Source organism: Capricornis sumatraensis, chromosome 4 (assembly GCF_032405125.1).
Source record: "Capricornis sumatraensis isolate serow.1 chromosome 4, serow.2, whole genome shotgun sequence".
In the NCBI taxonomy this organism is placed as follows: Eukaryota; Metazoa; Chordata; class Mammalia; order Artiodactyla; family Bovidae; genus Capricornis; species Capricornis sumatraensis.
Genome location: NC_091072.1, coordinates 8,380,704 through 8,450,813, shown reverse-complemented (window position 1 = coordinate 8,450,813; position 70,110 = coordinate 8,380,704). Strand labels below are relative to the sequence as shown.

The 70,110-nt window shown below is 52.9% G+C and overlaps 1 protein-coding gene and 1 non-coding gene across 3 annotated transcripts; one reads left to right on the top strand and one right to left on the bottom strand.

Moving 5' to 3' along the window:
• Positions 1-17,941: 17,941 nt before the first annotated feature.
• On the top strand, positions 17,942-69,895 carry IKBKB (inhibitor of nuclear factor kappa B kinase subunit beta). Of its 2 annotated transcripts, XM_068970001.1 has the most exons (22): positions 17,942-18,019; positions 18,515-18,637; positions 31,004-31,098; positions 32,767-32,884; positions 35,644-35,713; positions 48,764-48,852; positions 49,997-50,086; positions 52,921-53,045; positions 56,341-56,448; positions 58,040-58,169; positions 58,392-58,586; positions 59,103-59,217; positions 59,835-59,958; positions 60,505-60,656; positions 60,827-60,888; positions 61,867-61,976; positions 62,947-62,996; positions 63,082-63,181; positions 63,355-63,502; positions 65,081-65,208; positions 67,479-67,569; positions 68,612-69,895. In XM_068970001.1, the coding sequence occupies exons 2-22, from the start codon at positions 18,533-18,535 to the stop codon at positions 68,675-68,677; spliced, it is 2,271 nt and encodes a 756-aa protein (XP_068826102.1). In that variant the 5' UTR covers positions 17,942-18,019; positions 18,515-18,532; the 3' UTR covers positions 68,678-69,895. The 2 variants fall into 2 exon arrangements, with proteins under 2 accessions (XP_068826102.1, XP_068826101.1); XM_068970000.1 differs by having other exon boundaries at positions 67,479-69,895.
• Positions 66,540-66,612, bottom strand: TRNAE-UUC (transfer RNA glutamic acid (anticodon UUC)). The gene has a single exon. It is a non-coding gene; the product is annotated as a tRNA-Glu (tRNA).
• Positions 69,896-70,110: the final 215 nt, after the last annotated feature.

Here is a 70,110-nt window from a genome sequence, read left to right as displayed (position 1 = left end):
CTTGTTGCTGCTTGTTTTGCTTATGTCATAACCAAATCCAAAGCTGTGAACCTTTTTCTCTACGCTTTCTTCTAAGAGTTTCAATGACCAGGTAAAAACTGTTACAGCTTGGCTGGAAAGTTCTGATTCATTCGCCTTAATTCAGCAGACATTGTGCCTTCAGATGTCCATTTGTTTGGGTCCTTATAAAATTCTCTTAATGGAAAAAATTTCAGTTCCCTAGAAGACTTTAAAAGGCATCTAGAACAGTTCTTTGCTCAAAAAAGGTAAAAAGTTTTGGGAAGATGGAATTATGAAGTTGCCTAAAAAATGGCAGAAGATAGTGGAACAAAATGGTGGTTACATTGTTCAATAAAGCTCTTGGTGAAAATGAAAACTAAAGGAACTTTTGGCCAATCCAAAACCTCTCCACCAAAAGTGCGCACGAGGGTGCCCTTCTCTCCACATCCTTACCGTCACCCTCATGCCTGTTCTAACAGGTGTGAGATGATATCTCACATGGCTTTGATTTACATTTCCCTGCTGATTAGTGATGCTGGGCATGTTTTCATCTGTTGGCTGTGCCATACACCTTTGGGAAAATGTCTATTTAGGTTCTTGGTCCATTTTAATTGGATTACTTGGGGTTTATTCTTGCTATATGACCCATTTTTAGTCCATGTTTGTAGCATATGGCATACATTAAGGGTCCAAGTTCCTTCATTTTCATGTGGATATCCAATTTTCCCAGCACTTTTTGTTGAAAATTCTGTCCTTTCTCTAGACAAGCTTTTGAATCAGTGAGACCTGGGTTCAGGTACTGGATTCAGAAACTGATTCCCCCACTGACTAGTCCAGAGATACACGGGGAACCCTCAGGAAATACAAATGAACTTTCCCTCTGAACGCAAGTCAGAGGGATACCAAGGCTGTGGTTTGCCTGTTGGCTGTGCCAAAGTCTGTGTGTCTTTCCCCAGACAGAGGGCACATCTGGAATAAGGGGGACCATCTGGAAAGCTCTAGCCTAAAGGGGCTTTTAGGCCCTTTGTTTAGAAATCACACTTCATGCTTCTGTACAAGCTAGGGTCATCCCCCTTTCCCATCAGTACCCCCCAAACAAGTGGGAGCATCTCGATTGGTCGATGCCATGGGTCTACTCCTTCTGACTTTAGGAGGACCACCAAACAGGTCAGGACACATCACCCCCTCAGTATCACAGATGGATTGTGCTCACAATGGCCCAGCCACGGGTCACTGGACATCTGTCACGGTGCCCAGGGAGCCACCTGGCTCTGAGTGGAGAAGCCTTTGGCTGGTTGAGAATGATACGGGCAGGTAGAGAGCTGTGAGGGCTTCATCTGGACCCCATGGGGCACCCATGTGACAACAAAGTAAATGAAGACTGACCCCGTGTGTCTAGGGGCCCATTGTTGTTTAGTTGCTCAGTTACGTCTGACTCTTTTGCAACCCCATGGACTGTAGCCAGCCAGGCTCCATGGGACTCTCCAGGCAAGAATACTGGAGTGGGTTGCCATGCCTTCCTCCAGGGGATCTTCCTGGCTCAGGGATCAGACCTGCGTCTCCTGCATTGCAGCGGCATGCTTTACCACTGAGCCACCAGGGAAGCCCTCTAGGAGCCCGTAGTTACATCTTATCGTGATCACAGGAGAATCAGGGACCCTCAGGCTTAGAGGAGAAAGGTAGCCCTCAGCCCACCAGACACCAGATCCATCATCTGGAGAAGCCTGTAAAACAGAAACACTTTGGAGAGCCATTTGGCAATGACTGCTACCACATTTACATCTGCATAACTATGGAGTTTGCAATTCCACTTCCAGGGATGTCTCCAAAATTCTTGACAAGTGTGCAAAGATTTTACTGAAGCACAGATGCAATAGCCCAAATGTGGAACAACATCAACAGGAGAAAGGTTAAGAAGCGATACATCCATCCGGGGGGGGACATGAAGCTTCTAAAAATAATAACTGACACAGACCTATTTCCTTTTCTCTCATTTTATTTATTTATTGGCATCTGGTCTCATCACTTCAGTGGCAAATAGATGGGAAAACGGTGGAAATAGTGGCTGACTTTATTTTTGGGGGCTCCAAAATCACTGCAGATGGTGATTGCAGCCATGAAATTAAAAGACGCTTACTCCTTGGAAGGAAAGTTATGACCAACCTAGACAGCATATTCAAAAGCAGAGACATTACTTTGTCAACAGAGGTCCATCTAGTCAAGGCTGTGGTTTTTCCAGTGGTCATGTATGGATGTGAGAGTTGGACTATAAAGAAAGCTGAGCACCGAAGAATTGATGCTTTTGAACTGTGGTGTTGGAGAAGACTCTTGAGAGTCCCTTGAACTGCAAGGAGATCCAACCAGTCCATCCTAAAGGAAATCAGTCCTGGGTGTTCATTAGAAGGACTGATGCTGAAGCTGAAACTCCAATACTTTGGCCACCTGATGCAAAGAACTGACTCATTTGAAAAGACCCTGATGTTGGGAAAGATTGAAGGCAGGAGGAGAAGTGGATGACAGAGGATGAGATGGTTGGATAGTGTCACCAACTCGATGGACACGAGTTTGGGTGGACTCCAGGAGTTGGTGATGGATAGGGAGGCCTGGTGAACTGCGGTTCATGGGGTCGCAAAGAGTCGGACACAACTGAGTGACTGAACTGAACTGAACTATTGACCTGTGGCCGCACTGGGTCTTCGCTGCTTTTGTGTGGGCTTTCTCTAGTTGCAGTGAGTGGGGGCTGCTCTCTCTCTAGCTGTGGTGTGCGAGCTTCTCATTGTAGTGGCTTCTCTTGCTGGAGCCCCGGCTTGTAGCGAGCTCAGTAGTCACAGCTTGGGGCTCCACAGCTCAGGCTCAGCAGTTGTGGCTCACAGGCTTAATTGCTCCACAGCATGTGGCATCTTCCCAGACCAGGGATCGAACCCAAGTCCCCTGCCTTGGCAGGTGGATTCTCACCCACTGGGAAGTCCCCAGACATGTTTTCAAGACAGAGTATTAAGTGGAAAAACATTGCAGAAGAGTTTATCTCTGTGAGTTGCCTTGTGGGAGTTTCACTTTCTGAACTGTACTCTTCTGTTTCGTTCAGCGCGGATCAGGCCTGGGGTGATGCTCATAAACCATACTCTGTGTATCAGGAAACATCTAGATAGAAACCTTCTTGATCTTGGTGCAGAAAACCACAGGAAAGCCAGTGGAAAACAGTTTCTTCAGCAGCTTTGCTGCCCTTGGACTGTCCCTACACAGCAATTTCAAGTTTTTTGTCTAAAGAAGGTGAACTGGTTTCTTGGACTGTTGATACCACCGTTGCCTTGCTGGTCATTTTCCCAGGCAACCATTCAGAGAATTTCAGATGCTGGTGAAGAAGAAGGCTGTTCTCTAGGAAGTGCTGATCTTTACCCTGGACTCCAACCTTATTACTCCTTTATCTCTGAATCACGCACCCTTGTCATATGCGATTAGCTTCTAAGAGAATGGGTGTGCCTCTTTTTAAGAGGTCTGAATATCCGCTCCAAGAGTCACAAAAAGATCAGTGAAGAAGAAAATTTTACAGTTACAAGAGGACTCTGCTTTGCTAGATCACTGAAGTTTCTTTCAACAGAGAACTACTCATTTTAAAAAGGATTTACTTTGTAAAAATTGGCTAATACAAACTTGCAGAAACATCTTATTACCCAGAGCAAGGAATAGTTCTATTAACTGGGAGTATCTAAGATGAACTTCAAGAACTTTGTCCCAGGAAAAAACCAAGGACTTTTTGGCTCTTATGAGCCTTCATAGGACTTCAGAACCTACTAAGCCCTGCTTTAAGGTCACATATTAAAAAAAAAAAAAAGTCCAGGAGAGCAATAAACAGTTTGGAGTGGGTCCAGGTGTTCTAGTAACTTCTCTCCAGCCTGGAGCAAGATGTCTCTTGTTTATTCCATTTCCTCATTAGCAGTGACCTGAGAAACAATTTTCTCTTTGTTATTTTGAGGTTTAAATAAGATCATCTATCATCTTCCAGATAGACACTATGAAGCTGCCATCATTAAAATAGTTCCCCCATACACAGAGAATAAAAGAGAGCTGAATGAAACAAAATAGAGCTCAGAATCAGTCAAAACAAAAGACGATGAAGTTTCTGATAAAGGTGGTCTTCAGTGCAATGTGGAAAAAGACGGATTTTCTAATAAATGGCTGGAACTAGCCTCCTGGCGGAGAAGGCAATGGCATCCCACTCCAGTACTCTTGCCTGGAGAATCCCATGGACAGAGGAGCCTGGTGGGCTCCAGTCAATGGGGTCGCTAAGAGTCAGACACAACTGAACGACTTCACTTTCTCTTTTCACTGTCATGCATTGGAGAAGGAAACGGCAACCCACTCCAGTGTTCTTGCCTGGAGAATCCCAGGGACGGGGGAGCCTGGTGGGCTGCCGTCTATGGGGTCGCACAGAGTCGGACACAACTGAAGTGACTTAGCAGTGGCAGCAGCCTCCTGGGGCAGTGGGAAAATAGTGATTAAATCCTACTTCATTCTTTCCACATAACAAAATTCTAAATAAACTATTAAACCTGAAAAAGAAGACCACAGGGCTTCCCTGGTGGTCCAGTGGTTAAGAATCCACCTGCCAATTCAGGGGACATGGGTTTGATCCCTGGTCTGAGAAGTTTCCACATGCTGAGGGGCAACTAAGCCCCTCTTGTGCTTTGGAACAAGAGAAGCCACTGCAATGAGAAATCTTTGCACTGCAACGAAGAATAGTCCCTGCTCTCTGTAACCAGAGAAAGTTTGCACACAGCAGTGAAGACCCAGCACAGCCAAAAATGAATAAATAAATAATTTTTAAAAAAGAAACCACGAAAGTACAAAGAGGAAACTCGAATGAGGTTTATAGATAATTTTGTAGTGGGGAGGGTTTGTCTAATCAGAACATAAAGCCTAGAAGCCTCAAAAAGTGAATAAATTTGCCATTGGAAATTTAAAAAAAAATCATACTCAGCAGTGTCAGAAAATAAATTGGGAAAAAATTTATCAAAAGGTTAATGTCTTTATTTACAAGGAAGGTCTATATCAATAAGAATAAAGAGAATGTGTGTTTATGGGAAAAGGATTTGACCAGGCAATATGAAAGACAAATGGCCAATAAACTGATGAAAGATTGTCAATATCACTTGTAACACAAGAAATCCACTTAAAATCATAATCAAATTGACAAAATTTAAAATTTTTTTAGAAAGTTAGAAAGATTCAGGTTAATAGACACTCCATCACTGATGTAATTTTCTTCAAAGAATAATAAAAAACACCTGTCACATTTTTTTAATGTATTTTTTTGGAGTAAAGTTGATTTGCAATGTTGTATTAATTCCACTGTACAGCAAAGTGATTCAGTAATACATACATATGTATTCTTTTCCGTATTCCCTATCACATTTTTGAACCCATAAACCTGATTGAGCATTTCACTGCTAGAAATCTTCTCTACAGGTATATTCCCAAATGTAAACCGGGAATATTCACTGCAGCGCACTTTTGTAATCACTAAAATTAACACTACAAATGTTCCTGAAGAGGTGACTGGTTAGAAATCATGCTACATACAGACAACAGAATCATATCCCGCTGATAAATCAATTAGGTGAAAATGTATATGCTGCCAGCTCCCTAATCTTCACTCCCAAATATCATTTTCCACTAAAAGGAACCAGGACTTCTTGGAGAAAAGGCTGATTCCAGGGCAGTGGCATAGACAGTGTGAGAAAACCCTGGAGCATTTTGGTGCCAAAATGTTTCCGGAATCTAAGGAAGGTCTTGGAGAATGATGGGAACTCACCAAAAGGACACAGGAGCCAAGTTGAAGTGGCTTTAACTGGCCAGCTGAGATAATTTAAGCATCAAAATTAATTTAAAAAATAGCTTAAATTGTTTTAATTTATAAAAATAATAACACTGGATTACAATCCATTTAATAAAATAAGAATGCAAAAGCTTAAACTAATATAAACAAAACAAATACATGGCTAAACAGTGGAAAGAGGAAAGCTCTTCTTTACAGTAGAATGCCAGCTAAAAGATTAAGTTCTTTGCAGTAGAATCCAAGAACGGGAATGACAGAGTTAGAACATCCTCAGTGGATGGGAAGCAAATGGATGGACATCTGAGGAGGAGCTGGAGTTCTTACACAAACTACACCTTAATTGCAAAGGGAAAATAGTAAGTTTACAAGTGGAGAAATCTGACAGAAACCACCTAAACCAAGGGATCAAAGTTAAAAGCATCGAGAACAAGTGGGATAAAATGACATCACACCCCCACCCCAAGATATCCTGAAGTTATGACATCACGTCAGGTGAGCCCCTACTGAGGTGCATTCTGCAAAACAGCTGGTGTGCACTCTTTCAAAACGTTTAGGTCCAGGAAGACAAAGCAAGGCTGAGGAATTTTTCCAGATTGGAGGAGACTAAGGAGATAGGACAATGAAATGCAATGTGTGACCCTGATTAAATCCTAGATGGGGGTTGGGGGAGTGGGAAAAAGCCATAAAGAACATAACAGGAAGACCTGAGGAATTTAAACATGGACTGTCCATCCGGTAACAGCTATGTTTGAATGCTAAATCTCCTGACAGTGATAACTGGACTGTGGTTATGGTAAAGAAGGTCCTGCCCTTGGCAAATACACACTGGGGTAATCTGGGGTGAGAGGCAGACGGTCTCTAACGTCATCCAAAACGGTTCAGGAAAGTAATATGTAGATGGGTAGACAGGTAAAGCAAAGGGGGTGAAGCGTCAGTCGTCGGTGAGTCTGGCTCATGGGTGTACAGGGCTCCTTCTACTGTTCTTGCAGGTTTTCTGAAAATCTGAAATTATATCAAAATTAATACATGTGCTGCCTTGGAAAGAGTTCCAAGACTTACGCAGCAAAAGAGGGAAGGGGCAGAGCCTTGCGTGTATGGCGATGCTTTAGACAACGTGTCCCTCCCCCTACAAAGGACACACAGGAAATGGTGACGTGACAGCTTTTGGGGACACAGACCAGGAGTTAAGACCTGGAGAGAGAAGTTTTCACTTTTCATTTACGTCGTTTCCTCCTGTTTGAATTTTTCCTTCCGTCCGGTAAAGGATGTGAATTCACTTTCTTTTCTTTCTCCAATTAAAACGCAAGTGCCCCTGCAAGTGGTCCGCTTCACGGCAAAGGGCGTGAAGCTGGCGCCAGAGGCCCAGGGGAGAGAGAAGCTGGGTGAGATGTCTTCGCAGACAGAGAGGCCCCAGCCCGGAGGAGGCAGGAGGCAGGTGGGGATTCCAAGATCCGCTTTACCTATTTGGAGATCTGCCTTTGGAGAAGGCAGGTGGGACAGGCAGCACCACCACCCCCCCCAACCAGGGGATGTGCTGACAGCACCCTGGGTTTGGGTCTGACAGTTGAATTGTGACACAGAGCAGGCCTTTAATTCAAGTTCCCATCTCTGGCCATGTGGCCCCCTTCTCCCCCTGGAGTGGCCTTTCCCTCTTCTCTCTGTTCCTCATTCCTGGGCTCAGTGTTGAGCCCTCCTCCCTTTCTTGGATGGCTCAGCCGGGCCTGGAGCCGCTGCCCCGGGCCCTTCCCAGTGTGTCTGCTTGATCATCTCCAGCCTCTGACTCTTTGGCAGGAGAAACCCAGCTCAATCCAGCAGCCTGGCCACACCTCAGCGGTGCTCTAGAAATGTAGATTAGAAGTTACATGATCATGGGCCAAACTGCGTAACTGCACTGACGACGGCATCAGTGCTGGCCAGGGGCTGGGCTGGGGGTGGGGCAGGGTGGGGTGGGCTGGACCGCAAGGGGGCCCAAGGGAGGCAGACTCTCTGGGTGATGGAGACGTTCTACTTCGTGATTCACAGGAGAGCTGCTAGGCTACACTCAGTGGTAAAATAACTCCTTCAGTGAAAATTGGTACATTTGATAGTATGTCAACAATACCTCTACAAACGTAATTTTTTTTTACAAATTTTCTTTGATATGGATCATTTTTAAAGTCATTATGGAATTTGTTACACTATTGCTTCTGTTTTATGTTTTTTGGCCCCAAGGCAGGTGGGATTTTAGCTCCCCAGAGCAGGGATCAGTCTGTACCCCCTGCATTGGAAGGTGAAGGCTTAAACCATCGGACCACCAGGGAAGTCCCTAAGCCTAATTTTTTTTAATGCTCAAAATAAAGGAGAGAGTTTCTCTAGTGTTCAAGTGACCTGACAGCCTCTGGGAATGAAATGAGTAGGGTCTACAATTTTTTTCTCCTAAGAACCATCCCTCTGGGTTCTGCCCACTACACAGAACCACCTACCAGATCAGCATGAACTGATCCAGACTGGTAGGTAGCAGTAGTAGCAGCAGAGATGGGGGGACATTTTTTTTTAATTTAGGGGACTTCCCTGGTGGCTCAGTAGATGAGAATCTGCCTGCCAATGCAGGGGACACAGGTTCCATCCCTGGTCCAGGAAGACTCCACATGCCGAGGAGCACCTAAGCCAAGGCACAACTACTGAGTCTGTGCTGCAGAGCCAGGGAGCTGCAACCTCAGGCCTGTCGCAACTACTGAAGTCTGAGCATCTAGAGCCCGTGCTCCATGACAAGAGAAGCCACGGCAATTAGAAGCCTGGGCGCAACCACCAGAGATGTCCCTGGTCACTGCAACTAAAGAAAGCCCTCAAAGCACCAAAAGACTCAGCACAGCCAAAAACAAAACAAAATTTTTAAAAATTATTTAAGACCCCAAATGGCCTGTCGGTGTTTCTGTCTTCTAAGGGAAGGCAGAATTCTTATCAAATCATTACAGATCCCTTTTTCTTAGAGGGTGGTGGCTCTCTAGGGCCCGAGAAGGAAATTAGACTGTGCTGACATCATTGCAGTCCAGGATTTTTGGTCCTGAAGGGGAGAGGCCTCCAAGGGATGATGATGGGTCTGGAGGAGGGACTGGTAAACTGAGGACAGCCGCTGGAGAGCAGGTGGGCGGGGACAGCAGCAGAGGACCTGCTCGAGGCCCCAGCCTAGGATTCTGGGATCTGAATCCAAGTTCAGAAGTGATGCTGGCCACCCCAGGGCCTCGGCCCTGTTGAGGACCTAAATGAGTGGGGGAGCGGGGGGGCGGGTGGTGGGATTGTGGCAGAGGAGAGCGGGCTGGAATGTGGGAGGAATATGGTTCTTTGTCCAGGAGCAGGAGGCTTGGAACTGGGCAGCCAGGGCACATAGGGGCTGGGACCAGAGTGGCCGGGGTGGGGACCAGGGTGGGGGACTGGGGTAGGGGTGTCAGTGGGGGATCTGGGCCAGGTGGGAAAGGGATAGCTGAAGAGAAGCTGTCTGATATTTATTTCAAATGCCTGTGGGGCTGGGATGCAAGTTCTGCATCTCTGTGAACCTTTGGCAGAGTCTATAAGTACGGTCCATCTGCGAATGATCACTTGGATGCATTAGAGCAGAAGGCCTGGGCGGAGTACAGGATACACAAACCCAGCGTGGCGAAAGGATTAATTGAAACTGATGAAACTCCTCTAAGGTGGAAATAATGACCGAGCAGGTACTGTGGAGCCTTCCTGTTTGGTGTTATCGTGCCTTGGGCAGCAGGAGTTGATGCGTGGATAGCGGGGCACAGAGCAGGCAGGCAGGACACCTGGCAGTGTTGGAAGAGGGGACCATCCCTGCATGCAGCCATCGGCACCAGGCCTGGCAGCCACCAGCCCAAGCCTGGCCCACCATCCTGGGCCACTGAGGTGACGGTCACAGAGAAGAGCAACACCCTCCTTCAAGCAGCCGGGGGAAATGCTGAGGCCTCTGGCCAGGCTGATTTGCAAAGGCCCTGGTTGGCGGCATTGGGATCCTCAGGGACAGCACAGGGGCTCGTGGCCCTTTGCCTCCAGCCCTGTTGCCCGGAGGAGGATAAGAGAGTGAAAGCAAAGACAGAAGAATCCAAGGGATCCGGTGATGACCTCGGCTTGCGTCTTTTTGATTAAATATCTTTTGTAACATGAGTCAGTAAAAAGCTGAAGGTTTTTTTTAAGAAAAAAGCATTAGTGATCGTGGCTCTTGGGGATTAGAAGAGAGTGTGGAGACAAAATAGCTGACAGTGGTAAAGAGAAGAGTGACTTGGAAAGGACAGTTAAGAAATGAGCAAAAGCAGGAGCTTAGATGCAGAGGAGCCTGCAGAACATACTACCCATCTCACCTAGCGTCACACACCACCTCTGGCATCAAATTCCTGGAGAGACAGGAAAGCTGAAGGGAAACAGGGCTTTTCACTGTAAGTGGGGGTGGGCTGGAGCCCACTCCACCTGAATCACGAAGGACAAGGATCTCAGTTGCATTCTGGATTATTGCACTTTAAAAACAACAGTATTAATAGCTACTGTTCAAAGAGATCCTAATAAGCACCAAGCTCTGTATTAGGCACTTTATATATATTATCTCACTTAAACTATACAACCACGAAGAGTGGGTTTTATTAGCCCCTAATTTATTTGTATAATTTTATTGAAATATAGTGGAATTAAAAAGTTGTGCTAATTTCTGCTATGTAACAAACTGATTCAGTTATACACACACACACACACACACACACATATATATATATTCTTTTTCATATTCTTTGCCATTATGGTTTATCACAGGACATTGAATGTAGTTCCCTGGGCTATACATAGGACCTTGTCTTTTGTCCAGTCTCTATACAGTAGTTTGCATCTGTTAATCCCAAACTTCCACTTCATCCCTCCCGTACCTCCTTCTCCCTTAACAACCAACAGACTGTTCTCTGTGTCTGCGTTTCCATTTCATCCATAAATTCATTTATGTCATATTTTAGATTCCACATTTAAGTGAAATCATATGGGATTTGTCTATCTGACTTATTTGGCTTAGCATGATAATCTCTAGGTCCATTCATGTTGAGGCAAGTAGCATCATTTCACTCTTTTTTATGGCGCAGTAGTATTCCGTTGTATATATGGACCACATCTTCTTTATCTGTTCACCTGTCAATGGATATTTAGGTTGCTTCCATGTCCTGGTTACTGTAAATAGCGCTGCAATGAACATAGGGGTACATGTATCTTTTTGAATTATGGTTTTCTCCAGATAGATTCCCAGGAGTAGGATTGCAGGATCATATGGTAACTCTGTTTTTAGTGTTTTGAAAGACCTCCATAGCTGTTGCATTAATTTACATTTCCACCAACTCTGTAAGAAGGTTCCCTTTTTTCCACAGCCTCTCCAGCATTTGTTATTTGTAGACTTTTAAATGATTACTAGCCCCCACTTTAGAGATCATGGTTTTCATTCTGTCTGCTCTCTGATGGATGAGGATAAGAGGCTTGTGCAAGCTTCCTGATGCAGGGACTGGCTATGGGGGAAACTGGGTCTTGCTCTGGTGGGCAGGGCCATGCTGGGTAAATCTTTAATCCAATTTTCTGCTGATGGGTTAGGCTGTGCTCCCTCCCTGTATTTTGGCCTGAGGGGCCCAGTCCTAGGAGCTCCAGTCTCTATAGTAGGCTATAGGTTCTATAGGATGACTTCTTGGTGGCTCAGATGGAAAAGTGTTTGCCTACAATGCCGGCAACCGGGTTGGATCCCTAGGTTGGGAAGATCCCCTGGAGAAGGAAATGGCAACCCACTCCAGTACTCTTGCCTGGAAAATTCTATGGACGGAGGAGCCTGGTAGGCTAGGTTGGTTACAGTCCATGGGGTCACAAAGAGTTGGACATGACTGAGTGACTTCACTTTCACTTTCTATGGGATAATGGCAACGTCCTCTAAAAGGACTTATGCCAGCATGCTGCACCTCCCCAGACTGCTGCTGCTTGTGACCCTGGCCCCATGGAAGGCCACTGTTGACCCAGGCTTCCGCCGGAGACTCCCAAACACTCACAGGAGAGTCAGGCTCAGTCTACTGGGGGGTCAGTGCTCCTTGCTCCTGGGTGCTGGTGCACACAAGGTTTTGTTTGTGCCCTCCAGGAGTCTGTGTTTTCCCAGTCTTAGGGAAGTTCTGTAATAAAATCCTGCTGACCTTCAAAGTCAGATTCCCTGGGGATTCCCAGTCTCTTTACCAGATCGTCAGGTTAGGACGTCTGTTGTGGGGCCTCAAACTTTCACAACAGCTCAAGAACTTCTTTGATATAATGTGTGGATTGCTCACCCGGCAGCTCTGTAGTGGGGCTAATGTCAACCTAGAGGACTTAAGCCACATGCCACGCCTTCCAGGTCTGCTGCAGCCAGAGGCCCTGTCCCCAGGGGGGGCCGCTGCTGACCCGTGCCTCCGTAGAAGACCCTCCAACACGTGAGTTTGAGCAAACTCTGAGAGATAGTGAAGGACAGGGAAGCCTGGCCTGCTGCAGTCCAAGGGGTTGCAAAGAGTAGGACATGACTGGACAATTTAGCAGCAACAACAATTTAGAGATAAGAAAAGTAAAGCTCAGTGAGGTCCAGTGAACTGCCTCTTCACAAAACCAAAAAAATACAGAGACAGGGTTATAATCACATCTGCGACTCCAGAGACCACTTCTAATCAAATGTTGAAGGTTACAGTATGGTATCACCAGACTGCCTTGGCCAATTCCCCATTCATTCAGCACATTTTTTATTGAGCGCCTATAATGTTCCAGACACGGAATGCAGCAGTGAACCACATCTCTGCCCCCATGGAGTACAGGTTAAGACCTCAGAACCAAGGTGTACTAAGAAACATCCTACCAGGAAGAACACACACACCCACACACATGGTTTCCCCGCCACTGCGGCCAAGGGACGGGCCACTTCTTCCTCTTTCATTTTAATTTACTGGAATAAAAACCTATGCATGTAAAAATGAAGGGAGCTTACAAACTGATTTCCTCCCGCAGTATCATCCCTCCAAGAAGGGTGACTCAGGGCCCCTAATCCCAGCTCTGTTTCACCCAAGCTTTGAGGCATGATGGCCAGCTGGCCTGGGTCTCATTCACAGAGGGCGAAGTTGACTGCACGTGCTTCCCTTCCTCACCGCAGCCAGCTCTGCGCTAAGGATGGACCCAAGTTCATTCTCACCGTCAGTCTCTGTCAGCCCACCCTCGCCTCTCACCGTCTTCCCTAGAAGAAAGGCAGATGTCTTCACACCCTCCAACTAAACACGTTTTCCAACCTTTGTGACAAGAGAATTTTTGTTTGTTGTAGCAACGGGTCCTGACTTGCAGACTCTTCTCCCTGCTGGGCTGGGATAAAACAAACTTGGAACGATAATGAAAGAATTGCTGAAGTCACTGAACCAGAGCTGACTCCGAGGCTGGGGGCCTGGGGAATTCCTCCATCTGCCCAGGGGTCTGTTTTATCGCCTTCCTGTCTTTCAATCTGACTTTTCTTACTATGTATGAGTCAGCTTCCAGATTGCTCAGAAAATAGTCCTTTCCTTACTCAAAGGAGCTCAGTTCTGCTTGGTTCTCAAAGATGGAACAAGAGGATAGTTCTCTTTGACTTACCCTCTGAAGAAGATTTTTATATTAAAATAACCCCCTCGGAAATGGTATCCTTATCAGCAGTGCCGTACGGCCTCTACAGCAGAACAAATTAGCACTGAACTCTGTATGGCTTGGTCCCCATCTCTCATCACGGTAACTCTCAGGGAGTTGCATGCCTCCAATAAGATTCTAGATACCTCAGATGGGAGCTGGAGCCCCTGGTACAGTGGTACCCAGAGTTGTGCCAGGCACTCAGGCTGCTTAGTGCTTCTGGATTATCCAAAATAGCATATTCAGACTCAAAACAGGAAGAAAAAGAAAGATTTTTCCTCTGCATCTGAACATAATTTTGTGTAAACAATCAGCTCACACATCTCTGCTGCTGCTGCTAAGTCGCTTCAGTTATGTCTGACTCTGTGCGACCCCAAGACGGCGGCCCACCAGGCTTCCCCATCCCTGGGATTCTCCAGGCAAGGACACTGGAGTGGGTTGCCATTTCCTTCTCCAATGCATGAAAGTGAAAAGTGAAAGTGAAGTCGCTCAGTTTTGTCCGACTCCTAGCAACCTCATGGACTGCAGCCTACCAGGCTCCTCCGTCCATACGATTTTCCAGGCAAGAGTACTGGAGTGGGGTGCCATTGCCTTCTCTGCACTCATCTCTACAACAGGATAAAGACCAGATGTAGGCAGTGAGTACATCTTATCTGGAAGGAATAAGGAGTTTAACAAGATAAACATCTTGGGATGTGATAAAACCCAGAGACTCCTTCCTGGGCTGTCATTAATTTTTTTTTTTTAAATCCAGCAATATGTGACTTATCAGAGAGATTTATATTCAGCTGAAAACAAAGTTATTTTGAGCTGAGCAAATGAAAATGCTTAAATTACAGTGGCACAGAATGAACTTTTAGCATATCAATGGATGTCTCATTAAATTTCTCAAGGACAGTGATTTTCTGAGGACAGGATTAAAAGGAAATCTTTTGTGATGTCAGACTCTACCTAGGGCCCAGCACCCATAGGAGTTCAAATTTTATTTATAAAAACAAACTTATTTTAAAAATTGATTTATTAAAGAAACAAATTGCACTGAAAACATGTCAGGCACTATTCTAAGTGTTTTACAACTATTTACTCATGTTCCTTTCTCTTTCTGCTTTGAGGTCAAGTGTGTTGTTTAGCAGAAGCAATAGCATAAATGAAGAAACTCTGAGCATCCTGGCACATCTGCGTCAACCCTGGCCGCACTGACCCCTCTGCTCGTGTTGATGTCTGTTCCTAAGCGTTAACTCCAGACCCAGGCTGTGACCAGGTCAGAGTTCCTCTGTCAGGCACGGCTTTTACCATCTCATCATCTGTCTTCATAACAAGCTCCCCAGCCCCTCCCATCTCTGACTTGTGCCCTCTGTTGTTTTCAGGCTGAACCACATAAAACTGCTAATCTTTGTTGCTGATGTTTCAGCTGGTTTCGTTTTATTTTTAAAAAATGATAATTTCATGCAATTCAACCTTATGCTGTCTACATTTTTAAAAATCGAGGTATAGTTGATCTGGGGGCTTCCCAGTGGCTCAGCAGTAAAGAATCTGCCTGCAATTCAGGAGCCACCGGAAATGTAGGTTCGATCCCTGGCTCTGAATTATCCCCTGGAGGAGGGCGTAGCAATCCACTCCAGTATTCTTGCCTGGAGAATCCCACAGACAGAGGAGCCTGGCGGGCTACAGTCCATGGGGGCACAAAGAGTCGGACATGACTGAAGCAACTTAGCACCAAGCACCACAGTTGATTTACAATATTAGTTTCAGGTACACAACATAGTGATTCATAATTTTTACAGATTATACTCTAGCTCAGTTGGTAAAGAAACAGCCTGCACTGCAGGAGACCCTGGTTTGATTCCTGGGTCAGGAAGATCCGCTGGAAAAGGGATAGGCTACCCACTCCAGTATTCTTGGGCTTCCCTTGTGGCTCAGCTGGTAAAGAATCTGCCTGCAAATCTAGATCAAGACCTAGATTCGATCCCCGGGTTGGGAAGGCCCCCTGGAGAAGGGAAAGGCTCTCCACTCCAGTATTCTGGCCTGGAGAATTCCATGGATTGTACGGTTCAAGGGGTCACTAAGAGTAGGACATAACTGCGTGACTTTCACTTTTTTCATCAGTTTAGTTCAGTCGCTCAGTCGTGTCCAACTCTTTGCGACCCCATGAATCGCAGCACACCAGGCCTCCCTGTTCATCACCATCTCCTGGAGTTCACTCAGACTCCCGTCCATCGAGTCCGTGATGCCATCCAGCCACCTCATCCTGGGTCGTCCCCTTCTCCTCCTGCCCCTAGTCTCTCCCAGCATCTTAGTTATTACAAAATATTAGATATATTCCCCATGCTATACAATGTATCCTCATAACTTATTTACCCTCTACATAGTAGTTTGTTAATTCTACCCCTATCATGTCCCTCTCGTCTTCCTTCTTCCTAGTGCTAACCACGAATTTGTTCTCTGTGTCTGTGATTCTGCTGCTTTTTTGTTATATTCACTAGTTTGTTGTATTTTTTTAGATTCCTCATAAAAGTGATATCATACTCTATTTGCCTTTCTCTGTCTGATGTATTTCACTAAGCATAATGCCCTCCAAGTCCACCCATCAATGTTGCCTGCATTTTAAAGAGCAACGGGCTGCTTGGAGTGGTCTGAGTAACTTGAAGTACCTAAACTCTTTAGGTACCTGAATACCTAAAGTCCCAGAGGTAGTCAACAGCAGTCCCTGGATTTAAAATCCTTCTGAACTTACTAGTATGCTACTTTTAGCTACATATTAAAACCTTGCACTCAAAAACAGCTGCTGGAGTTTGAACATCAGATAATTATCCACTTAAAGGCCTGTGACTTTGGGATGAAGACTTTCTCTCTGTGCTTCAGTCTTATCATCTGTAAAATGGAGATAATAATAACGCAGTATTGTCCAATTTATAGGGTGGCCTTGAGGACTGGATGAGGAAACCGAAGTACAGATTTAGTGTCAGCCACTTACAAAGGTCTGTCTAGTCAAGACTTCTGGAGAAGGCAATGGCACCCCACTCCAGTACTCTTGCCTGGAAAATCCCATGGACGGAGGAGCGTGGTAGGCTGCAGTCCATGGGGTCACTAGGAGTTGGACACGACTGAGCGACTTCACTTTCACTCTTCACTTTCATGCACTGGAGAAGGAAATGGCAACCCGCTCCAGTGTTCTTGCCTGGAGAATCCCAGGGACGGGGAAGCCTGGTGGGCTGCCGTCTCTGGGTCGCACAGAGTCAGACACGACTGAAGTGACGCAGCAGCAGCAGCAGCAGCAGTCAAGGCTATGGTTTTTCCAGTAGTCATGTATGGATGTGAGAATTGGACCGTAAAGAAAGCTGAGGGCCGAAGAATTGATGCTTTTGAACCGTGGTGTTGGAGAAGACTCTTGAGAGTCCCTTGGACTGCAAAGAGATCCAACAAGTCCATCCTAAAGGAGATCAGTCCTGAATATTCATTGGAAGGACTGATGGCTGAAGCTGAAGCTCCAATACTTTGGCCACCTGATGTGAAGAACTGACTCACTGGAAAAGACCCAGATGCTGGGAAAGATTGAAGGCAGGAGGAGGAGGGGATGACAGAGGATGAGATGGGTGGATGGCATCACTGATTCGATGGAAGTGAGTTTGAGCAAGCTCCGGGAATTGGTGACGAACAGCTAAGTCTAGCATCCTGCAGTCCAAGGGGTCACAGAGTTGGACCCGACTGAACTGAACTGACCGACTTATTAAGCACTCTATCACTCTGTAAAGTAAGCTATTATCTTCATATTGCCTTTGAAACTTTACCCTTGCTTGAGTAATAATACACACACACACATACACACAATCTTTGTCTGCTAATATGTTGCCCTCGAACTGAGAAACTCAATAATAAACTCAAATCATGATGCCAAGGAGGTCGGAGATGAAGGATTAACAGGCCGAGAGGTAGTCTCACAATTTCCGCCCGTTACTGGGGCTGAACCTGCAGTTTTGCGTTACAGTATTAGATTTTCTCCCCCTCTTCTTAATTTTTTTCAAGAGGGAAGAGGAGGTTGTCACGCCTAGGGACTACAGGTGTGATTTATCATTCTCGATCTGAGCCCAGGAGTCTCCAGACCAGGTGAGTGATTACAGCCGGAAAAGCTAGGGCCCCAGAGTAATTCTGGTAAACCGCCCCTAAATCCATCCTGGGGGGGCGGGGAAGGGGGAGCGGGAGTTGGGGAGGAGCGGGAAATTCCCCTACTTTAAAGTCTAGGAAGCCTGGTCAGGCTGACCCCGGGGCGGGGCTGCGGGGCAGGTGAGGAAATCCCCATCTTCCCCGTCCCAGAAAGCGCTCAGGTAGAAGTCGCACGTCTAAAGCGCGCGGGGGCGTTTTCCCCAGGGTCGGTCACCGGGCAGGGGCGGGGAAGTCTGGGCCGGCGGCCCCTTTAAGGCCGCGACCCACGTGCCCCGTGACGTCAGAGCAGGAAGTGTTTGAGGAAGTGGCGCCCGTCTCGCGGCTCTGAGGGCCCCGCGCGTTCATGTCTTCGGGGCGGCGCCCGCGCCCCGCCGCCAGGTGAGTGCCTCGGGCGGGCGCCCCCGCTGTCACCCGCACCTCCGTCTCCGAGGCTCCCAGAGACGCGCGTGACCGGCCCCGAATCCGTGCCTTCCCGGGCGGGGAGGGCTGGGAGGCCCCGGCGGGGTGGTGCCGGGCGGGGGCCCGGAACACGGCGGTGATTAGTCGGGGCCAGCGGGGAGGCGCCGGAGCGGGGGGCTCAGCCCGGGGATCCCCTGGCAGGTCCTGGGTGCGGGGGCGCCCTGTCCTGGGGGGGACCCCCACCCACCTCTTGCTACTTCGGGGTGAGGTGGATGGGGGGCTGCGAAAGACAGGACTTTGCTGCCCAAACGAAAACCAGACCCAGCCACCTGCTTTTATGTACGGAGATGAAAAATCAGTTCCGATTTTTCTTTCCCATCGAAGCGCTGTGGCATCTCTTAACCTTGTCCATCTTCCCACTTTTCCTTAACCATCACCTTTTGTTCCCCCCCTCGCCCCCCACATTGCTTGCAGCGTTAGCAGGACTTCAGTATGAGCTGGTCACCCTCCCTGCCAACCCAGACATGTGGGGCCTGGGAAATGAAAGAGCGGCTTGGGACAGGGGGATTTGGGAACGTCATCCGATGGCACAATCAGGTAGGCTCTGTGCTGCTGGGAGGAGCCGGGGGGGGGGGGGCGGCAGGGTTAGGGGGTGCAGACTAAGTCTCACCCCCTACCCACCCTGTGAATGGGGCTCACCTTGGCCCTGGGCTTCTTGGGAGAGAAAGGGCCTGGGAAGACAGCCTCAGGTCCCCTAAGCTGACTAGGTTAGTGGTCTCCAAGCTTTACTGACTATGTCACCTAAATAAATAGTAAAAAAAAAAAAAAAAAAAGTTAAGTTTTCAGCTTCAAATATATATTTTAAAATTACATATCTTTGCTAACCTAATATTATCACCTACTAATATATTGTGTAGTTGACTCATTGGAAAAGACTCTGATGCTGGGAGGGATTGGGGGCAGGAGGAGAAGGGGATGACAGAGGATGAGATGGCTGGATGGCATCACCGACTCGATGGACATGAGTTTGGGTGAACTCCGGGAGCTGGTAATGGACCGGGAGGCCTGGCGTGCTGCATTTCATGGGGTTGCGAAGAGTCGGACACAACTGAGCAACTGAACTGAACTGAATATATTGTGTACTAATGTATTAAATGTTATGAAACATGCAAACATGTTTTCACACTTTAGAAAAATCTTAAGTGTAAAAATAATAAACCATTTTTAAATGTTTTAAAAGTTAATTTAAAAACCATTTTAAATACTTAGCAGTTATGGTGTCTTCCCAGTGTTGTTTGCAATACCTCACAGTGAGAGTTATACAGAACCACGTGAAAATGAGAATTATCGTTGAGGATGATGGGTGAACATGCACGTTTCAAGTAATCTTTATAATTTGAATTCTTTGGGCCGATTTTACATCTCATAGATCCTCATTGTTTTCTTAATGTCTTTGACATGTGAATTTTTCACCCCACAAGCGTTAGGGCTTCCATATTCCTGTCTGTCCTGGTGATACATGGACTGAAATTCTCCACAAGAATCTCTTTAAGCCACTCATCCATTTTATGAGAGTCCTTTTATTAAAATCCTGGAATGCAAAGTCAAGTGGGCCTTAGGAAGCATCACTATGAACAAAGCTAGTGGAGGTAATGGAATTCCAGTTGAGCTGTTTCAGATCCTAAAAGAAGATGCTGTTAAAGTACTGTACTCAATATGCCAGCAAATTTGGAAAACTCAGCAGTGGCCATAGGACTGGAAAAGGTCACTTTTCATTCCAATCTCAAAGAAAGGCAATGCCAAAGAATGTTCAAACTACTGCACAACTATACTCATCTCACACGCTAGCACAATAATGCTCAAAATCCTCCAAGTCAGGCTTCAGTAGTACATGAACCATGAATTTGCAGATGTTCAAGCTGGATTTAGAAAAGGCAGAGGAACCTGAGATCAAGTTGCCAACATTCACTGGATCATCAAAAAAGCAAGAGAGTTCCAGAAAAACATCTGCTTTATTGACTATGCCAAAGCCTTTGACTATGTGGATCACAAGAAACTGTGGAAAATTCTGAAAGAGATGGGAATACCAGACCACCTAACCTGCTTCCTGAGAAATCTGTATGCAGGTCAGGAAGCAACAGTTAGAACTGGACATGGAACAACAGACTGTTTCCAAATTGGGAAGGGAGTATGTCAAGGCTGTATATTGTCACCATGCCTATTTAACTTATATGCAGAGTACATCATGAGAAATGCTGGGCTAGATGAATCACAAGCTGGAATCAAGATTGCCAGGAGAAATAATCAATAACCTCAGATATGCAGATGACACTACCCTTACGGCAGAGAGCGAAGAAGAACTAAAGAGCCTCTTCATGAAAGTGAAAGAGGAGAGTGAAAAAGTTGGCTTAAAGCTCAGCATTCAGAAAACTAAGATCATGGCATCCGGTCCCATCACTTCATGGCAAATAGATGGGGAAACAGCGGAAACAATGTCAGACTTTATTTTGGGGGGCTTCAAAATCACTGCAGATGGTAATTGCAGCCATGACATTAAAAGATGCTTGCTCCTTGGAAGAAGAGTTATGACCAACCTAGACAACATATTCAAAAGCAGAGACATTACTTTGCCAACAAAGGTCCGTCTAGTCAAAGCTATGGTTTTTCCAGTAACCATGTATGGATGTGAAAGTTGGACCATAAAGAAAGCTGAGTGCCAAAGAACTGATGTTTTTGGACTGGGTATTGGAGAAGACTCTTGAGAGTCCCTTGGACTTCAAGAAGATCCAACCGGTACATCCTAAAGGAGATCAGTCCTGAATATTCATTGGAAGGACGGATCCTGAAGCTGAAATTCCAATACTTTGGCCACCTGATGTGAAGAACTGACTCATTGGAAAAGACCCTTATTCTGGGTAAGATTGAAGGCAGGAGCAGAAGGGGACGCCAGAGGATGAGATGGTTGGATGGCATCACTGACTCGATGGACATGACTTTGAGTAAACTCTGGGAATTGGTAAAGGACAGGGAACCCTGGCGTGCTGCAGTCCATGGGGTTGCAGAGTCGGGCACGACTGAGTAGCTGAACTGAACATATTAAAATCGGATGATACTGTCTGTAATTCTACGTAAGTGGGGCGCTCGGAGCCTCCGGCCTGTCCCCACCGGCCCCTGTCCGCCCCTGCTGTTGGAAAGCCCGTTGTCCTCGGGATCCCCCGAGTGTCAGAAGTGGCGCGCAATCTGACAGACACTCTGAGCGTGGTGCTGCTCAGTTAATAGCGGGAGAGCTTCATTTCCTGTGTGTTTTTTTTTTTTGATTCCTGTTTTGAGTAACCCCTGCTTATACCCAGTTTGGAGACCTCTGCTCTGGGGAACCCTCACTTACCCTATAGCTAATACTAGCTTCTTAACCCAAAATTCAGACACACTGAAGCCCTTGAGGGAAGGTACCCACTTTTAATGAAGGGCCTCCAGCATCTTTCTGGACTTGAAGAGATGGTGGATTATTCCCAGGAGCCTGGCTGCAGCCAGCAGGGAGAGTCATGCTGGCCTCCGGCCAGTCACAACAGAGGTCGTCTCAGACCCCCAGCCTCCCCTATCAGCTGGAAGACATGGAACTCTGAATGGGTGGAGCAGCTCCCAGTGGGTGGAGCAACCCCTAGAGGAACGTGGGGGCCAGAGGACAGTCCTGCAGGTGGTAGTTACTCAAAGTCACCAGGGAAACTCCCGATGCCAGCAAACCCCATGGCTGCGAGGGAAGGGGGGTGCAGCAGAGCCCTGGCATCAGGACGGAAGAGCTAGCTTCTTCCCCAGTTCAGTTCAGTTGCTCAGCCGTGTCTGACTCTTTGTGACCCCATGGACTGCAGCACGCCGGGCCGCCCTGTCCCTCACCAACTCCCGGAGCTCAGCTCCTTGCTCAGCCCCACACAGACCTGGGCCGGGGCCTTCAGAGTCTCGGCTCCAGCCCACGTCCCACCACAGCCTCATCTCGGCTTCCTTGAGAGAGAGTTCTGTCAGGACGGGCCACTGTCTGCTCTCTCCACCCCCGGGGGCCCCCGTGTGCTCTCTCGGCTTGGGGTACGGAGAGAGAGAGAGTGTGTGTGTGTCTTCTATTTCAAATTCCTTCTCCTGTTCAAAAACCTTATTTAACAAAACAAACCAAAAGCCAAGCTCTCCTGCCGTCTGGGGACCCTGCCCTCCCTGCCTCTGCCCTTTGGGTTCCAGCAGGTCAGTCAGCGAGGCCCACCGGTGGAGTCAGGGGTCGGTTCTCCCTGAGCTCCTCAGCTTTCTGCGCAGCCCATGTGTCTGTGGAGGAGGGCTCCCATCAGCCCGGACCCTGTCTGCCTTTGGGCCTCTTCCAGTTCCCTCACAGAAACTCTATGTTGTACATAGAGTTTGTTGTACTGTTGGGTGCCCAAGAGTCAGCCACTGTTTGATGAAGGCCTTTTTGGAAAAAGGAAAGCACCACTAATGAAGTATTATAAATGTAAGTTCCCAACTATGGTCATCACAGCCTGGGAGAGGGACCCCAGGGCTCTGAGACCTTACACTGGGGGTCGGGAAGGCTGCCCCGGGGGGCATCGCCAGGCGGGAGGAACAAGCAACCTGAAGGTTGGTGGGCGCTGGCCAGGTGGGGAGGGTGAGAAGAGGGTCCAGGCTGAGGGGGCGGCCTGTTCAGAGCCCCTGCTAAGGGTGGGCCCTGGCCATCGGGTGTGAGTGGGTGGGCTGACGGGGGAGCTGGGTGCAAGGGAGGCTGATGTGCAGAAGGTGGGTGCTGCTGCAGGGAGCCCTGCTTTGGGCTGGGGGGACACATGGGAAGGGGCCCAGGCAGTGCTGGGCGGGGCAGTCAGCTCTCCCCAAAGACATCCTGATTTCTACCGGGTAACAACTCCCACCTGGCTTATTTCAAACCACTGGTGGCTTGACCACCTTTCTTGGCAAATTGCTGGATATTAGCCGTCAGCTCTTGGGGTGTGGTACTGGGACCCCGCTCACCCTGCTTCGTCCACTGGGGAGACCAGTTACGAGGTTTCTGGAGTACTCCAGGCGTGAGATTGGATGGGGCTGATGGCTGTGGAGGTGGGCAGATTTAAGAGCTGTTTTCAGGGTAACAAGCGGCAGGAGGTAGGGGTGGGGTGGATGTGAAGGGCTGGGGGGAGGCGTCCAGCGTTCGCAGGTGTGTGGTGAGCACTTGGCTGTGACCTGACTCAGTCCAGGAAGCGCTCCAGGTCCTCCCGGGCTGTTCCCCCATCGGGGAAATCCCTGGGCTGATCTGGGTACTCAGGGGAGGGTTTTTCATCAGTGTCTACAATCAGAACATGAGCGGCGGGTTCTCTGGGAGACCCCCTTGCCTACCAAGCCTCTGGAAGAAGGCACCCAGGAGAGGGGCAGATATGTAACTCCAGTCGGGCGGAGTCACGGATTCTACTGGACGTGACAGCCACGCATGTTTTCCTAACGCTCCATGTGCCTTGTCCATAAGAGAGAATATTTCTGCTTCCTCAGAGGAGTCACATGAGAGAGCCCAAGCATTGGCACCCTCATTTGGAAGAGAGACACCTAATGATCAGACCCACGTTTGTGGAGAGCACACCGCGTGGGTGAGACGTTTTGCCTGCTTTGTCTCCAGTCTGCACGGCAGCCCCCAGCAGGAGTACTGTTGTTCTTACTCCCATTTCGTATCCGAGGAAACTGAAGTGTAGAGAGGTTAACCCCTTCCCAGAGAGGCTGAACCCTCCTAGTAGGTAAAGGAGCCAGAATCGTCTGAACCTGTTCCTCTTTGAATCCTAGCCTCGTGCTTCGTCCACTGGCTTGTGGCTTCTCCAAGGTGGGGATCCAAGGTCAAGGACACCCCCGGGAAGGCTGAGTTTTGTCCACCGTCAGTCTAAACTGTTTGGAAGCACTATAGTGAGAACCCCCACTTTGGATGACTGAATATGTAGGTCTTCCTTGCTAAGCAGAGACCCTGAGAATGAGTTTCGGAGGGAGGAAGGGCAGTGGAACAAATGACCCCACCCGCCTCCCTGAGTGTTTTGTCGAAGTGTGGGCTTCGACAGTCCCTGCTGTGTGGGTACTCTCTTAAATCTTCAGCCCAAGTACTGTCTAGAAGGGCTGGCATTTTCAATAGGATGTTTTTTTAGACACAAATGGAGAAGGAGAAGACGAGGTGACCTCAGTGACCTCAGCTGCAACCTCTTCCAGGACTGAGAGCTTGCATCACACAGACCCGGGCTTGGGTCCCGGCTTTGGTGTGGGCAGCTTTGGGGCTTTGCGCCACAGCCTCCCACGTAGATTTGGAAGAAGCTAAGATACTGATCCCTTCTGCTGTCAGCCTGTCTGGGCCAAAGGCCTCCAGAGCGCCTTGCAGACATAAGCACTGGCATCCTGGGTCTTAGACGAGTGAGACGCCCCAGGACGCCTTGCTACTGTCACATCCTCCACGCGCTGGAAAGTGCTGCCTGATCCCTGTGGACACACTGGTCACTGCTCGAGAAGTAGGGCCAGCTCTCCCTGTCCCCTCACTGGGCGATACTACGCTCGCTGCAGCCTGTGTCTTCAAATCTTACAGGCTTTGAGCGCTGGCCTGAGCCATCAGGGGTCCATCTTTTTGACGATCCTGACTTACTCTGCTCACGCTCTAGTCAAGGGAGTGAAATGGCTACTCAGGAACATATCAAACAGGTGTAAATACGAGCACCAGATTGTGCAGAAATCGTCACAGCTCTTGTTTAGCGAGGGTGTCATCGCCAGGCGTGATGGGTGCCTTATCCACACCGCCTCCTGCGTGCTTGGGTGTGATAGGAGGATCCTCAGGCAGGATTTGATGGGAGGTGGGATATCCCTGCCTGGAGAATCCCGTGGGCAGAGGAGCCTGGCAGGCTGCAGTCCATGGGGTCGTGCAGAGCTGGATGTGCCTGAAGGGCCTTGGCACGGAGCATGGGCTGCGTGCAGTGCCGAGGGGCAGAGGCGGCAGGTGGCGTGGGGAGAGGAAGGAGGAACGCGCTCCAAGCCCCCGAGAGCCCCATGCTCTGTCTCATTTAACCAATAGTGCCAGAAGGGGTATGGTCACCCCCATCTTGTGGATAAAGACCTAGAGGCTTAGGTGATGAGGTTGAGGTCACACATTAACCAGGTGAGACGTGAGGGATCATCGGTGATCTGACCTGCTTCCTCCCGAGCTCCTGTGGGTGGGTCTGGAAACGAAGGGAGTGGGCAGAGTTAGCTGGCTGACCTCAGCCTTCTGACTCTGGGCCCTCCTTCCCGAAACACTCATCTGGGAGGGAGGATCCGAGAAGGAACACGGAAGGTGTTTCCAGCCCCCCTCTTAGACCACAGAGGCCTGTTGAGTGATTGCCTTGGTAATAGGAGGTGGCTTCGTGACCCAAGGGTATGGACAGACCCCTTGGCTCCCTGTTCATGGCCCCCCAGCCATTAGAAAAAGGCCGCCAGGGAGGCCAGCGGCTCCTTCAGAGGCTGGCCTTCAGCTCGCTTCTCCTGTAGTGCCGTCCAGGGGTCCAAGGAGTCTGGGGGAGCCTGTCCCCCCAAGCTGCCCCCACTTCAGAGTACACTCACGTGTGTACACAAAAGGCAAAAAGGTCGCAGAGACTTGAAGGACCTTCATAATCAGCTGCCTTCGATGGAGATACCATCCTGGGGCCCCTTTCTCTATTTTCTCCAGATACACCACTTTTAAATTTTGTCCCAACTTCCTAGGAGTTGGGTACTGAGATGGTTCGGGCCAAGTCTGGGATTCCAGAGAACTGAGCCAAGACTGGGAGATTCCAGGCCAAATAGAGTTAGTCATCCATACCCTGCGTGTTGTTGCCACCTGGGGACAGACACCCCCAGAGTTTCAAAATCATCTTCACAGTCTGTTCATGATTAATTGAATTTTGTTTTCCAGAGAACGTATGTGTTTAGCCACAGAAGGTCCTTCTACCTGGGTTTCTTTTTCAAGTGAAAGATTAATCATGGAAAGATGGGAATGTTTTAGAGTACTTCCTAGAGTGTCGCAGGGTAAGAGGTGACTGTCTGTGTGGGACCCTCAGGCCTGGGAAGGCAGGGTTTTTCCTGGCACCGCAGGACCATGCTGAGCTGCCCACTCAGTGTTGGGGCCTGTGCCCACTTAACCCCATGGTGTGTTCCGTGTTCGCGCCACGAAATTCACTCTCTAGGTTGAGTTTGACTGTTCTTTAGTCTTTAATATCAATCTCCAGTATCAGGGTCGATTAGTGGATTCTGGGATGGGCCAGGTGACGGCTGTGTGTGAGCTCCGGTGTTTGTATTGGGCAGGAAATCACAGCTATCTGCAGTCACCCAGTGTATATGCAGGCGGATTCTATAAAGTATTTCCTAAGGCAATTAATGTCTACCCTTTGGGTTTGACTTATCTCATGTTTTTAAGATTCATATATTTTCTTACTTATTTTGGCTGTGCAGTGTCTTCGCTGCTGCTCGGCCTTTTCTCTCGTTGCAGCAAGTGCGGGCTGCCCTTCATTGCGGTGCCTGGGCTCCTCACGGGCTGCCCTTCCTCGCGGTGCCTGGGCTTCTCACCGTGGCAGCTTCTCTTGTTGCGGGGCGCAGGCTCTGGGCACGTGGGCTTCAGTAATGGCGCCTCGTGGGCTCCAGAGCACAGGCCCAGTAGTTGCGGTGCACGGGCTTAGTTGCTCCACAGCATGTGGGATCTTCCAGGACCAGGGATCGAGCCTGGTGTCCCCTACATTGCAAGACAGCTCCTTAACCGCTGGTCCACCAGAGAAGCCCTGTCCGTCATCTTCATGAAGGAAGTGTACTGTTGGTGCACAGGAGAATAGTGACCCCTCCCAAGATGTCTGCGTCCTAACCCCCTGAGCCTGTGAAGGTGTTAGGTTGAGCTGCAGAGGGAATCAGCGTTGCTAATCAGCTGACCTTAGTTGGGAAGCTCATCCTGGACGATCTGGGTGGACTCAGTGTAACCACAGGGGTCACTGAAAGTGACGAGGGAGACTGGAGAGTCGGTGTCAGCAGTGCACCAGCAAAGGCTGGGCTGGTCACTGCTGGCTTGGAGCTGGAGGAAGGGGCTGTGGGCCACAGGTTGTAGGCAGACCCTAGGTTCTAGGGCAGACATGAAGGGCATTCTTCCCTAGGGCCTCTGAAGAGGACATGGCCCGCCAACAGCTTGATTTCAGTCCCATGAGACCCTCGCCAGACTTCTGAACCTCCAGAACCATCGGGAAGTAAATTGGTGGTGTTTAAAGCCAGCGAGCTAGTGGCAGTTTCTTGTAGCAGTGATAGAAAACGAATGCACTGTCGTGTATATTAAACTAGGTGCAGATTTTTAAACTCGAGGAGACTTCCTGCAGTAACAAACCACGAGTTGCAGTACAGTTGCTTAAAACAACCATCCATCTCAACATCACGTGCCCAGCGGACACTCCCGGCGGCCTGACCTCCCTCTGCAGCATGGCCGTCTGTCTCCTCTCATTGCTGGAGCTCGGGTTTCTGTGCGATCCTGCCCACCTGCAAACAAGCTTCTAGACATGTATCAGAATGGCTGTTGGTGGAATTACCAGAGAACTGGGCAAAAAAATGAGTCTGAACCCTAACGGGAAGTGAAACTTGAAAGCAGGTTCGAATCACTCTGAGTGCAGGGGATTCGGGAGGTGCACGATGCAGAGGGTGGAAAGTCTCGTGTAACGCAGTCTGGCTGTTTGTCAATGAAACAAATCGTGGCCTCTTGACACACACCCTAACTCTTGAGCAGTGCTAGCTGGACACCCATCCAAGGTCGCTCATCCAGCTGTCCTGGTGGGTTCAAGAGCAGCAGGACTGCCAGTTTTTCAAAGAGGTCAGCTCTTCTTCAAGGGCACCTCCGAATCCTGGCCAGAGATCGGGGTTCTAATGGCGCAGTAGGTGGACGAAGTGGCAGAGCCCAGCTGTCAGCACCTGCTGCCGTGGGCGATGCTGGGGAGCGTGGCTCAGAGCAGGCGTGGGCCGCCAGAGGGTGAGCCTTCGAAATACTGCCGGGTGGGGGGCCATCACGAAAAGGCACGTCTTGTACGATCCTCTTTAGGTGAAGTATCCAGATGGCTAAATCTGTAGAGGCAGCATGTAGACGTGTGCTCGTCTAGGCCTGGGGGTGGGGATTTCTTTGGGAGATGATGAGTATATTCTCTTTTAAAATAATTAACTAATTAGTCCCTTGGACTTCGAGGAGATCCAACCAGTCCATCCTAAAGGAAATCAGTCCTGAATATTCATTGGAAGGACTGATGCTGAAGCTGAAGCTCCAATACTTTCGCCACCTCATGCGAAGAACTGACTCCTTGGAAAAGACCCTGATATGGGAAAGATTGAAGGCGGGAGGAGAAGGGGACAGCAAAGGATGAGATGGTTGGATGGCATCACCAACTCAATGGACATGCTGCTGCTGCTAAGTCATTTCAGTCGTGTCCGACTGTGTGACCCCATAGACAGCAGCCCACCAGGCTCTCCTGTCCCTGGGATTCTCCAGGCAAGAACACTGGAGTGGGTTGCCATTTCCTTCTCCAGTGCATGAAAGTGAAAAGTGAAAGGGAAGGAAGTCGCTTGAGTAAACTCCGGGAGTTGGTAATGGACAGGGAGGCCTGGTGTCCTGCAGTCCTTGGGGTCGCGAAGTCAGACACGACTGAGCGACTGACCTGACCTGAACTGAGTGAAGCTGCTGGGTCTTAGCTGCGGCGCTGAGATCTTCGGTCTTGGTGTGGCACGCGGGACCTTTAGTTGCAGCACGTAAAGCTGTTAGTTGCGGCATGTGGGGTCTAGACCCTCGACCGGGGGCCGAACCCTGGCCCCCCGCACCACGAGCACCGAGTCCCAGCCACTGGACCACCAGGGAGGCCCTGGTGAGCGCGCTCTGAAACCGACTATGACTTTGGCCACGTTACTCTGAATGTGCCCCAGACCATCAGCGTGTGTGGTTTCCATGGATGAGTTGAATGGTGTGTGAATAATATCTCAGAGCTGTTGGAAAAAATAAAAAAACTAAGCATATAAGGTGACTCTGTGACTGAGGCTTAACCACAGCCCTGTGGGGACTTGATAGAAGCCACTTGGGAGAGTGCCCTGGGTGGGGGTGCTGGAAGTATCTGCTTCTGGCCTTGGAGCCGTCACAGTCAAAAGATGCCTCCACCTCACTCCTGAAGCTTTCATTCGTGAATGTCGGCTTTAGGGACGGGTCTGCTGACCAGTGAGTAAGGCGTCCCAGGGGACACTCTGTTTCTTGTCTGCGTGCGTGTGTGCTGAGTCGCTTCAGTCGTGTTCAACTCTCAGCGACGCTGTGGGCAGCAGCCCGCCAGGCTCCTCTGTCCGAGGGATTTCCCAGGCAAGAACGCTGGAGTGGGTTGCCATCTCCTCCTCCAGGGGATCTTCCCCACCCAGGGATCGAACCCAGGTCTCTTCCGTCTCCTGCACTGGCAGGTGGGCTCCTTACCACTAGCGCTACTTGGGGAGCCCTGACTCCCACTGTCCTTTTGCTCCCGGGCGGGCCCTTGGTCTGCAGGGATCGTGGCTGGATCGGTGGGCCTGTGACCTCGGCATCTGCCGCCCTGAGGAAGCACGTGTCTCTGAGGGCCTTGCCACGACCTCGACGTGCATCTGTTGATTCCCAGTCTGGACCGAATGAATTCCTGCACTTACAAGACTTAGGATTCCTTGTAATGCACGTTTTCATAAACAGACAAAATGGTCCAGTGGGGCCTCTAGGACACCCAGTGGAATTTTGGTACCATTCTGAAGGCTTTTCTTGCTGGATTTCTCCTCTGCCTGCCCTGCACGTCAGGGCTGGTCCCAGGGCATGTGGGCTCTTAGGGGGCTCTCAATGCAGGGGCCTGGGGGCCCGGGAGGGGGCAGCCAAGTGCTGACCTGGGTGCTGCCTGGACACCTGGGGGAAGGGAAGAGTTAATCCTCGGACCCAGGCCATCTGTAGTTCACAAGAATTGTAGTGATTCCCTCATTCCCGTTCATGAAGCTTCCATGGAGGGCACTATGTCAGTTATTGCATTAAAGGTTAAACTCCTGAGGATGGACAAGCCTATAGTGTAACAGAGAAAAGAGAAAGTAACCCTGTGACCCTGCAGAAAATAAGTCTTTGGTGGGTAAGTGCTGTGAAGGAGTGCCCTATTGAAACAGGAGGGCAGGAACCCTGCCGTGGGGGGCACCTGGGCCTTGCCTCAGAGCAGAGACCAGAGGGCACGGGCCGGGCCAGCAGTCTGAGCCTGACTGGGCATCGGAGGCCCGAGGTGGAGTCGCAGGAGGAGGATGGAAAGGTGGGTTAGAGCCCAGCTTCAGGGAGTTTTAAATGCCAGCGGTGCCTGCGTGGGGCTGCCACCAGGAGTGTTGCCTAATGCCTGCTAAGGGCTGGACGCTGCTAGGGGCTCAGCCCTGAGGCACCCCTGAAAGGTGGATGTCAGAGTTCCCACCTTACAGATGGAGAAACCAAGCCAGAGCCCGTGGTCCGCCCAGCATCACAGAGCTGGTAAATGGCTGTGCTGGGATTTGAATCAGCATGTGTTCCGTCTCCTATACCGCTCTTGCCTTCTCTCTGGAGAGAGAGACCCCCCCAGTGAGAGAAACATAAAACCTGGAGCCAGGGCATTAACTGTTAGGCTGAAGCAACAGGGAAGTGCCTTTTGCTTGGGTCCAAGGTCAAGTCCAGTAGTGCCAGGAGTCAAGGAATGAGGATTCTCTTGGGCAAAAGTGTTCCAAAGAGGTCTCAAGGGGGAGGTGGGGACGGGGCAAGGCCTGGGTGCAGATGTGGGGTGGATAGAGATGAGCAGGGGCCAGGCCTGGAGGCGGGCTGGCGGAGACTTGGGGCCATCCGTTAAGCAGGCACACTGCCGGCCTTGGGGGCCTGGAGCTGAGTTATGGGCTGTGTTATGGGCCCAGAGGCGACAGCTGTGGGTTTGACCCTTGGCTGTCTCTGATCATCCCGTGCGTCCTCTGCAGGAGACGGGCGAGCAGATCGCCATCAAGCAGTGCCGGCAGGAGCTCAGTCCCCGGAACCGCGAGCGCTGGTGCCTGGAGATCCAGATCATGAGGAGGTGAGGGTCTGGGCGCCAGCAACCCTGGGTGGGACTGTGGGGGCAGGGGAACGCGGGGGCGGGGGACCACAGGGCCCAGGGGACGCTGCAGTGACTCTGGAGAAGGGCCTTAGGATCTGGAGCCGCAGCCCCAGCTCTCTAGAAAGAGGTGTGAGACCCAGCGCTGATACCCTGATAGAGGTGTCAGGGTCCCAGCCAGACTGTCCAGGCAGGTGGCTGCCGGGGCAGCGGCAGTGACAGCCCACCACCCGGCCCGCTGAGGGTTCTGGGTGGGCTTCCTTTGTTATATGATATAAAGTAGCCATTATGCCGAGTTTTCTCTGTCAGCAAAGATCGTTTTTCCCCATTGTTTCCAGTTCTGAGCTGGTAGGTGAGTGTCCCTGCTGTGAACCTTTTGCCAGAGTCTGTTCCTCCAGGGGGCTGGGGTGGGGGGCTGGGGGGCTGCCCTCCCAGCTGGGAAGGCGTGGGGGAGTCACAGCCCAGCAGGGGCTCCCTCCCCACCCTGGGGAAGGGGGTGTTTCCTTGTTCGCAGGAGCACGTGTGCACACACACTGCACACTCTACAAGCAGACACACCCTCACACACAACACACACACATGCCTCATGCACAGACACGCCACAAACACACCACACACACTCCACAGACACAAACCACACACACCCCACACGCACACACCCCCCCACACACACACACACCACCATCACCACACGAGCAGACACAGACACACACACCACGCGCACATGCTGTACAGACACACACACAAGCCACAGACACCCCACACATACACACCACAAACACACCACACAAGCAAACACACGCACCACACACACATGCCATACAGACACACGCCACAAACACACCACCCACACTCTGCATACAGACACACCCCCACACACACCACATACACGCACCACACACACATGCCATACACACCACGAACACACCAACACTCCACATAAAGACACACACATGCACACACAGACGCACACCACACATACGACAAACACCATATATATTGCACACATACACTACACACATAAACACACCGCCCACACTCCACACACAGACACGCACCCCACACACCACATACACACCCCACACACCACATACACACCCCACACACATAACACACACACATGCCACATGCACAGAGACACCACCCACACTCCACAGACACACAAACCACACACATACACCCCCCCACACACACACAGACCGCAGACACACACACCACACACACATGCCATACAGACACACATGCCACAAACACACCACCCACACTCCACATACATACACACCCCCACACACAGCACATACACACATCACAAACACACCACGAACACACCCACACTCCACACACAGACACACACCTCGCACACCCCCTGTCCCCACCCAGCGGCATGATGTCGGCAGTCCCTCCACTTTCTCTGCTTTAGAGCAGTTGGGAAGCGCGGGGGGCCTGCCGTGGGGCCTCTGAGGAGAAACAAGCCCCCCGGGGCCCTTGCACGACCAGGGCTCATGGCGCGGACCGAGCGCTGCCAGGCCCTGGGTGAGGGGCCAGCTGTGCCCTTATCCTTCTACTCTCCAGGCCCTGGCACCTCAAGGCCCTGGGGGGCAGGGGTGAGCCCGGTGTCTGCCCCCCTCACCTGTTCCGCTTCCCCCCTAGGCTGAACCATCCCAATGTGGTGGCCGCCCGGGACGTCCCTGAAGGCATGCAGAGCCTGGCTCCCAACGACCTGCCCCTGCTGGCGATGGAGTACTGTCAGGGCGGGGACCTGCGCAAGGTGAGGCTGCGGGGCCGGGGGCGGGGGGCAGGGGGGCACCCTGGGGCGGGGCCTGGGGGGGCCCTGGGAGGGCAAGGTAAGGCTGCGGGGCCAGGGGTTCCCTGAGCGGGGGCACCCTGGAGGGGCAAGGTGAGGCTGCGGGGCCTGGGCGGGGGCGCTGAGCGGGGGCACCCTGGAGGGGCAAGGTGAGGCTGCGGGGCCTGGGCGGGGACCCTGAGTGGGGGCATCCTGGGGCGGGGCCTCGGGGGGCAAGGTGAGGCTGTGGGGCCTGGGGGCGGGTGGGCACCCTGGAGTGGGGCGCGGCGGTCAGGGCGGGGCTTGCTGTGCACCCTGTGGCTGTCCCTCGAGTGACAAGGAAACGCCACCTGGTAGAGTCCAGGGCAGGGCCGGACCAGCCCCAGACAGACCTTCCTCAAACCTGCACACGGCCGTGTCAGCCCTTTGGTGCCCCTTGGCCACCGTCCCCATGAGCACAGCTTCTCCCAGCCACGGCTGCCTGAGGTCACAGAGCGGGGCAGGAAGGGACTGACTTGGCCCTGGCAGGGCCAGGGACCCAGAGCTGCCGCTGACGCAGCTTCTGGGCTCTGCTCCCCGCCTGCCTTCCCGCCACGTCTGCACGCCTCTGTATGAGAACACGCGCCACGGGGTGGGTCCCGGGGGGCCGTGTGTCCCATCTCTGAAACGGTACCACGACCTGCTCTTACTCATGGCCTCGTGAGCAGCCCCGTGATGCAGGGGAAACAGATGGGACCCCGAGTGGAGGGGGCCGCCTCGTGCCCCAGAGGGGCAGGGTTGGGGGCTGGGCCACAACAGCCGCAGCGGCCGAGCCTGGGTCTCACCTGCGGGTCCCAGCCGCAGGCCCTGCCCCGTCTGTGAGGACAGAGCAGGAGGACTGTGCATGCTCTGGGCAGAAGGCGGCTTTGTATTGCAGAGGTTGCCTGTCTGTCCACATCCCTGCACTCCTCGCCCTGGAAGAGGTGCATGGTGGCGGGCAGGGATGGGGGTGGGCAGGCAGGGATGGGGGTGGGTGGGCAGGGCAGCCATCAGGTGCCTCGTGCCCCCTCGGCCGTTCCCAGAGCCAGCGCCGCCTGCTTTCCCGCTGCTCTCCTGGCCCCTGCTGCTGTCCCTCTCTAGAGGGACTTTCCATGAGGCCCATGTGCCCAAGTGGCCATCTCCCGCCCGGGGGGTGGCCTGTCCGGGGGTGTCAGGGCAGGATGTGAGCACAGTCGCTGGCACGGCCCACAGGCAGGGACTGATAACAGAGGCTAAACAGGGACTCGACAGAACTTCCATTTTCCTCTTTTATTTTCCTAACCTTTGACAGCCACTGGATTACTAACTGCAGCTATTTAGGGAGATAAAGCCGTGTCCTTGTAGCTGAGTGGACACTCCTTAGCGGGCAGCGTAGCCAGTAGGTGGGAGGTGACCAGCTTACGGCAGTGGAGGACCTCCAACGTCATCTCGTGGGCAGTGGGGAGCCGGCCTGCCCGGGAAGAGAGTGATACAGACTGGGGCGTGATTGACCTGGCCCGGGGCGCAGGGTGGTGCGGCGGAGGTGGGGTGGCGCCCCACAGGGCCTGCGTCCACGTGGTCACCAGGGGAGATCGGGGAGAGGGGGGGCACTGCTGCCCCGGCACCCGGGGTCTGTCCTCTCGGTTCCAAGTGGAGTGGCCCGTCTTTCCCCGCTCCTGAACGTTCAAAATCCGCACTCCTGGGCGGGGAGACATGCTTGGCCAATGCGTGAGTGATCCGAGGAGTGAGGCGTGTGTGCCTGACATGGGAACAGCTCATGGACACATGTTGGGGTGGGGGTTCCTTCGCATTGGTGCCCCCCTTGTCGGGAAATTTCTTTCTGAAGTCGAGGCTGGCTTCTCACAGCAGACTGAGACCCTCGATAGGCCACCAGGGCCAGGAGGGCCCGAGCCTCAGGTGGACTTGTGTCCTGAGGCAGCTCCGTCCTGTGGCGGCTGTAGGGGCGGACAGACGCCTGGACCCCTTCGGTCTGGCATCTTCACCCATGAGCCGGGAAGGCCACCGATGCTGGCCTCAGAGGAGGGTAGGGCGGTATGCACTGAGATGGGGCAGGAAGGCTCCACAGAGTGCATCCACGCGGCTCTCCATCTGCGAAGAGCTCGAGGGCCGTGCGGGCTCTGGGTGCAAGCTAGCTTTGTACCGAAACAAGGTTGCCTCCATCCACACCCCTCACTCCTCCCTAGGGAAGAAGGTGGGCAGGTTGGGGGCAGGGATGGGGCTTGGGGGCAGGACAGCCAGGTGACACTGTACCCACGCTCGGCCGTTCTGCACCCAGCATCGTGTGCTTCCCACCGCTCTTCCAGCTCCATCCTGGTGCCGGCCTGTGGTGAGTGCTTGCCACGTGGTCCCTGCTGTCATCCCCACCGAGGGCAAGGGGAAAGGGTCGGAAGGAGGGCTTCAGTGGGTCCCCAGGGCTCTTGGGAGCAGTGGATCAGCAGTGGCTGAGCTCCGGCTGCGCCCACTCCCCCGCGACCGTGGCTCAGGTGAGGCTCCGAGAATGGCTCAGGGTCAGGGTCGCACACGTGAGCACCTCCAGGAGCTCGCAGGCCTCCTTCTTCCATCCCCGCCCGGGCCCCGCCCCGGCCAGTCCTGCTGCCTGGCTGCCTGCCCGCCTAGGACCCGGGGAGTGCTCAGACGGCCTTGGCTGGCGGAGGACCCCGGTGGACAGCGCGTTGGTGACTGGTGACCGCTCCCCCTGACGCCTCTCCCCCCACCCTTCTCAACAGTACCTGAACCAGTTTGAGAACTGCTGCGGCCTGCGGGAAGGAGCCATCCTCACCTTGCTGAGCGACATCGGTAAACCCCAGCCCCGGACGTCCGGCCGTGCCCGCCAGGGAGGGGCCTTGCGGGGGTGGAGGGGCGGTGCCGGGTCTGCCGGTCTCTGCAGAGGTGGGGTTGGTGGGGACAGACAGTGGCGGGGGACTGGTGAGGGGGCGGTCGACAGGGCCTAGTCAGGCGGGCGCTGAACTCAGATTTCCCTTCCTTCCGGACTAAGTCATGTGCACAGGAGAGCGAGTTTCCTTTCCCATTAAAGAGCTCCACTCCCAGCTTTCCCGGAACGGCCAGTGATGGAGTTGGTTGTCCTTTGAATGCATCTCATCCTTTGGCAGTGAATTTTTCCACTTCCTTGTTAGTAGTTCTCTTGCTGGCCGAAGCCATAGGAAAAAACGGTCCTCCTTTAAACCCCGTTTAACCCTTGGCATTCTCCGAGGAAGGTGTTGACGGCCCTCTGAGAAGGCCTGGCTGGCCTGGGCAGCAGGAGCCCGACCTCGGCGTGCAGGGGTCAGATACCACCTCTCCAGCCCAGGCACCTGCTCTTTGGGGGGTAAATCTGCAGTGTAAGGTGACAGTCCGAGATCAGGATTGAGAGGTACCCAGGGTTCGTCACTCAGCGTTTGCCCCCAGTTTGGGGAATGACACTGTTTTCACCCCTCACCCACCGCACCCTCTCGGAAGCTGTGAGTTTTTTCTTTTGGTTTGTTCAGACTTTCTGTTTAGGAAAATACCAAGCATATAGGAAAGCTGGAAGAGCAGTACAGTGAAACCCACAGGGCCATCACCCAGGTTCACCAGTTATTGCCACCTTGCCCCGTCTGAAGAGCTGCGTTGCTGGTGCTTGGCCTGGGAGGGTGAGGGGCTTGCAGTGCCCAGGGCTTTGGCCTTGCCCCTGCCACCTCTTCACTCTGGGCGAGAAGGAAGGGGGAATGGAGTGATGCCGTGCTTACGGTTAGGATCTGAGCAGTGGGACGTGGAAAATTCCCTCTCGCTCTCTAGCCTGTGTCTGTCCTGCAGATGGGGTTCACAGTGAGGACAAGATGACGTGGCACCAGTCGGGGGTTTCTTTTCCAGCTCTGTTGAAGTGTAATTGACGTTTGACACGTGAGTTTCAGATGTGCAGCGTCAAGACATTGCAGCAGTTTTATGTGATCTGAGTGTGAGTCCATCATCAGCCAGACAGCTTCAGAGAGGGAGGTGCCCTGCTGACTCTCTAGAGAGTCCAGTCCTTCGGCCAAGATCCCACTTGCTCCCTGGACCCCTGCCCCACGGTGGCCCGTCCCTGCTGTGCATGGACGTCTACCTGTCTTCTGCGCCAGTGGCCACATCACAGTTTATTCTCTTGAGTCAAAGGCAGGTAGAAGGTCGGAGCATGTTCTTTTGCTCTTTGTGGCCAGCTTTTGTTTCTGGTTAGAGCTTCAGGTCTTTTCTGTATGTTATTTCTTCAAATGTGCTTTCACTTAGTAGATTATCTGTGCATTCAGGAAATTGTTGAGATAGTCTCTGAATGATTGTCTCAGGCACACAAAGCTGTCTGCTCCCTCGTGTACCATTAGCGTCCTCCAGTGGCCCTTGTGATATTTACGGAGCCTCGGTGGGCCTCATGTTCTTGGTGTGGCCACGTGTCGTGTCCAGGTACCACCACCTCCTGTGGTAGCTTTCTTGTTATGTATTCAAGGTGTGTGTGTGTGTAAGTTACACTTAAGTCAGAATAGTGAGGACAGGTAAGCCCCAGGGAAGCTTAAGTGGTTCCACTCTCCCGTCAGTGGATGAGTATCAAAGGTCATTAGGTCGCTGGTTCCCTGTCTTCCTCTCTGTGGCCCCGAGTTGGAAATAATGAGGCTTTCTTTGAAGTGCTGGTCTGCTAGAATTAAACTCGTGAAGGCCAAAACTTTGTCAACGCTGTGTCTCCCACATCTGGAATAGTAGTACCTCACGTAGCAGCTGCTTTATACATACTTGTCAGTGAATGAAATAAATCCCAAAGGAAATTACAAGAAGGACCTACTTTTTATTTAAAAGAACAGCTGTTCACATAAGATTAAATGAGCCGTCGGGGGTCAGATAGCAGCTCTTGCCGCCTGTTGGCAGCGTGGCCTTCGGCACATTGCTTATTTCCTTTAATGGATCTGTGTTGAGCTGTGCTGGGTCTCCATTGCCACATTCGGGCTTCCTCTAACTGCGGCGAGTCAGGACTGTTCCCCGTTGCGGTCCGTGGGCTTCTCACTGCAGCGTCTTCACTTGTTGCGGAGCACAGGGTCTCGTGTGGACGGGCTTCAGCGGCTGCGGCACTCGAGCTCAGTAACTGCGGCTCGCAGGCTTCGTTGCCCTGAGGCTCGTGGGATCAAACCCGGGTCCCCTGGATTGGCCGGCAGACTCTTAAGCACTAGGCCATCAGGGAAGTCCCCTGTTACTTCTGAAGGGCAGCAGCTTTATTTGCTGAGAGACGGGCACATAGATCGCCTTGTGAGGACCGTCAGGAGGTAGGGCAGTTGCCATGTGCTGGTCCCTCCTGGCCTTCCCCTGGCCCCCCAGGCCACCCTTTTGGAAAACGTCCGCTGTCCTCAGTTGGGCTGTGACCCAGGGCTGAGGTCCAGTGAGCTGGGCAGGTGGCCGTCTTCCAGGATGTCCCTCCCTGGAAGTGGCCGACCTTGCTCAGACCACCGCCCTTGTCGCCTCCTGGATGCCATCCGGCCGCCTGACTGGGGGGTTGCTGATAAGCTCAGATTGTCCTTTCAGTCCCTTTTCTGATTTGTGTACAAAATTCATGAAGTTTATTTCTCTTGCACAATGTCGTCACAGAGCCCAAGTTCAAAAGTGTTTCTGGGAGCTCCTCTCACGTAACTCTTTTGTATTCTGGAACGTTTCCTGAGCCTGTTTTGTTCCAGTTAGTCCCAAGGGCCTACCCACCTCCCTCTGTGGAGCTGCCCTGCTGGTCCCTGCCAGGCTGACTGCAGATATGGCCAGAGCCCACCCCTGCCCGCGGGGCGGGTACGTGGCCCTCTCTGGGTGACTCCTTGTTCAGTCACTCAGTCGTGTTCAACTCTTTGTGACCCCATGGACTGCAGTACGACAGGCTCTTCTGTCCTCAGTATCTCCCAGATTTTGCTCAGACTCATGTCCATTGAGTTGGTAAAATTATCTAACCATCTCATCCTCTGCCATTTGACCTTCAGTCTTTCCCAGCATCAGGGTCTTTTCAAATGAGTCAGTTCTCATCAGGTGACCAAAGTATTGGAGTTTCAGCTTCAACATCAGTCCTTCCAGTGAACACTCAGGATTGATCTCCTTTAGGATGGACTGGTTGGATCTCCTTGCAGTCCAAGGGACTCTCAAGAGTCTTCTCCAGCATCTCAGTTCAAAACCATCAATTCTTTGGTGCTCAGCCTCCGCTGCGGTCCAGCTCTCACATCCGTACATGACTACTGGAAGCACCATAGCTCTGACTGGCCGGTGACCCCTACTTAGCTTTAATCTCTCCGGTGCCACTTGTCTCCCAGAGATGCCCGCGCAGAGCAGCATCAGGATGATAGACACAGGCATTTCCCAGGGGGCATCATGTTGCCCGAGAAGATCTCGCAGAGTGCACGTGAGCGGGCGAGCAGACGCCCGGGAAGCCTGTGGGTGAGCCCATTTCCTGCGCCGGGACAGGCGGGCCTGTTAGAACGTTGCCCTTACGCTGCTGAGAGGTCTGGAGACAGGTGCTGAGGCAGCTGGAAGTGATCTGTCTTCCACATAAAGCTACCTTAAAATAGCTCAAGGAAGTTGTAACTCAGTGGACTCATTATTCTCTGGAAAACGTTGCCATATGTTTCCTTCTGCCGGCCGACAGCAAACTCCTGCCCTCTCTGGAGGCCCGGGTCTCTGCTGCCTGAGGGGTGGGGACTGCCCACGCCCAGGCCAGCCGGATGGGACAGTAAGCGATCCCTGGGGCCCTCCTGGACCTTGGCTCTGCACCGATCTTGGTTCTCCAGGCGGCCGGGGAGTTGTGGTGACCCACCGCCCTGTCCTCGAGCCTCCAGGGCTCCCGCTCGCTGTCCTGTCTGTGCTTTGGTCTCTGAGTCACTGTCTCGGTCCCCGTCGGAGCATCTCCTAGCAGGTGTCCAGCCTGTCCACCTCACAGGACAGGGAGGATTCCAGAGGGAGCGAAGGGCTTTTGGTAATCAGAGCCCTGGCTCTCTGCTCTGTTTTCTTTCATTGTGGCTTTCCTTGCTTGTTCTGTTGAATACCTACATTCTGACTGCACTGCTGATTGTCATGAAAGGTGACTATAGGATCTCAGAAATTCAGATTATTTGTATGTAGAGTACGTGGAAAATCGTAAGTAACCAGGTTTAACGGACATAATCAGAATAAAAGAGCTGCTCTCAGACCTGGCCTTCCCCACTCCCCGGCTCTGCTTCCTCGTTCAGGGGCCTTTCCTCTCTGGAAAACCAAGGTGACTTTCTGGGCCTGCGTGTCCTCAGCATGAAATGAGCATGTGGACTGGGTGAGCCCCAGGGTCCCTTCTAACTCTTGAGTATTGCATCTTTGCTGTTTGGGTTCTGGTTTTCAGAAAGGCCACCTATAACGTCTCTGACGTTCGCTGTGCCGCCCCAGCCTGACGGCTCCCCGGGGTCCCCTGGCCTCTCCCTTCCTGCATCCTCTTCTTCTTGGAGCTTCGTCTTGGTGATATCTGTCTGTCTGTTCTTGCCCCCGCCTGTGTGTCCCTCTCTGCGCCTGGTGACTGCCCACTGCTTCCAGTATTCCGTGTGCCGGGTCTTTCTCACGACATCTCGATCCACAATCTCCTCCCAAGTCTGTGTGTTCAACCCTGACCTCCATCCTCAGCTCCGTATCCACGTCTCCATGGTGCTTCTCCCCAAGTCACTTCCAAAGTGAAGTCCTCGACGTCTTCCTTAAACCCGATCCCTCCCTGACATCCTCTGACTTGTCCCTGGCCCTGTCTTCCTGCCAGTCACCCGAACGTGGGTGCCGACTTTGAATCTCGTCTCTTCTCGGAATCTGCCCCTCTTCCCGCCCCGCGCCGCCCTCCCCGCTGCCCCGTCTGAAGTCTCCAGTCTTCTCCGTGTGTACACCCTGCTTTCCCTTCCTGTGCCCACTGCCTCCACTCATTCAGAGTCGTCCTAGCGCCTCACTCTCCTGGGCGCCTGTTCCTACTGACTGATCCCTCTCTCGTGCTTCTGAGAGGACATGTCTGTCCCCGTCCCCTGCTAGGTCGAGGCCATAGCTCGTAACGTCCCGTCTCTCCTGATTGACTGCAGCCCACTTTAAAACCCGCCCTTCGATCCTCTCGGGAGCCTCTGCCCATGCGCACCTTTCAGAATGCTGCTCCGGCCCCTCCCCCTGGCCTGCCCCTCCGTGGGGACCGCCCTGGCCCAGCGAGCACAGCAGGGCTCCGTCTCAGATTCTGTGCCCTCGTGGCCTCCTCCACCCAGTACTGTTGTTGCAGGCCTCTGCCTGTCCTCGACAGGAAGGACTGACCCTGGGTTTGAGGTCCGTAGACCAGATTCAGTTCAGTTCAGTTCCATTCAGTCGCTTAGTCATGTCCGACCCTTTGTAACCCCACGGCTGCAGCACGCCAGGCCTCCCTGTCCATCACCAACTCCTGGAGCTTACTTAAACTCATGTCGATTGAGTCGGTGATGCTGTCCGACCATCTCATCTCTGTCATCCCCTTCTCCTCCCGCCTCCAATGTTTCCCAGCATCAGGGTCTTTTCCAAGGAGTCAGTTCTTCACGTCAGGTGGCCAAAGTATTGGAGTTTCAGCTTCAGCATCAGTCCTTCCAATGAGTATTCAGAACTGATTTCCTTAGGATTCCTTTAGGATATGAGCCATGCCGTGTAGACCAGATTATTTGCGCAGTAAGTGAAGGAAGTGGTTCGATCCAGCGGCACATTTTCGACAGCTCCAGCCACACAGAAGACGCTTGTTCAGGATGGCAGGATGAAGAGAGGGTGACTCTGCACTTGCCTCTCAGCACTGGCAGCACCGCCCTGCCACCTCGCTCGTGAGTCACAGGCTCTCCTTTAGCCAAGAACCCATTAGAGGGCCTGGACCTTCCTCCACCCCTCCGCACTTGGCCTTCCAGCCCGTCTTGCTTGGAAAGCCCAGTGACATCAGAGCGACTGGCACTTAGTATGCTCACAGCCAGCTTTTACTGAGTGAACAGATGTCCCCTTGCCCTTCTCCGTCATGGTGACTTAAGCCACCGACTGGTGACTGCCTCTTCTGTCTCTTCTAGTCTGTGCGTCAGCTTGCTGGTCTGTGATCTTTTATTTTTTAAGTCTTAAGAACTTTTTAATGTATTTGTTTGTGTTTGGCTGCGCAGGGTCTGCGTTGCTGTGTGCCGGCTTTTCTCCAGTTGCAGCGAGTTGGGGCTCCTCTGCATTGGGGTGCGTGGGCTGGTCACTGTGGGGGCCTCTCTTATTGCAGAGTGTGGATGCTAGTAGCTGTGGCTCACAGGCTCGGTTGCTCCACAGCACGTGGAATCTTCCTGGACCAGGGATCGACCCTGTGTCCCCTGCACTGGCAGGCGAATTCTTTAACCGCTGGACCACCCGGGGCATCCCTGGTCCATCGATCTTTGCATTTCTTCCCCGTGGCATGCGTCCTGAGCAAGCGTACCCTCAGGAGAGCTCAGTGGTCCCTTTCAGCTCAGCGTGTGGTCAGTAGGCTTCATGGACACAGTCCTCACACAGCCGCTTCTCTGCATGGGAGTCTAGCTGGTCCTGTCTGTTCCCTCATCTCTGGAGCGTGGTTTGGGATTCTGGCTCATCAGTGAGCACTCCGGAGCATCATCATGTGCAGTCATATGTCCCTGTCTCCCTCACGAGCTGGAGTCTAAGACCTGGGTGCTGTTCCTGCCAAGGACCCAGGAGGGCACGGTGCTTGACACAGACCCCCCGGAGCAGCGTCTGTCTGAGGAGATGCCGCTACATGGGATAAAGTTCACACAGAGTGCCACTTGGCACCTCTTCCCTGTCACTGGAACGTGAGAACGTGGAACCTGTGGGCCCTAATGCTTTGTGGTCCACTTTTCCAGTTCTGTGTGCTTGCAGTATCTCTGTTGTTAGGCGCTTTGATTTTTAAGAAAGTTTCAGACACACAGGTATTTCTGTTTTCCATCTCAAATTCTCATGTCCCATCTAATTTAAGTCAAATTAAGTTCTCTCACCTTGAGAAAATTCTGATTCATGACACTGTCACCCCGTGGTCCTATTCCATTAAATAAGGCATAGTCAGACTGACCGAGCCTCTCAGGGACTGATCCTGGAAGGGGCGCTGCCACCGAGCCCTTGCCCTTCGACGTTTTGACCATTTCACTCAGTGTAAGACACTATGCGTAACAACATACGTGGGATTCTCAATATATACAGTCGATATATGTATATAGTGTGCACATGTGTGTAGTACGTAGTGTATATACATATGTAGTGTGTGTATAACATGCACACACACTATATATATGTATATGTATAGGATTGTCTAATTCCAGGTTTGATTAGGTTGACAAAAAGTATTTGAGAATGAGTGACTTCCTGAAGTGAGAGCTCAGGTGTGTTACGTGCAGTGGCTTTAGCATAAAGAGAGCCCGCCGTTCACAGGGTCACTGGCTGGGTCACTGGCTTGCCCTCCATCCTCCCTTAAGCCCCGGCACGGGTCTTGAGCATCGTGGCACCGAGCTGTGCCCTCTGTCTGATGTGAGTGCTCTGCCTTCCCAGGGGCTTCTCAGGGCACCTCCCCGCTCGTCCTTCCCCGCGTCACTCAGTGGGACGTTCACGTCTAGTGTCACAGGCCTTGCCTTAGTCCGGGTATTCCCACTTGTTCAAACTACAGTGAGTCCCAACGTTCACATATCCTGGCCTTGGACAGACCCCCGCCTTTCTGTTAGAACCCCTGATGCTCATGTCACACAGCTGCACAGGCCTTGGGGACTCGGTGGCTGAGCAGACACACCCCGTCTTCCCCTATGGGTCCTCCCCGCCGGCCATGAGTTCCCGTGAGGGGAGGCGGTGTCCCCATGTGCAGGGTCGTGCCCAGGCGGCTATCACACTGCACTTTTACCCTAGTAAAAGTCAGTAACACAAAAATGAAAGTGCTGGTGAGAAGCACCAGTCTTTTTTTTTTTTTGCCACGCCCCATGGTATGTGCGATCTCAGTTTCCAGACCAGGGACGGAACCCGTGCCCCCTGCAGTGGACGGGCATCTGAACCATGGCCATGATGGCCAGGGAGGTCCCCCAGCAGAACAAGGTGGGTGGCATATGGGCTGTACCCTCTGAGAGCAGTAGGCCTGTTGCTCCATCTGGATGCTGGCTGGGCCTAAGCCAACCTGCTGTGCCCAGTTGTGAAAGCGAAGAAGAGGGAACAAGTGTGAGATGTTGAAACTCTACGGTCAAAGGCTGGATTTAAGGGCAGATTCAGTGAGAGGTTTTGCCATTTCACTTAATGTGCAGCTGGAATGCCCCTGAGAAGGTGGAAGTTGGGTGTTCAACTCTCAGGGGTTTCCCTGTGTTTTCAGAAAACACTCAGCACGAAGTCTTCACACAGCATATCTGGCCCCTTGGGCTCTGTGAAGGGTGTCTTCTCCCCCCTGAGGGTGCCTTCTCCCCCTGAGGGTGCATCCCTTCTCTGCTATGCCCTGGCCCAGCACCCTTTTTCTCAGTGTGGTTATCACTTTTGGTTTTGACCTTCTTTTGCCTCTAATTAAAAAAAAAAGAGCTTCATGCCATTACAACATTGACATCCCTCTGAGTCAGGTAATATAAGCGTAAATGATTTTTAATAATTGGCAGTTACACTGTGGATTTCCCGTGATTCCGTCAGCCCTTCCCTGATGGGTGACTTTTCACTAGTCTCTGATGATCTCACCTGACACTGTGCAGCCCGCACCCGTATTTGTACGTGATGGTGCTGTTGGCTTTGTACGCTGGATTGCCAGAGGCAGAAACAAAAGGTCAAACGATATGTACGTCTTAAAATGGAATAGCTTTTGCCGTGTTTCTTTCCCCCAATTGCACAGCAGTTATTACTCCTTCCAGCGATATAGGGAGTGCCTTTTCCATCTCATCTGAAATTCCTTCTGGTGGAAGAAGTGAAAAGGCATGCTGTTGTTCCTTTCATGTGTACTTTGTGGACGGCCAGTGAGCTGGAGCGGCTTCTTACGTGATTGCATAACTGTTTGCAGTCTGTGTTTCATTTCTACTCCTGTAAGTTACCTCTTCATGCGTTTTCTGCCAGTGTTTCTGCTGGTTTGCTTTCTTTGCTTGTGTATTAGAATGGTCTTTTCTTTATTAAACCAGTAATTACTCAGTTCTCTTGATACTAGATAGTATTTTTAAATGTACCTCAGTTCAGTTCAGTTGCTTCAGTTCAGTTCAGTTGCGTCCGAGTCTTTGCGACCCCATGAATCGCAGCACGCCAGGCCTCCCTGTCCATCACCAACTCCTGGAGTTCACTCAGACTTACGTCCATCGAGTCTGTGATGCCGTCCAGCCATCTCATCCTCTGTCGTCCCCTTCCCCTCCTGCCCCCAATCCCTCCCAGCATCAGAGTCTTTTCCAATGAGTCAGCTCTTCGCATGAGATGGCCAAAGTATTGGAGTTTCAGCTTTAGCATCATTCCTTCCAAAGAAATCCCAGGGCGGATCTCCTTCAGAATGGACTGGTTGGATCTCCTTGCAGTCCAGGGGACTCTCAAGAGTCTTCTCCAACACCACAGTTCAAAAGCATCAATTCTTCGGCGCTCAGCCTTCTTCACAGTCTAACTCTCACATCCATACATGACCACTGGAAAAACCATAGTCTTGACTAGGCAGACCTTTGTTGGCAAAGTAATGTCTCTGCTTTTGAATATGCTATCTAGGTTGGTCTTAACTTTCCTTCCAAGGAGTAAGCGTCTTTTAATTTCATGGCTGCAGTCACCATCTGCAGTGATTTTGGAGCGCCCCAAAATAAAGTCTGACACTGTTTCCACTGTTTCCCCATCTATTTCCCATGAAGTGATGGGACCAGATGCCATGATCTTCGTTTTCTGAATGTTGAGCTTTAAGCCAACTTTTTCACTCTCCACTTTCACTTTCATCAAGAGGCTTTTTAGCTCCTCTTCACTTTCTGCCCTAAGGGTGGTGTCATCTGCATATCTGAGTGTATTGATATTTCTCCCGACAGTCTTGATTCCAGCTTGTGCTTCTTCCAGGCCAGCGTTTCTCATGATGTACTGTGCATAGAAGTTAAATAAGCAGGGTGACAATATACAGCCTTGATGTACTCCTTTTCCTATTTGGAACCAGTCTGTTGTTCCATGTCCAGTTCTAACTGTTACTTCCTGACCTGAATACAGGTTTCTCAAGAGGCACGTCAGATGGTCTGGTATTCCCATCTCTTTCAGAATTTTCCACTGTTTATTGTGATCCACAGAGTCAAAGGCTTTGGCATAGTCAATAAAGTAGAAATAGATGTTTTTCTGGAACTCTCTTGCTTTTTCCATGATCCAGCAGATGTTGGCAATTTGATCTCAGGTTCCTCTGCCTTTTCTAAAATCCAGCTTGAACATCTGGAAGTTTACGGTTCACGTATTGCTGAAGCCTGGCTTGGAGAATTTTGAGCATTACTTTACTAGCGTGTGAGATGAGTGCAATTGTGCGGTAGTTTGAGCATTCTTTGGCATTGCGTTTCTTTGGGATTGGAATGAAAACGGACCTTTTCCAGTCTTATGGCCACTGCTGAGTTTTCCAAATTTGCTGGCATATTGAGTGCAGCACTTTCACAGCATCATCTTTCAGGATTTGAGATAGCTCAACTGGAATCTAACCTCGGAAAATAAAAACATGGTCATCTTGTCTTGAATGCCATCCTCAGTCTTTATCCTTAATCCTACTGGCCTGAATCTAAAACCCTGGGAAGCGCCTATCTAACCCACTTCTTTGTTTTCTTTTATGTTCCCTTAAAGTAAAAAAAATGCATTTTTTTTTCTTTAGAAAAGTAACATAGCATTATGATTTCGAAAAATAGTAGTGTTGCTTCCCTAACACCTGGGTTGCTTTCTTATTGGTTCGTGGGAGTTTTTGTCTATTGATACATGCTTTTTGGCATATGCATTACAGATTTTTTTTTCCCCTTTTTTTGGTCTTTGGTTCTTTGTATACTATCTTTTGCCATAAATTTTTCTTTCTTTCTTTTTAATTGAAGTATAGTGGATTTACGATATTTGAAGTGTACAGCAAGGTGATTCGGTTATAGATACGTGTATGTATATATATTTTTCATTCTTTTCTGTTGTAGTTTATTATAAGATACTGAATATTGTTCTGTGTGCTGTACAATAGGTCCTTGTTGATTATTTTCTATACTGTAGTGTGTGTCCATTAATCTCAGACTCCTAATTTATCCCTCCCCCTTCTTCCCCTTTGGTAAGTTTGTTTTCCGCCTCTGTGAGTCTGTTTCTATTTGTAAGTTCATTTGTATCATTTTCTTTTAGATTCCATGGGGAAGTGATACCGTGTGATATTTACCTTTGTCTGTCTGGTTTCACTTGCTGTGATAATCTCAGGGTCCATCCATGTGGCTGCGAGGCATTATCCCCTTCTTTTTCACGGCTGAGTGATATTCCATTGTTCGTGTACCACATCATCATTCATCTGTTGATGGACGCTTAGGTTGCTTCCGTGTTTGGCTGTTGTAAATAGCACTTCAGTGATTGCAGTGGTGCATGTATCTTTTTGAATTAAAGTTTTATTAGAGATAGTAATATACGATTCATCTGGTAACATTATTTTTAGCTGTTTAAAGACTCTCAGTACTCTTTTCTCTAGTTGCCATCAACTTTTAAAGCCTCTTTGTGTTATTTGTTTTGCTTTTTTTTTAAATGCCATATAGTTTTTCTCTCATGATGCTTTTTTTTTTTTCGGCTAAATTTATCCTGTGGTATTTTAGAATTTTTGCTGTTAGTATGAATGGGATTTTTTTTTTTTTTCTTTTCAACTGGATCTATGACAGGGAGAAAACTGCTGATTTGCATCTGCTTGTTTTGCTTCCAGACGACTTACTACATTTTCCCCAGTTTTTCGTCTATTGAGTCTTCTAGGCTTAGACTCAGATCATTTCCAGATAAAGATCATTTTATCTCTTTCCAGTACTTCCTTATTTCTTTCATCTGTGGTACATACAGGTTGTTGGGACTTCTGTTAAAACCTATCTTAGGGGTAAAAACCACAGCCTGATGGGTGTCTGAGCCTTGGCTGTCCTGGGTCACATGGTCACGTTTGCCCTTCATAGCAGAGGCTGCGGTAGCGAGTGAGCCCGGTGATGCGGGCTGCTTCCTTGTCAGCTAGAGTCTGAGTGCTTTAAAGTTGGGAACCACGTCCTCCCGTATTTCACGGCCCTCAGAGCCCAGCAGAGGACGGGGCACACAGCAGACGCACGCTGGACCGGCAGATGTATTGAAGGCGCCCCCCCACTCTCCCCTTCTAGGCCCCCAGCCCACTTCCTCCCTGGAGGCAGCTCTGCCCTGCGTTCTCTGCATCCGAGGGCCAAGTGCTGTCTGCCCAGAGGGCCCGTCTCCCTTACCACCCTGCAGAATTTACTTTTTGAGCCTCTAGACCAGAGAAGGTCCCCATCTCAAAGTTAATCAGCACCTCTTGGAGGGCTTGGTAGAGAGCAGACCGCAGGATCACCCCCAGGTTTCTGATTCACTCCACCTGGGGCGGGACCCGAAGATTTGGCGTTTCTGTGTACCAGGTCTGATGCTGCTGGACCGGGCAGTGCCGTTTGAGAACCGCTGCTCGAGAGGGGAGGTGGTGACCTCATGGATGGAAGGCTTAGAGTTCTTTTCGTGAACCAGGCAGATTCTGGTGCAGGCCCGAGTTCTGCTCACATAGCCAGGTCCCCCTACCTTCACCAATGGGGCATCTGTGGGCCTGTCCCCCACCGCCCCTCACTGCGAGCCCCTGCACGGAGTCGGGGTGTGTATCCAGGACACGAGATAACCATTTTTCACTGGGGAGGCAATGCCGAGTGAAAGGCATTGTCCAGGCTTAACGGGAACTCACTCCCCTTTCCGCCCTCTCAGCCTCTGCACTTCGATACCTTCATGAGAACAGAATCATCCATCGGGATCTGAAGCCAGAAAACATTGTCCTGCAGCAAGGGGAGCAGAGAGTGAGTGACCCTGCGGGCCAGCCTCGGGGAGGGGCGGGGGGGTGGGCCAGGAGCAGAGAGTGAGTGACCCTGCGGGCCAGCCTCAGGGAGGGGCAGGGGAGGGGGGGCCAGGAGCAGAGAGTGAGGGGGCGGGGGGGCGGGGGAGCTTGGGCTGAGCAGCTGGGGGCAGGCAGTAGGGTGAGGAATGTGCTTTGCGTGCCTGCTTATGTTTGGGTTTCCTTGCTCACGCATTTGCTTTTGATTCTCTGGGAGCGCTCTTTGAATCGAAACAAAATCCAGCACCAAGTTCTGGCTTGCAGGTTGAAGCCAGTTTGAACGGACCACACTGTTAACCATCCCAAGTTGCAGGAATCTGATAAGAAAAATAGTGTTTGTCTTCCAACTGCCACCCCCTCTGGCCTTGGGGCCTCATACTTCTTGGAAACTGACTTTTTTTTTGTTTTCCATTTGTTTGGGAGCCTCAGCTTTTGAAGCTCACAGGGAATCCAGCTGTAGGTGGGTTCTGGATGTGGCCGAAAGGATGTATTTGGAGCTGGCCCGGTCTATCCTGCAGTTTGCCCAGAGCTCTCGAGGGGCCCCCGCCGCTCAGGTGTGGGGTCACCACCCCGCAGGGCTGGGCCGTGTTTGTTCAGCTGGGTGGTGAGCAGGGCTCAGACAAGTGGAATGCAGTCACTCAGCCGTGGGCTGTCTGATCTCTCCCCCGTGGCTTCCGTCAGCGTAACCCACGCCCGTCCTGGCCCTCACCTCTGTCCCTGTTCACACTCATTCCCGGGAGTCCATTGGAGCTTGGAGAATTTAAAGTGTTTACTGAGAAGGAACCGCACCTGGTCCTCCGCGTCACGGCAAGTCCGGGGTTCGCAGTCCCGATGGCCAGTGCGTGGTCTCCCGATTCTGACCTTCCTCCAGCAGGTGCTTGCCAGGCAAGGGAGGACACGCGCCTGGCGTTTTTACATTGTTTCTTTTGCCTGAACCTACTGGATCTAAGGCGTTCTCCTGCCTATTCGGCAGTCCTTAGGAGCTTAGGGTCTTAGCACTGGGAATTCAGAAATACACCCTCTGCGCCAGCAGAGGTGCTCGGGACTCTTGAAGGACAGCGGACTCGCATAGCCCTCAGATGTCTCTCCCTCCCTGCTTTTTCTTCCAGTTAATACACAAAATTATTGACCTGGGATATGCCAAGGAGCTGGACCAGGGCAGCCTCTGCACGTCCTTCGTGGGGACCCTGCAGTACCTGGTAAGAGGCGGGGTTCCCGGGTCTGCGCGTCAGCCTCTCTCGGGAGGCCTTGGCCGCAGGGCTCTGCTTTCCTCGCCTTCTGCCGGCTGAGCTTGCCGGCTCTCTGGATGATTCCTGGATGCACAGGAAACACGCTGGTGTGTGAGGTCAGACTCCTCATCCTCCCAGAGGCCCTGTGGAGGGGCGAGGTCATCCTCTCGTGTCTAAAGGGCTCTGCTCCTGGGCCCGTGCATGTCCCGTGACCCCCTGTGCTGCCGTGTTTCAGCCCAGAGAGTGTAAACCAGGTTCCTGCTGCTCCAAAGGGGCCTTCGTTCCCACACTGCATCTCAGGGGCCACGAGGAGAGGGCTGGCTTCCAGCTCCCACCCTTTCGTCTTCTTACTTGGTCTAAATATTGTGGCTCTATTTGAGTCCCCCATTCACCCAAGAAATACTGATCACCTGTAGTTTTTCCTTTTTATGTTTTATTTTTTTTGAGGGGCGGGGGTGCCACATTGCACATGCATATATTTAAGGGTTTTTAAAAAATTATTTAAATTGGAGGATAATTGCTGTACAGTAGTGTGATGGTTTTTGCCGCACATCAGTACGAATCGGCCACAGGCATGCACGTGTCCCCCGCATCCTGAGTCCCCCACCCATCTGCCTGCCTCCCCACCCCATCCTTCCAGGTTGTCCCAGGGCGCTGGCTCTGGGTGCCCTGCTTCATACATCAAACTTGCACTTAAATATATTTCTTTCTTATACTAAGAAAGCCACTTCGCTTGGAACCCAGTGCTTCCCAAACCTATCTTTCCTGGAAGCTCTTCCTCACTTCCTGCAGACATGCTGCAAGTGTTGTTTTAGAGTTTAGGAGGAAGGCAGACATGCCCCTGATACACAGATAGTGAAGCGATTGGAGGGATGATAAGGACTGCTAAGGGAGAGAGAGCGTGGGGCGTTGTGACATGCTAGGAGGGCCTGGTGCTGCCTGCACATCCAGGGACTTGGGGGCGAAGAGGGAGTTCCAGGCGGTGGGGCAGCAGGAGGCACCCGGGAGGCATGGCCGGAACCAGAGAAGGAGGAGGCCATCTCCGGTTGAGGCTGGAGAGGAAGGTGGGGGACAGGTCATTCAGAGCCTCGCTGGCTGCGTTAGAGACTCCAGACTTGATCCTGAAACCTCTGGAGGGGTGGTGAAGGGTCTTAGGCGTGAGAGGAATCAGGTTTACCTTCGGAAGAGACCACACTTGGCACAATGTGGAGGGTGAGTTGCAGGCAGTGGGCGAGTGGTATAGCGGCCGTTGGGGTGGGCTAGTCTGAGCTGGTGGGCAGCCATCAGGATGTGGAGGACGGCTCAAGAAGTGCCTGAGAGAGGGGCCTCCGCAGGGAGCTTAGGACTCCGCACTTTCACCACCAAGGGCCAGAGTTCGATCCCTGGTCAGGGAACTAAGATCCCACAAGCCACGCAGTGTGGGAAAAAAAACACAAGCAAACAAATAACAACAGCAAAAAACACAGGGCCCGGAACCGGCTCAGCAGGACTTAGTGCTAGATTGCATGCAAATGACGACCGGGAAACGTGGGCTGAATAACGGGGTCTGCAGTTCATGACAGAAAAAGGAAGTTGAAAGCCACTGGGCCCCGTGGGCTTAAACAGCCTACCTGGGTCTTACATAAAAAAGAGAAAAAGCAGTCACTGAGGTCCTTGTGAGTGCATCCACACTTCCCATTAACCCCCGCTGGGCAGTGGACGCTGTCCTTTTATCCCCTGCTCTGGGGGCGTAGAGGTTTCAGGGTGGGGACCTGGGGCTGTGACTCAGCACCTGTGCCCACGGAGTAGGGTCCTGGGGGTCCTGCCCTGTGTCCTCTGGACCCCTTGTTGGCTCAATGGCAATGAATGCAGGGCCCGAGCTCTGACGATTCGCGGGGCCAGAACTTCTGTCCAGAACCAGACACAGAGGCCGACCTGATCGTCCCACACGTTTCGTCTTGGCTTGTGGTCCTTCATGTCCTGCCTGCACGCCTCCGCTCCTCAGGGTCCTTTCTGGCACGTCTGCTCTCGGGCATCCCGAGCCGGCCACACCCCGCCTGTGCTGGGAAGCTTCCTGTCACCCCAGGCTGACTGCTTGGGGAGCTGGCCTTTCCTGCTCGACTGTGACATTCTGTCCCATCGGGGACCATGGACCGTGTTAGGGGGATGGCCGGCATTCATTGCATACACTGTGCCTGGGTGTGTGTGGCCTGGGTCACTTCCCCTGTGGCCCTGCACGGTGCCCGGGAGAAGGGTGCACAGCACACCTCAACCCCCCCTCACCTCTGCCGAAGGCCCTTGTTTCAGCCCCGGGATGGGATGAGATCAGAGAGTCTAGGTTCCACTGCCCGATTCGTGGCCACCTCCTCCCTCAGCGTGGGGTCGGGGGAGCGTGTGCAGGCCCGGATGCCGGGCGCCCTCAACGTGGTGGCCCTCAGCACAGGGTCCGGGGAGCGTGGGGCAGGCCTGGGTGCCCCCACCCTGGCGGCCCCTCAGCACAGGGTCCAGGGAGCGTGGGGCAGGCCCGGGCACCCCCACCATGGTGGCCTCTCAGCACGGGGTCCGGGGAGCGTGGGGCAGGCCCGGGCACCCCCACCGTGGTGGCCCCGCAGCACGGCATCCGGGGAGCGTGGGCCAGGCCGGGGCACCAGGCGCCCCCACCATGGTGGCCTCTCAGCACGGCGTCCGGGGAGCATGGGGCAGGCCCGGGCGCCCCCACCGTGGTGGCCCCTCAGCACGGGATCCGGGGAGCGTGGGGCAGGCCCAGGTGCCCCCGTCGTGACAGCCCTTCCGCGGCTCAGCTCGAGCGTGACCCCGCCCCGCAGGCCCCTGAGCTGCTGGAGCAGCAGAAGTACACGGTGACGGTGGACTACTGGAGCTTCGGCACCTTGGCCTTCGAGTGCATCACTGGCTTCCGGCCGTTCCTGCCCAACTGGCAGCCGGTGCAGTGGTGAGTGAGCCGTGGGCCTGCCCCCCGGGAGGGTGTCCCCCGCCTTTGCCAGACACCGCCTCACCTTCCCAGTCTCGTGGGGTGCCCCAGGCCGGGCCTGAGACCCCTGTGACCTGTCACCCCGAGGAAGTCCTGTGGGGACCCGGCGTGAGCACAGCCTGAGCTCCAAGAGCCCTGGATTCTGAACCTTAACAGCCTTAAATCTAGTCCATGTAAATGACTGCTCTGCGCAGGGCAGGAAGCCAGTGTGTTTACAGAGTGTGTGTGTGTGTGTGTGTGTGTGTGTGTGTGTGGTGGTAAACAAGCTAAAGGTATGTTCACATGACAAATAATGAGACGTATGTATGTGAAAGTTTATTGTTGACAAATTTTACTGCACCTCAGTACAATTTTTTTTTTTTTACATACGGCAGTATACACGTTTCAGGGCTGTTCTCTCATATCATCCCACCCTCACCTTCTCCCATGTAGTCCGATGGTCTATTCTTGATATCTGTGTTTCTTTCACTGCTTTGCATAAAGAATCATTGCTACCACCGTCGTAAATTCCATATATGTGTTAATATACTGTATTGATAAAAGAATGAAACTAGAACACTTTCCAATACCATACACAAAAATAAACTCAAAGTGGATTAAAGATCTAAACATAAGACCAGAAACTATGAAATTTGGTTTTAAAAGCATCAGACAGTGAACCGAGTACACTGCCGAAAAGATACTTTCTAATAAGGAATATGATCAAGGTTTTAAAAACTACTCTGTATTTTTAAACTTTTCTTCTAATTGTAGTACTAATATGTGGTTCATTATATACATAAAAGTTAATCATTACTGAAACGCATCATTTAAAAGTTAATGTTCCCTTGAACCAATTAGGGTTCATTCACAGTGATTCTTTGAGGGGCCACACGCTAACTGAAGCGATAGAGCCATTGTCCAGAATTCTTTACCTCCAGTCTTAGTGTTTGGAGCAGCGCTGAGTTCACGGGGTTCATCCTTCAGAAGGCAGAAGAGGGAAAGGTCATCCCTCGCCACCTGCTTGGTTCCTCCCGACCCACAGACGCCTGGCACTGTTGGCTTTGGGTCCACCTCAGGGATGTTTTGTACACCCACAAGTGAGCGGGCATGTATCTGCCCGCTGGCTCGTTGGTGGATTTCACCCCTTCTCACCTCGGTGATGACGTCGCAGGCACGCCGCCCTGTGAGTGCTCTTCCAGGGTTTTTACACTGAGAATCTCCTCCCGCCGCCACTAACATTCCTCCGTCTCCAGACTCTTCTTCTGTGTGCCTGTTTGTTCAAAAAACAAAGTAGGTTACCATACATACTCTCATAGAACCTGCCTTTCACACTTAACTAAAACAACTCCGGGAAATCCCAGTCCATCCACAGTTATTTCCCTGGGATAAGTTCCTAGAAATGGGATCAACATACCAGATCGTACACATGTTCAGGGTTTTTGGTTTGTACTAACAACGTGCTCCACAGAAAGGTTGTATAAATAGCATCTCCAGCAGGAACATGCAAAGGTCCTCTCCCCCTGCCCCCTTTGTGGGGCAGCTCTGGCTGATGTCATGTTTCTCAGTATCTTCCTGGAAGTACCAAAAACACAGGCTGTCTCAAAGGACACAGGTACTCACATCGTGAGAATGTTTATTTGTAAGACCAAGACGTAGCCTTTGAAATCCGTTCAAAAAGAGTAGCTTTCTGTGACGCAGTCCAGTTCGGTCACCGTTTACACACCAGACACAGGAAAGGATGAACCAGGCTCGGTCTCCGTGCCCGAGGGGCCTGGTGACGTGGCGGAGGGCGCCCTCCCGTGGAGACTGATGGTAGCACAAGCAGCGCCCTGAGCTGGGCTCTGCCGCGCTGACTTAGCTCCTTGCGTTAACAGTCACACCGCATCATGCGACCATCAAACTGTACACGCGTCGTGTATTTAACTCACCGAGGGATGACTGCAGTTCTGTTCAAATGTTGAGCGTTCCATTATTTATAGCAAGGTGAATCAGAATCCATCAGAACTAGAGGAAATGCCATTTGAAACCATCCCTGATGGCCCTGCTGTCTGCAGAGTCAGCCTCCCTCACGTTGCTGGGAGGCCAGGTGACCACTTCCAAGCACGCATCTCTGAAACCCGAGAGTCTGTGAGACGTGCCTGTCTGGTCTGCCTGTACTGCCTTAGGCAACTTTAACGATTTCACTCTTGTCTCAAACGGCAGATAGATAGTAATTTCAGAACAAATGCAATTTGAGCTTTATTATCCTATCATAAAGCTGCTTTGAAGGACCAGTCTTGAAAATACATTTTAGGACCAGCCTAAGCAGTAAGCGTTTCACTCACTGTGTCCTTTCATTTATCCGTGTAATTTCCCGTGGACAGACTTGGGTTTCTGTAGAGCACCATCTCACCGTGTGTGATGACAGTCTGACTTCCAGCAGGCAGGTTCGAGCCACACCCTGGCTCTTCCAGGCTCCGTGTGCTCCACGTGGGTCAGTTTACCCCCCCCCCGGCCAATGAGGCTTCAGGCTAAAGCATTTTCCATCTGAATCTCTAACGTCTTTCTGGAAAGGAAGGACGCAGGCATTCAGACAGAGTAGCAGGAGCAGCTGGGCTTGGCTCCAAGCCCCTGGTTCCGTCTTTCTCTAGTGCAACTTCGGGCAGGCCATTTCCTCACCTGGTGAGGGTGGGGGACGGGGGGCTGAAAACTGCCTACCCCACAGAGGTGTCGGGTGGAGAAGGGTGCCTTCACTGTCAGCGCTTGATTCTCTGTGAAGCGTTGTTCAGACTCCCGTCATCACCCTTGTCGCTGGGAATATGTGAGGCCAGTTTAAAATCTTTTTTCCTTAAACACTATTTCAGATACGTCTAAAGGGTCTCCTAGTTGGAAAACGTTAGCACTTCACTTGCCTTCAGAAGTCAGGCATAGCCATTGCATTTAGAGGGAAGTGTGTGGTGTGTGCAGGTGGCACGTGAAGGGACCGTAGTGCAAACGTCCTGTCTTCATTCTCTGTGTTAGATGGAAAGTAAAAGAACAAGCCGGATGGGCCGGGGTGAGGTCAGGAGACAGCGGTACAAGCCCGTGGGTTCCTGACTCTCACCGGGTAGTACCGACGCCCTTAACCTCACAAAGAAGCGTCCCAGCGGGTTGCTGGGCCTCACAAGTGGTTCAGTAGACCCCTGGGGGATCCTGTCTGGTTGTCAAGTGGAAGGTCACCCGTGTAAGGGGCTGTTGGGTGCCCACTGACATCAGGGTCACTACACGCAGCGCGATGGTCCCCCCACGTCCACAGGCACTCCAAAGTCCGGCAGAAGAGCGAGATGGACATCGTGGTGAGCGAGGACCTGAACGGGGCCGTGAAGTTCTCCAGCTCGCTGCCGCACCCCAACAACCTCAACAGGTACGTCCCCGGCCTCTCCTCCTCCACCTCTGCGGCCGGTCCTTCATTCCTAAAGATGGGGGTCGGGGCTGACGTCCCCGGCAGCTCTGACCCCCCGGTCCTGCCGTCGTCCATCTCGGTCTTAGCACACCGTCCCCACCCCACCCATCTGGAGTCACCTCCTCGGTTCCCAGCACACTTGTCGCCCTCCTCACCCGTGGTGGCTCTGCCTTGCAGGCGTTTGGTCTGACAGAGGGCTTAGCTCCTGGTCAGCCGTAAACCTCTGAAGGGTAGGGAATTGCCCCTTATGCTCTTTGCCTGTCCTTCTTCAGCCTGGCACTGTGTTTTTGCCAACAGATAAACCTTTGCATTTTGAACAGCATAGCAGTCTGGTCTCAGAGCCAGAATATGAGCCATCAGGTCATCTTAACAGAACTGGGAGATGGTTCAGGAGACAGCAGCCAGCAGCCCAATGCCAAGGCGCACGGCTCAGTTTCCATGAGTCTTTGGAGGATGGGGAGGGGGTCCCCTGTGGAGGAGCTGAGCTGGAACTTCCTGGAAGGATCTGGACCGATAGGCAGGGCAGGTTGATGAAGAGGAAGGCTCTTCAAGGGGAAAAAACTTGGGGGCGGCCAGGGAGAGGCAGCGGGTAGCGATGTTGGCCTCTGGAGGGCTTCTGTTGGGGGGCAGGGACGGGTGCTGGGGGCGCCCGGCAGTGCGGTGTGGACCCCTCAGACGCTTTCCAGGAAGCGACTGACAACGTGGATCGAACAGGTGGTGTGGGGCCAGATCGTCGGGCAGTGCTCCTGCTGGGGGAGGGGGCTGCTCAGTGCCTGGAAAGCTGCCTGGAGGGTCTCTCATGGCCCTCTGCCCAGAGGCCCCCGCCGGGAGGGTGTTTGTCCAGATCCGGGGGGGCAGGGGTCAAGCCCCCGAGCAATTCATCTTGTTAAGGGAAGGCTCACCCTTCCTCAGGGTGGTTAAGCCTCAGGGATCACTTTGGCCCCAAACCGCGATGGTCACGTGGGGCGGGAGAAGCGTGTGTGTTTTTCAGTACCCACGTGCACCGGGAAGCTGGTGCTGGGCCTCACGCAAATGCATGCACACACGTGGGATGGGAAGCTGGTGCTGGGCCTTGCACGTACACACGTACACACACACGTCTGGCAGGAATCTGGTGCTGGGCCTCGTGCACGTGCGTGGGTGTGCACACACGTGGGATGGGAAGCTGGTGCTGGGCCTCGCACACGCACATGCACACACGTCGGGCAGGAAGCTGGCACTGGGCCTCGCACACGCACGTGCACGTATACACATGGGACAAGAAGCTGGTGCTGAGCCTCGGGCACGTGCGTGAGTGCATGCACACATGTTGGGCGGGAAGCTGGCGCTGGGCCTCGCACACGCACATGCACGTATACACATGGGACAAGAAGCTGGCGCTGGGCCTTGCCCACACACGTGGGATGAGAAGCTGGTGCTGGCCTCGCACCCACACACGATGGGCGGGAAGCTGGCGCTGGGCCTCGCGCACGCACACACGTGGAATCGGAAGGTGGCGCTGTGCTCGCGCACATGCGCGCACACATGCACACACACTCCCCCGCCCCCTCAGCGTCCTGGCCCAGCGGCTGGAGAAGTGGCTGCAGCTAATGCTGATGTGGCACCCGCGCCAGAGGGGCACCGACCCCGTCTACGGGCCCAACGGCTGCTTCAAGGCCCTGGACGACATCTTGAACTTGAAGGTGAGCCTGTACCCAGTCTGCCCCAGGCCGTGGGCCCCCCTGACCCCTGTGAGGGTGTGATGGGACCCTTGCTGACTGATAGGTTGTGAGGCTATCTCCAGGGACTCACAGGAGGGGAAAGACTCCGGGGGGCGGACCCCAGGCGGGGCCTCCGAGAAGCCGGGCCAGCAGGCAGGCGTCCCCGTTGAGCCATGCCTCCCGTGACCCCCCGGGTTTTTGCAGCTGCTTCATGTCCTGAACATGGTCACGGGCACCCTGCACACCTACCCCGTGACCGAGGACGAGAGCCTGCAGAGCCTGAAGGCCCGCATCCGCCAGGACACAGGCATCCTCGAGGAGGACCAGGAGCTGCTGCAGGAGGCGGGGCTGGCCCTGATCCCCGACAAGCCCGCGGCCCAGTGCCTCTCAGATGGCAAGGTGAGCCTGGCCTTCTGCGGGCGCCAGGCGGCCGCCCATTCCAAGGTGGGAACGCAAGATCCCGCGGACTTGGTAGGGGACATGGATCGCCCCGCACTGTACCTTCCAGACCACTGGGAGTGCCTTTTGCTCTTGCTGCCAAAGCGATGCTTCATTCTTCCACGTCAACTGAAACTGTTTTTGACCCCGTCATGTGCGGTACCGTGCTGACCACTGCACAAAATTAGCTGCAAATTTAACACAGGGGAAGAGGCATTGGACAGTAAAGGAGATTGCAGGCATCTGAGTGACACGGTAAAGACAGGATAGAGCAGAACGTACTGCGCTGTAGACGAGGTGTGCGTCAGGTAATAAGTGTAAAGGGAACAGCCAAGGGCGGTAGAGGCCAGAGGTGCTGGGAGAGGCCTGGTGGGCGCCTGGCGCGTCCTGGCCGAGCATGCTCTGTAGTCTCCCGCTTCTTGGGGGACGGTGGGGTGGGGGCCGCGAGACCTCATTTTGCCTCTGGTCCCTTTGCAGCTGAACGAGGGCCGCACGCTGGACATGGACCTCGTTTTCCTCTTTGACAACAGCAGGGTCACCTATGAAAGCCAGGTCTCCCCACAGCCCCAGCCTGAAAGCGTCAGCTGCATCCGTAAGCACGGCCTATTCTTTTTAAAAAATGATCCCTTGTAGCTCTTGGGACAAAGCTAGGGGGAGAGCCCTGGCCCAAAAGAGGGGTCCCCCCAAGCAGGCGAGTCCACCCGGTCCTCAGAGAGCCGTCTTCAGTCGTACATGTGAGAAGCAGCCCCACCGGAGGCAGGACAGGGCATCTTCAGTTAATTTCAGCCTCATCTAAACGGGACAGAGAAGATGGCCCACAGGCTGTTGACCTTGAATCGCAAAACCATTTTGTTTGTGAAATTGTCTTTGTACGTTAGTAATTAATATATGCACAAGATACCAAAAGGTACAATAGAACAATACAGTGAAGAGTAAGCTCCTCCGTGTCCCCAGTTTCCCAGGGAAAACTGCCACCAGACTCCTGAGTCTTCCTTCCAAGGTGTTCTGTGCATCTGTAAATTTGGACGTGTGTGTACCCCGGGGCGCAAAAGTGAGCAACAGGAAGCAGGCTCAACACCCAAGGCGGTTGTATAATAGCCGAGCCGTTACATAACCGAACAGTGTGGCTGAGCCAGCGGGCTCCAGGGGTGGGATGCTGTCGTCCACCGCAGGCACTGCGCCCTGACCGTCGCCTGTGTTTCCATTCAGTGCAAGAGCCCAAGAGGAACCTCCCGTTCTTCCAGCTGCGGAAGGTGTGGGGCCAAGTCTGGCACAGCATCCAGGCCCTGAAGGAAGACTGCAGCCGCCTGCAGCAGGGCCAGCGCGCGGCCATGTAGGTGCCCAGCTGCAGGGCACCACGTGCCCGGAGTGCCCTGTGGCTTGGCCGCGGGGCGGGGGCCGAGGCGGGGCCCCAGGGTCAGCCGCTATCGGGAGGGGCAGGAGGGAAGACGCTGCTCTGGAAGGGTGGGAAGCCATCGGTGGGCAGGATGGAGGGAGGGCCTGTTAGACCCAACAGGCACATGTGGTCAGCACGCGGACCAGGATTGTGGACGGGGTGGGGGGCGGCCGGCCGGAGGGCTGGCCCAGCTCCACTGTGGGTCGGCCACCCTGCCGGGCCAGGCTGACTCTTTCCCCAGGTTGTGGCTGGTCTGGGTTCCTTTGCGTGGCACTTCACCTAATTCTAGTTTCGGAGCAGAGCCTCACCCATCGTTACGGGCCAGGAAATTGTCGTGATGGTTATAAGTGGCTGCACTTGTTGTGCTTATACTAATTATAGCAGGGGCCTGCCAAGGTGTTGGAGGCCACTTTTATTATGGTCCGGGAAGTGGTACCTGGATCCCAAACACGCCCGTGGTGTGTCTCTTGGGGGCCCCTGCAGGATGAATCTTCTGCGGAACAATAGCTGTCTGTCCAAGATGAAGAACTCCATGGCCTCCATGTCTCAGCAGCTCAAGGCCAAGCTGGACTTCTTTAAAACCAGCATCCAGATTGACCTGGAGAAGTACAGGGAGCAGACAGAGTTTGGAATCAGTGAGTGTGTCCTTTGCAGTCAATCTGGAGAGACCATTAAAATTCTTTCTCAAGTTTTTTTTTTTTTTTTTTTTGTCTTATAATGGAGTGCCTTTTTACTTTCTTGGTTTTGGGGTGTTTTCATTTTTTTTTTTTTAACTTTTGTTTTCCCCTCCGTGTTTTTCCTCCAGCGTCGGACAAGCTGCTGCTCGCCTGGAGGGAGATGGAGCAGGCCGTGGAGCTCTGCGGACGGGTAGGAGGCTCCCTGGGTTCCCAGCCCTGCTGAGGGCACCCTCTTCCCTGCCATCTTTCCCCTTTCTCACTGAGCGCTTGGTCCAGCTTCTGTGTCAAAAAATCACATTTTCTTCGCCAGGCTCTCTGCTCTCAGCTAGCACTTGCTGGAAGGAGGTGGGGGGTGCCAGGCAGAGGTCCCCAGTGTGGCAAATCCAGGAGCCACACAGGTTTGAGTCAGGCTTACGACGTGACATGTCCTGGGGAGTACAGACGTCTTCCCGCGAGAAGGGCCCTTGGATAAAGGAGCAGTACTTGGTTGTGTCAGAAGTTGCCCTGACTTCCTCCTCGGGACACTGAGCCCGTAGGAAGGAACGGGTCCGAAGGGGCAAGTCTGAAGGCTGTGAATCCGATGCCGCTGAACAGTGTTGATTGCGAGGCCAGGCAGGGAGGCGGGGTGCCCCTGTGGACCTCGCTCAGGGGGAAGCCTGGGCCCCAAGGCCTTTTCCTGGACTTTTCCACCATCTGCCCAGTGAACTCGGGCAGGGAGCCTCCCCTCCGTGTCGAAGTGTCTGTTTCTGTAAATCGGTGCTGATGCCCCTTGTTCGAGGTGGGTGACCCCTTGTTCAGGCACAGGGACGTGAGCCACCACTCCACCCCTGCCCCCCGCTCCCCACGATCTCTGTCCTCGTGGGCGTAACCCCTGAGATCAAGGGCAAGTTAGAGGGGAGCATGCCCCGGCTCGTCTCCACACCGGGGCCAGGCCAGGTCCCCTCAGGCCCCGTCGCATCTTGCCCTAGTTTCCGGTGGGGGAGACTGCAGCTTGGGGCCAGGTGACCTGCCCCAGGGCCACAGAGCTGGCGGGTGGCAGGCCCAGATCCTGGCCGCAGACTCCCAAGGCCGTGTCCCTTCTAGCCGGGCAGTTGAAGCTCCGTGGTGAGGCTCAGGAGTCCCTGGCCGAGTCTGTCGGGGCTCAGTCTCAGCGTGGCTCTGTCTCCAGGAGAACGAGGTGAAGCACTTGGTGGAGCGGATGATGGCCCTGCAGACGGACATCGTGGACCTGCAGCGCAGCCCCATGGGCCGGAAGCAGGGCGGGACGCTGGACGACCTGTGAGTGTGTGCGTGTGTCTGTGCGCGGGCGGGCTGTTAAAGCGCACCTCCTCTGGAGCACACCCTCCTGTGCAGCCCGGTCCTGAGGAGGTCCTCTCGGCACATCTGGAAGCTGGGCCCGGGCAGACCTCCGTCCCTCTGAGCCTCACCTGAGACAGAAGAGCTGTCTGACCTCACAGTTGTGGGGACCAGTTCAGATAACGCCCCGAGCCATGGTTCGTGAACTCCAAAGCATCAGGTCAGACGCCCCTCTGCCCAGCATAACCCAACCCGGGCGTGGCCTGAGAAGCAGGAAGTAGGAAGGGAGGGAGCCAGGTAAGTCTTAGAAGGTGGGACTTTGACTCTTCATTTGAGTTGTGATCAGGACTTTGGCCTCAGCTCCAGGAACCCTCCCTGGGCAGAGCAGCCCCTCCTGCATTCCGGGAGCAGACGAGGGCACCAGGAGAGCCTCCCTGGGGCTCAGCTAGGCCTCTGATGCTTCTGCCAGGATTCTTAGGACTGGAGGCTCCAGTCTTTGAAATCTGATTATCTGTAGCCTGTATTTTGTCAAGTTAGTCAGTGTTTTATCTTACTCTGGTTTTCAAACAAGTCAACCCCTGGAAACGTCAGTCCATCTCACTGTGTTTGGGCCCTGGGGAGGGCATGGTCTGCTCCTGGCTTGAGTTTCAGAGGCCACATTCTCTGAACTCAGGACCCACACCTCTGAATTGTGGGGGCTAGGTGGGTGGGGAACGCTGAGGGACAGAGGAGGCTTCTGTCCTGAGGACTCTCAGGAAGTCTTGACCGTGAGCTTTGAGTTGGCGTTTCGACAGTGAGCCGGGTCTTCCTCTCTCGTGGGTTTCTCCCATGACATCCCCAGGGAGCGTGCTTGCTTCCGGCCGGGACGTGCTGCCCGCCCAGCTTCCAGAAGTTGCTGATGCTGCTGGCAGTAGTTCCAGCGCTGATGGAGCCTCTGCCTTGTGTGTTTCAGAGAAGAGCAGGCGCGGGAGCTTTACCGCAGGCTGAGGGAGAAACCGAGAGGTGAGTGGGCCGCCTACCGGGTCCCCTACTGCCCGGGCACCAGACCGGCCTCCCACAGACCGTGCGGCTCCGTCCCGCTTTGCAGACCAGCGGACTGATGGTGACAGTCAGGAAATGGTGCGGCTGCTCCTCCAGGCAATCCAAGGCTTTGAGAAGAAAGTGCGAGTGATTTACACGCAGCTCAGGTATCAGGCCACTGTCCCCTCGGAGGGTGGAATGAGAAGAGGCCCCATCCCCTCCCCTGGGCCCTGGAGGAGCTGCCAGCTGCAGTGGCCGAGCAGAGTCATCCCCGCTGGGGCCCGCGTCCTGCTCCCCCTGACCCGGGCGCGCTGGAACTCATCGCACTTGATCTTCACAGTAAGACCGTGGTCTGCAAGCAGAAGGCCCTGGAGCTGCTGCCCAAGGTGGAGGAGGTGGTCAGCCTGATGAGCGAGGACGAGAAGACGGTGGTGCGGCTGCAGGAGAAGCGGCAGAAGGAGCTCTGGAACCTCCTGAAGATTGCGTGTGTGAGTGAGCCCAGGTGGGCCCGTCCTGGAGGCGGCAGGGTTGGTGTCCATACATCAGCTGAGCCGGGCCCCTTCGGGAGGCTCAAGGGGAGAATCCCTCCTCGCCGCTTCTCAGACGCCACTGGCTCCAGCACTCCTTGGTTTGCGGCAGCATCACTTCAGTCTCTGCCTCTGACCCCGTGTGGCCCTCTTCTCTAGTCTCTCCCTTTCTTTAAAGTTTCTTTCTTTTTGGCGGCACCGGGTCTCTGTGGCTGCAGCCGCGCTCTCTCTAGTTTGCGGTGAGCAGGGGCTGCGCTCAAGTCGGCAGCGCGCAGGCTTCCCATCACAATGGCTTCTCTGGTTGCGGAGCACGGGCTCCAGGGTGCGCGGGCTTAGCGGCTCTACCGCACGTGGAGTCTTCCTGGACCAGGGGCTGAACCCGTGTCCCCTGCACAGGCAGGCGGACTGTCATCCGCTGTACCACCAGGGAAGTCCTCTACTGTGTCTCTTGTAAAAACACTTGTCCCTGGGTTTAGGTCCCACCCAGATAATCCAGAGTGATCTCATCATAGGATCCTTAGCTACATCTGCAAACGTGCTTTTTCGAAACGAGGTCACAACCCAGGTTCCTGGAGACCTGCGTGCAGCCCCTGAGTGGTGTGCCTGCTGGGCCCTGAGCCAGGCCTGTGCCGTGCAGCGCTGAGCCCGCTCTGCGAGTGCCCACCATCCCGATGTGGCTGTGATCCCACTGAGTGCTGCCCAGAGAGAAACCGCAGCACAGAAGAGACTGGAGAAGAGCCAAGAAAAGCTTGGAATCGAGCTGGCAGGCAGCAGGGAGGCTGAGGAGGCTGATGGCAGAGCTGCTCGGCCACGGGCTAGGGAGGCCCGCTGCTCCAGGTGCGCCAGCTGCCGCAGCCCAGAAAACACCTCGGCCTCTTCTGCTCCCCAGGTGGCGCAAGTCACGGGAAGTCACCTAGGACCTTCTTGTGTTTCTCTTCTTGGGAAGATTAAACGCACCTTCCTTCTCGTTTCCTTGTAAGGGTTTGTTGAGCAATCCAGCTAACGAGATAGAAGCCTCAGGGCCTTCCCTGGTGGTGCAGTGGTAAAGAATCCACCTTCCAACACGGGACGAGGGTTCGTTCACTGGTCAGGAAACTAAGATCCCACGTGCCACAGGGCAACTAAGCCTGCCACAACGAGAGAAGCCTGTAACTGCAATCAAGAGCCTGCAGAGCCAAAAACCACAAAATTAATGGCCAGTGGTTGATGAAAAAAGAAGAAATAGAACCCTCAAATCTCTCTGTATTTAGAACCCCCCAAATTTAAAATTAAATGGCCAATGGTTGATTAAAAAAAAAGAGAGAACCCTCAGATCTCTCTGTCTAGAACCCTCAATCAGAAAGTTACACCTGCAGATGCAGAAGCAGTTTCTAAGCCGAAACGCAAAGCATCAGATGGCGATGTTGCCTGATTTCTGCAGGAAGAGCATGTGTCTCGTGGCCAGGTGTCTTCATGAGAAAACACCCTGCCGTGGAAGCAGAGTCGCAGTCATCCCTCTGCCTCCAGACTGCTGACTCTCGTTCCGGTTTTGCCCTCTAGAGCAAGGTCCGGGGTCCCGTCAGCGGGAGCCCGGACAGCATGAACACCTCCCGCCTGAGTCACCCCAGCCAGCTGATGTCGCAGCCCTGCACGGCTCCTGACAGCTTGCCCGAGGCTGCCGAGAAGAGGTGAGTCCTCATCCGCGGCGTCCAGTGCCGAAGTCCGGGGCGTGTCAGGAGGTCGTGGGCGTGGAAGCACGGGTCTCCTGTTGGCGGCGCCATGCACGCCCCTTGGCATCTGTCCCCCGTGCCGGGCACCGTGGGCGTGGATGTGGTGTGTTGCTCACAGCACTGCTTGTGGCCTGCCCAGCCAGGTGTCCTTATCTGAGGCCGAGTTGCTCTTGCTGGATGGGAGCCTTCTGGCCAGTGCTGGCCAGCCCTGTGCTGTCCCCTCATCCATCCCCTGCTATCTGCTCATAGAAGCAGGTCCCCGAGGGTGTCCTCTGGCCACCGCGCCCCAGTCACGCACTGCCGGTCCCTCCTGTGGTCCCTCCTCCCTCCACCCCCTGCTCACCCCTCCCTGCCCTGCCTGATGCGCACGCCCCTGCTGCAGAGCTGAGAGTACAGCCTCAGAGCCCTTCCCGTGAGGTTTTCCCTCTCTGCTTCCAGCCTAGTGCTGCCCTCAGGTCCCCTCTGGTCAAATCTGTCTTCATGGGAGACTGTTTTGATCGAGTTATTCTTCTGGATATTCAGGGACCAGCCATGGCAGCCAGCTGCCTCGGGGCCGAGGCTGAGCCTTTTCCAGCCTCCAAGCGTCCTCTCCAGGCTCAACCCCGCTCCCAGGCAGCTCCTGGCTCTGCCTGGGGGTCTTGGAGCCTGGTTCAGACCAACAGCATCAGTAGGTTCTGGGCTCTCACTGGACATGCAGGTTCAGGATCGGCAACCCTGGGTAACCAGGCTGGGCCGACCCCCCTGCATCCTGGCGCCCCGGGTCCTTGGCTCTGCTGATGCCCTCCCCGGGGTGTCTTCCCTCCACCCTGGCCCTGCCTCCCACCCCCTCCGTGGCCCAGACACACACGCACAGATCTCCGTTCCTGAGACACCTGTGCGGCTTTTTGTTTCTGGTTCAGCCTCCCACCCATTTCTTCAGGGCCTTCCCTTGCTGGGCCCCAGGCACTGGAGACGGTGAAAACTGATTCCCAAGGGCAGATCTACAGACTAGAGAGGAGACTTGGTTGCTGAGGGAGAGCGGTGACTGACAGCGGGTACAGGGTTTCCCCTTGGGTGATGAAACGGTCGAGGACTAGACCTCTGCGATGGTTGCATGACGCTGTAAGTGCACCAGAAGCGTGTGGTCGTGCACCTTACACGGGTGAACTTTATGGTTTGTGAATATATCTCAGTAAAGCTGTTTTCAAGAAGTCCTGTTCCTGTACTTGGGGAGTTTGTATCCTCTACTGTTTTGGGGTTTTTTTTTTTTTTCTATTTCTCATTTTGGCCTCTTGGCTTGCAGAATGTATTTCCCTGAGCAGGGACTGAACCTGGGCCCTCGGCAGTGAAAGTGCAGAGTCCTAACCACTGGACCACCAGAGAATTCCCCGTGTTGGATTCTTAATTCTCTCCCCAACTTCCAGTTAGCTCCTTGAGGGTGGTAACCAGGTCCCGGTCCTCTGGGGCCAGCCCAGAGCCTGGTGCCTGGGCAGTGGCCAGCCGGTGGATGAGTCTGGGCTCTGCTCCTCCCACTAGCGCCCCCTTTGTGGTGAGAGGAGGAACTGCGGGGCCCTTCCTGTTGGGTTTGTCCCCGTTCCTCCACGAGATCCTCAAAGCTCTAGGAAAGGCGTCCTGGGGGCTCAGGTTGCCGTCTGTCTGCCCACGTCCTGGAGCTGAGGTTAGAACAAGACAGATGGCTTGCTTTGCTCTCGCCTTTCTCAGCCACCGCCTGTTCTCAGGACATGTGGATTTCTTATAGTAGAGAAGGTGGGACGTGTGGATTTCTCATAGGAAAGGCGAGAGTGCAGCAGATGAGTTAGTTCCTAGAACACGCTGCTCCCAGTCTCAGAGAGCTGAGGACACCTGGGGGATTCTCGTGGTCTGTATGCCTTTGTCAGTTTCAAGAACTGTGAAACAGGTGATCTGGGAGAGATTTTCAGATTGTGGCAGTTTAGAGAGAGCCTAAGAAATCCCTTTGGCTCTGAACTTTTTTATTAGGCCAGACCTCTGCTTTCTCATGTTATGAATGGCGATGCTCACGGCTGGGTTTGAGCTTCCATAACAGTGCTCAAGAAGAACAGATGAAATTGCCGAGGCAGTGTCATATATTTTAAGACACTCAGTATCAGAATAATCGTTCAATTTTTAAAATCTTTCCAGAAGCCCTTTAGCATATTTGTACATAGTAATATATTTCTTTTGAAAAGTTCACACTGACCACGTTCTAATAATCCAGTCGTTTTCTTTAGTGAAGACCTGGTGGCTGAAGCTCACACCCTGTGCACCCAGCTGGAGAACGCCCTGCAGGACACCATGAAGGAGCAGGACCAGAGTTTGAGGGTAATGGCCCACGGGGAGCCCCGCTGCTCCACACCTTTTCTTTTCTGCAGCAAACGAGAAGCTGAGAGAGAGGCGACGTCCTGCCGCCTTGATCTCAGTGTACACTTGGGATTTTCTGGTACAGCCTTCATATTCATCATGGTAACAGGGCTGACGACTGTTGAACAAGCACAGGTACCTTACGTGCTCTGTCTCCTCTCATCCTCACTGCGCTTGGTCCTTATGAGGCCAGTAGCATCCCTGGGAGAAGGCCTCTCTCCCGCTCTTCCCTTCTGTCCAGTTGCTGGGCATGCATGTGAGAGGTGCGGTGCTGGGCTCCAGGGACAAAGCTGTCACCACCCCATCTCTCAGGGACTTGGAGCTTAGGGACTCAGCAAGCCCAGCTCTAGGGAAGCTGATCTAAAGAAAAATGAGTCCAGGTGCAGAGACATCGAGGCAAAGCTGAACTTTCTGAGAGGATGCTTAATCGTTCGCTTGGGTGTTTTAATGGCCATTTCCTCCAATACAGTCCCACACTAGCGTTGTTGAAACTTCTCAGTTTGGGGAAGGATCGGAGGGGTCACTGCCAATGGTAATCACCTCTTATTTCTTCAAGTGCATTCCTGCTGTTTGGGGCTTTCCGTGTCTCCTGCTTGGTGCTCTTCCTCCTCTGGGCCCTGTATGTTTTGACCCTTGCACTGCCTATTTGCTTCTGCCAGAGGGAAAGGAAGTCTGGCCAGGCGGTTCCACCTGGTTAGCCTGGAGCTGCAGAGCTAAGACGAGCCCTGGGCACCTGGGCGTTCAGTGAGCATAGGTCAGTGCTGTGAGCTGCAGGAATCACACTTAAATCCCCTGCCCAGAGTCTCAGGGGCTCCATGCCCTTCTGAAGATAAGCTCCTGCACGGTCTTGAAGACATAGCTCCAGCTCTGGGGTCTCTTGCAGAAACTCGACTGTCAATGAAAGGCTCTAGCCTTCCTTCTAAATCGTGCTGGTTGCCTCCCAAAGAAGAAAACCAGGTACCTGGGTGGCCGCAGGGTTGTTAATGAGCCCGTTGACTTTCAGTCTCTAGACTGGAGCTGGTTGCAGTCGGAGGAGGAGGAACAGCAGGGCCTGGAGCGGGCCTCGTGACGGTGGGCGGCCCTGGCCCCAGTGGGCCGCCTTGCCCAAGGCCCCAGCGTCATCGCGCCCGGCGTCCTTGGCACCCAGACAGAGATCGCGCTCCTCCAGCAGCCATGACGGTCGCTGTGGACCGAAGGCGTGGCCCTCCATGGGCACAGCCAGCAGCTCGTCCGCTCGCTGGATTTCCTCTGCTGCAGAGGCCCAGTGGACGTGGATGCCAGGGGGCGGCGTGTAGGAGATGTCTCCGGGGCCGCCACTGCCCCTGCGAGGGGAGAGGAGTGCTCCAGGCTCAGTGGCCACACCCGACTGACTCCCAGGACGAAGTCTGAGCGGCGCTCGGTGCCAGCTGTCTCCTCCTGACCCCTCCTGCTCTCCAGAGGAAGTCTGTCTGCGTAGCTCGAGTTTCTGGATTCGGCTTCTCTTGAGCAGACCTCCAAACCCCGGATCCTGCCCTGTCCCATCCTCCTTTCTCCTCTGATCTCACTGCTGCTAACGTTTGTCCTTCCACCTGCGATCTGCAGCCAGGCTGCGGTCCTTCCAGCCAGCATGACTGGAGCCAGGAGGGAAAAGCATCTCCCTTCCTGCGGGTCCCAAAGAGTCCCTGGGAGCGAGCTGCCTTGGAGAAGAAGGAAAGACGGAAAGGATGTCTGTCACCCACGAGCCTGCTGACCCCTGTGCCCACAGCCCTGCCCCGTGTGCGGCCTTGGGGGGGGCGGGGGAGGTCCCGCCTCTCGTATCCTCTCGCGGTATTATTTAGTGAATGTATTTAAAAAACAGATTCTCTATTTTGCAACATGACTCAGATCCCACTGTCTATTTTTATAATACCTCTGGTTAGGACTTAACAAACTCAAAAACCCAACTGCAATGGAACGTTTGATGAAATTGAACGGAGCCAGGGTCCGCGCTACCTCTCTGCTGTCTCACAAAAGCTTCTCTGTGTAACAGAGGGACAGCACGGTGAGCTCGGATGATCCCAGGCAGGCACGTTTGGTTGGAGAAGAAAGCCAGACGAGAAGAGTTTCACAGAGTGCCTTCCGTGGAGGCGGTTCTGTGGGTTCCATGTACAGGAAGTTTGGGCAACAACGGTTCATGCTAAGTGCCTCTTAGAAATTCACATTGTGCACTGGTGTACTGAAGGATGGAAAGTCCCGTGATAATGAAGTGAAGTCCCTCATTCGTGTCCGACTCTTTGCAACCCCATGGACTAGTACGCTCCTCCGTCCATGGGATTTTCCAGGCAAGAGTACTGGAGTGGGTTGCCATTTCCTTCTCCCGTGATAATAAACTGGTTTAATTCTGCCTAAATCCACTGTTTCCCCAACTTGCTTGACAATACCTTTTATTTTTCTCTCGTGTGCATGTAACACTGATGAACAGCCCAAAGAACAGGAGAGTGATAAAGCATGATATAGAAAACACTGGTGAGGAACACAGTGGGA

Bases quoted from the DNA above. Each gene is read 5' to 3' on its own strand.
- IKBKB (XM_068970000.1), top strand. From the start codon at position 18,533: ATGAGCTGGTCACCCTCCCTGCCAACCCAGACATGTGGGGCCTGGGAA. The intron at 60,889-61,866 runs GTAGGAGGCTCC...CTCTGTCTCCAG, and splicing joins CCGTGGAGCTCTGCGGACGG to GAGAACGAGGTGAAGCACTT. The intron at 61,977-62,946 runs GTGAGTGTGTGC...TGTGTGTTTCAG, and splicing joins GGCGGGACGCTGGACGACCT to AGAAGAGCAGGCGCGGGAGC.